At 46.2% G+C, this 70,068-nt stretch overlaps 1 protein-coding gene across 6 annotated transcripts; it reads left to right on the forward strand.

Annotated features, from left to right (window-relative positions):
• Positions 1–4,229: 4,229 nt before the first annotated feature.
• LOC135513694 (zinc finger RNA-binding protein-like) lies at positions 4,230–56,252 on the forward strand. 6 transcript variants are annotated; one of them, XM_064936566.1, is made up of 21 exons: positions 4,230–4,325; positions 4,526–4,607; positions 22,229–22,520; positions 23,659–23,839; positions 24,980–25,186; positions 25,904–26,049; positions 26,156–26,242; positions 26,764–26,967; positions 27,633–27,918; positions 32,924–33,114; positions 36,403–36,522; positions 36,997–37,142; positions 37,510–37,684; positions 38,016–38,230; positions 38,593–38,743; positions 38,876–39,035; positions 51,707–51,798; positions 52,715–52,810; positions 53,025–53,136; positions 53,942–54,039; positions 54,580–56,252. In XM_064936566.1, exons 1-21 carry the CDS (start codon positions 4,289–4,291, stop codon positions 54,760–54,762), a joined length of 3,261 nt encoding a protein of 1,086 aa, XP_064792638.1. In that variant the 5' UTR covers positions 4,230–4,288; the 3' UTR covers positions 54,763–56,252. The 6 variants fall into 6 exon arrangements, with proteins under 6 accessions (XP_064792638.1, XP_064792634.1, XP_064792635.1 ...); XM_064936562.1 differs by having other exon boundaries at positions 4,253–4,325; positions 22,229–22,508; positions 24,980–25,303; XM_064936563.1 differs by having other exon boundaries at positions 4,253–4,325; positions 22,229–22,508; positions 24,980–25,303; positions 37,510–37,642.
• The last annotated feature ends 13,816 nt before the right edge of the window (positions 56,253–70,068 follow it).

Below are 70,068 nucleotides of genomic sequence, written 5' to 3' on the forward strand. Positions count from 1 at the left end.
GATTGGAAAGCTGCCGCGGTCATCCCCCTCTTCAAAGGGGGGGACACTCTTGACCCAAACTGCTACAGACCTATATCTATCCTACCATGCCTTTCTAAGGTCTTCGAAAGCCAAGTCAACAAACAGATTTCCGACCATTTCGAATCTCACCATACCCTCTTTGCTATGCAATCTGGTTTCAGAGCTGGTCATGGGTGCACCTCAGCCACGTTCAAGGTCCTAAACGATATCTTAACCGCAAACTGTTACAGACCATCTATCCATCCTGCCCTGCCTTTCTAAAGTCTATTCTGGACAGTTCTGACATAGAATATGTGGACAACTACAAATACCTAGGTGTCTGGCAAGACTGTTAACTCTCCTTCCAGACTCATATTAAACATCTCCAATCCAAAATTAAATCTAGAATTGGCTTCCTATTTCGCAACAAAGCATCCTTCACTCACGCCGCCAAACATACCCTCGTAAAACTGACTATCCTACCGATCCTCGACTTCGGCGATGTCATTTACAAAATAGCTTCCAATACTCTGCTTATCAAACTCGATGCAGTCTATCACAGTGTCATCTGTTTTGTCACCAAAGCCCATTATACCACCAACCACTGCGACCTGTATGCTCTAGTCGGCTTTCCCTCGCTACATATTCGTCGCCAGACCCAGTGGCTCCAGGTCATCTATAAGTATATGCTAGGTAAAGCTTCGCCTTATCTCAGCTCACTGGTCACCATATTAACACCCACCCATAGCACGCACTTCAGCAGGTATATCTCACTGGTCATCCCCAAAGCCAACACCTACTTTGGCCGCCTTTCCTTCCAGTTTTCTGCTGCTATTGACTGGAACGAATTGCAAAAATCACTGAAGCTGGAGTCTTATATCTCCCTCACTAACTTTAGGCATCAGCTGTCAGAGCAGCTCACAGATCCCTTCACCTGTACATAGCCCATCTGTAAATAGCCCATCCAACTACCTCATCCCCCATATTGTTATTTATTTAATTTATTATTTGCTCCTTTGCATCCCAGTATCTCTACTTGCACATTCATCTTCTGGACATCTATCACTCCAGTGTTTATTTGCAAAATTGTAATTATTTCACCACTATGGCCTATTTATTGCCTTACCTCCCTTATCTTACTACATTTACACTCACTGTATATATACTTTTTCTATTGTGTTATTGACTGTACGTTTGTTTATTCCATGTGTAACTCTGTGTTGTTGTTTGTTGCCACCAACCTCCTGTGATTCTGAGCTGATCTTGTGTAAATGTTCCTGGTGTTTATATACATATGCTATATGCTATTTGTGTTGTTAATTGGATTCGTCCTGATGTTCTTGATATCTTTTTTTGTTTTTTGAAACCTTTTTGATTTTATTTTTACATTTAAATGATTTCCTGTTTGACATTTTACTGTTAGGAGCCAGTAACATAAGCATTTCGCTGCTATAACATCTGCTAAACTGTGTACGTGACCAATAAACTTAGATTTGTTTTGACAGGGCTTTAGTGGAGCCGCTTCAGAGCTTCATGCTCCTCGGTGTCCACATCACTAAGGACCTATCATGGTCCACACACACCAATAGAGTCAAGGGCACGACAATGCCTCTTCCCCATTGGAGGTTGAAAAGTTTTGGCATGGGTCCTCAAATCCTAAAAAAGATCTACAGCTGTACCATTTGAGAGCATCTTGACTGGCTGCATCACCGCCTGGTATGACATCTGCTTAAGCATCCTACCACACGGTGCGTACAGCCCAGTACGTCACTGGGGCCGAGCTTCCGACCTTCCAGAACCTCTATACCAAGCGGGAGTCAGAGGAAGACTCTAAAAATGTTGAAAGACTCCAGCCACCCAAGTCATAGACTGTTCTCTGCTACCGCATGGCAAGCGGTACCGACGCACCAAGTTTAGAACCAACAGACTTTACCCACAAGCCATTGGACTGCTAAATACTTAGTTAAATAGTTAACCAGACTATCTGCATTGACCCTTTTTGGACAACATAACTCATCACATACGTTGCTGCTACTATTTATTATGTACATATTTAGTTATTTGTACATATTTACCTCAATTACCATGTACCCCTGCACATTGACTCAGTACTGGTACTCTGTGTATATAACCAAGTTATCATAGACTCAGTACTGGTACTCTGTGTATAAAACCAACTTACTCATTGTGTATTTATTATTACTTTAATATTTCGACTTTATCTATCTGTGCTGTTGGGAAGGGCAATTGGTAAGCATTTTCCTGTTAATCTACACCTGTTGTTTACAGAGCATTTCACTGTTAGTCTCCACCTGTTGTTTACCAAGCATTTCCCTGTTAGTCTACACCTGTTGTTTACAGAGCATTTCACTGTTAGTCTACACCTGTTGTTTACCAAGCATTTCACTGTTAGTCTACACCTGTTGTTTACCAAGCATTTCACTGTTAGTCTACACCTGTTGTTTACCAAGCATTTCACTGTTAGTCTACACCTGTTGTTTACCAAGCATTTCACTGTTAGTCTACACCTGTTGTTTACCAAGCATTTCACTGTTAGTCTCCACCTGTTGTTTACCAAGCATTTCACTGTTAGTCTACACCTGTTGCTTACCAAGCATTTCACTGTTAGTCTACACCTGTTGTTTACCAAGCATTTCACTGTTAGTCTACACCTGTTGCTTACCAAGCATTTCACTGTTAGTCTACACCTGTTGTTTACCAAGCATTTCACTGTTAGTCTACACCTGTTGTTTACCAAGCATTTCACTGTTAGTCTACACCTGTTGCTTACCAAGCATTTCACTGTTAGTCTACACCTGTTGTTTACCAAGCATTTCACTGTTAGTCTACACCTGTTGCTTACCAAGCATTTCACTGTTAGTCTACACCTGTTGCTTACCAAGCATTTCACTGTTAGTCTACACCTGTTGCTTACCAAGCATTTCACTGTTAGTCTCCACCTGTTGCTTACCAAGCATTTCACTGTTAGTCTCCACCTGTTGTTTACAGAGCATTTCACTGTTAGTCTACACCTGTTGCTTATCAAGCATTTCACTGTTAGTCTACACCTGTTGCTTACCTAGCATTTCACTGTTAGTCTACACCTGTTGTTTACCAAGCATTTCACTGTTAGTCTACACCTGTTGCTTACCTAGCATGCACACCACACAGTCTCCCTCTGTGCCACCATAATCACACCGCTCTTCAACCCCAGGTTTCCTGCTATTCACATGAATCATTCAGATTTTATTTTTTAAAGACCTTTTTTTTACATCAGCAGTTGTCACGAACGGGATTTACACATATCCAGCCTAAAACCCCAAAGAACAAGTGTAACAGTATAACTGTTGACCGTCCCCTCGCCCATACCCGGGAGCGAACCATGGACTCTCTGCACACAACAACAGTCTCCCACGAAGCATCGTCACCCATCGCTCCACAAAAGCCGCGCGCCCTGCAAGGGGAACCACTACTTCAAGGTCTCAGAGCAAGTGACGTCACCGATTGAAACGCTATTTAGCGCGCATCACCGCGAACTAAACTAGCGTTTCACATCCGTTACACAAGCAACGCAGAGGCAGAAGTTCAGTGGCTAGGAAAAACTCCTGGACCGTTATCCCACTGAGCTAAATCCGTCTTCTGCTCTCTGGCAAGGTTAATCATCACCATGCATGGCTTCGAACCACTTATGTCATCAAAGCATCTGCTATGGCATATTATACTACTCTAAGAGAAAAATATAACAAATGAATGGTGTTACTTTCCTTGTAACAGTTACTTAGACCCAACGCATATAGACACATTTCCTATAAAGAGTCTATGATTTGATATAATTTTGTGGCACAGTCATCTGACCTTGAGGAAAACAACTGATTCGGCCTCCTGGACCGTTATCCCACTGAGCTAAATCCGTCTTCTGCTCTCTGGCAAGGTTAATCATCACCATGCATGGCTTCGAACCCCTTATGTCATCAAAGCATCTGCTATGGCATATTATACTACTCTAAGAGAAAAATATAACAAATGAATGGTGTTACTTTCCTTGTAACAGTTACTTAGACCCAACGCATATAGACACATTTCCTATAAAGAGTCTATGATTTGATATAATTTTGTGGCAGTCATCTGACCTTGAGGAAAACAACTGATTCGGCCTAGTAGAACTACAATTCCCATCGTGTCCGTGTGTACAGCGCATGTGCGGATCCATTTCCTGGTCCGACCTTCTCATATAAATACCATACGCAGGGTTATGAGTCAGAGTTCGTAGTCTGAGAAACACGAACCAATGATTCCCATATGTCCAGTGGTCTCCTTCACCTATGGTGAGTAAATCTTTATGAAAAACAAATAAATATATTTAAAAACGATTCATTATTTATCATGTTTACGAGGAAAGCTTGGTTTTGGGTCGGTGGGTCTTGGATTGAGGAGCTCTCTTTGCGCTAATGCGGGGGTATAGCTGTTAACTAGCTAGCCAACCAATACTAGCCTACCGTTTACCCTCAATATATCTATTCTGCAGTGCCCAGCCGGCTAGGTGAAGATGCTAAAATGGCTACCGGCAACTACTTTGGATTTACCCACGGTGCTGCCGCGCAGTACAGGTAAGAAACGACGCATTGGGAGATGCGATCCATCACCGTACGAGACCAATTTACTGTCAGTTCAGATACCCCCCAACCCATAGTTAGGTTGCTATTGTTTCAGGTTGGGGGAGGGGGTGATAATAGTAAGTATTCTGCGGAGCTGATATCTGCCAGTGGCTGGCCAGTTAATTAAGAACAAGGGTCTTTTATTCTCATTGACGAGGATTTCGAGAGGTATCGATTCTCGAGTGAATTGTACGTTTCTCACGTCTCCTACGTAACAGCCGGAGGTTACACATGACACTCGTTCAACAGTAGCTACAGATTGTAGTACTGTATGTTATAACGAAATTCGGTACTTTTTCCAGTACTAGAACAGAAATTGTTACTTCTGTGAAATGTCTTTACGTTATGTACTGATTGAGTGGATCAAGTCTGCCTAGTAATTTGTCCGAATCTTCAAGGGGGTTAGTAAGCAACGTGTATATAAATCCTGGATTGCTGATGCTTTGTATTGGACATGAGAGGATTTGAAGGCCACTGGTCAGCCATATTGGCACTGTCCCGTAGGAGCAGTCATCCATAGTGATGAATGAAATTCTACACCTATTACAATTTTAAATATTTCAAGGATAAAAAATAACATAACATGTATTTTTTTTGTAGTGAGGATGGTAACATTGGTCATCAAAAAACATTATACTTTAAGGAAAATGTTTAATTATGTGAGTTAAAACACAGGATACCTAAAAACAATTATTATTATCTTTTTATTTCAACAAGGAACATAGAATGAGACCACTGTCTCTTTTACAGCTGGGCCCTGCATATACATGTTTACACATATACAGTTTAGGTCCAATGATTTAAGAAACTACACAAGACAAACACAACCATCACAGATAACAGAAAAACATACAGCAACAGATTACATTTTACACATAGGGGAATAACCTGTTAGTAGAATAACCTAACAGCACAAGAACTTGCATTACCCAAAACAGTTACAAGCAATACGAAAATAAAAGTCCTCCAATAAATATTTAAAATGGGTGACGGGGAGAAGAGTCTCAGGTTTACGTTTAGTCTGCAGGCTATTCCACAGGCAAGGAGCGTAACAGGAAAAGGCAGCCATACCCAACTCTGTGGAAATCGCATGGGCCTCAAGTGGAATCCATGCTTGAGACCTGGTTTTAGGAATTCTAATATTGATGACCGATGATAAATAAGAAGGTAGTTTATTCAGAATTATTCTTTATAGACAAACACGGGAGCATGTTGTTCTCGTCTCACGGACAGCGAAGTCCAACCCACATTTTGATATAATACACAGTGCTGAGTTCTGTAGCTAGCACCCATAATAAACCTGGAACAATATGGTGTCTAATTGAATAAATGTGTTAAAATGAATGTAGACATAAATAAATGCATTTCTATAGCTTCCCCATCATTCTAAACAATATTTTGGGAGTGCCAAGATGGAGGCAGCCTGGTCTCATTGACTAGATGTAACATAGTAAACGTGATTCCGGGACACTCGTAATTAGTATGATGTTACGTTTTGGTATGGTTACTTAAGGCAGAAACCCAGGGTGGGTGAATGGATGGATGTATATACTGAATGCCTCGTGAGTTAAAATCTTCTCATGCACAACTTTAACATTTTAGCCAATTAGCCATTTTTCAAACACAAGCGACTACTTAGCATGTTCAGATAAGTTAAGGTTAACTCCTAAAAGTAACCCTAGCCTAGCTAAAAATCATAACGTATGTTATTGGTTACATACACATGGTTAGCAGATGTTATTGCGAGTGTAGCGAAATGCTTGTGCTTCTAGTTCCGACAATGCAGTAATATCTAAAAAATACCTAATGAGGTAAGAATATATGGATGAGAAATGACAGAGCGGTATAGTCTAAGATGGTATAGAATACAGTATATACATATGAGATGAGTAATGTAAGGTATGTAAACATTAAAGTGACTAGTTTTTGGCCTTCCTGTGACATCGGGTGCTGTAGGTGTCCTGGAGGGCAGGTAGTTTGCCCCCGGTGATGCGTTGGGCAGACCGCACCACCTTCGGGAGAGCCGTGCAGTTGCCGTACCAGGCAGTGATACAGCCCAACGGGATGCTCTCAATTGTGCCTCTGTAAAAGTTTAGGTGACAAGCCAAATTACTTCAGCCTCCTGAGGTTGACGTGGCGCTCAGCACACTCTGTGTAGGTGGACCATTTCGGACCAGAGTCTCTCAGGAAGATGTATTGAAGCTGCACCACCAGTACCAAGAACCAAAGAAATAGAGAGGGGAGGGAGGAATGGTCGAAGAGTTTGAGAATTATAAGAATTAGGGATGGTTGATAAGGATATCGCAATAATTTTCTTCCAAAATTTTCTTCCAAAAATTTTCTTTCAAATGTTCCACCTTATCCACTGCTGTCCTGTCCGGGGATAGGGGGGTGCTCCCTCCACGATCATCTGTTTTGTTGACGTTGAGTCGGAGGTTGTTTTCCTGACACCACCCTCCGTGCCTCACCTCCTCCCTGTAGGCTGTCTTGTTGGTAATCAAGCCCACTACTGTTGTGTCATCTGCAAACTTGGTGGAGTTGGTGTGCTTGGCCACGCAGTCATGGGTGAACAGGGAGTACAGGAGGGGGCTGAGCACACACCCTTGTGGGGCCCCAGTGTTGAGGATCAGCAAAGTGGAGATGTTTCCTACCTTTACCACCTGGGGGCAGCCAGTCAGGAAGTCCAGGATCCAGTTGCACAGAGCCCGCTTCAGACCCAGGTCCTCGAGCTTGGAGGGTACTATGGTGTTGAATGCTGAGCTATAGTCAATGAACAGCATTCTTACGTAGGTATCCTCTTGTCCAGGTGGGATGATGCAATCGCCATCCACAAGCTTCCCACAACACAGTTGAAGTTTACATACACCTTAGCCAAATACATTTAAACTCAGTTCACAATTCCTGACATTTGATCCTGGTAAAAAAATCTCTTAGGTCAGTTAGGATCACCACTTTATTTTAAGAATGTGAAATGTCAGAATAATAGGAGTTATTTATTTCAGCTTTTAATTCTTTCATCACATTCCCGGTGGGTCAGAAGCTTACACTCAATTAGTATTTGGTAGCATTACCTTTTAAATTGTTTAACTTGGGTCAAACGTTTCAGGTAGCCTTCCACAAGCTTCCCACAATAAGTTGGGTGAATTTTGGCCCATTCCTCCTGACAGAGCTGGTGTAACTGAGTCAGGTTTGTAGGCCTCCTTGTTCGCACACGCTTTTTCAGTTCTGCGCACACATTTTCTATAGGATTGCGGTCAGGGCTTTGTGATGGCCACTCCAATACCTTGACTTTGTTGTCCTTAAGCCATTTTGCCACAACTTTGGAAGCAGGCTTGGGGTCATTGTCCATTTGCAACCAAGCTTTAACTTCCTGTCTGATGTCTTGGGATGTTACTTCAATATATTCTCATCATTTTCCTACCTCATGATGCCATTTATTTTTTGAAGTGCACCAGTCCCTCCTGTAGCAAAGCACCCCCACAACATGATGCTGCCACCCCCGTGCTTCATGGTTAGGATGGTTTTCTTCGGCTTGCAAGCCTCCCCCTTTTTCCTCCAAACATAACGATGGTCATTATGGCCAAACAGTTCTATTTTTGTTTCATCAGACCAGACATTTCTCCAAAAAGTACGACCTTTGTCCCCATGTGCAGTTGTACACCGTAGTCTGGCTTTTTTATGGCGGTTTTGGAGCAGTGGCTTCTTCCTTGCTGAGTGGCCTTTCAGGTTATGTCGATATAGGACTCGTTTTACTGTGGATATAGATACTTTTGTACCAGTTTCCTCCAGCATCTTCACAAGGTCCTTTGCCGTTGTTCTGGGATTGATTTGCACTTTTCACACCAAAGTGCGTTCATCTCTAGGAGACAGAACGTGTCTCCTTCCTGAGCGGTATGATGGCTGCATTGTCCCATGGTGTTTATTTGCGTACTATTGTTTGTACAGATGAACGTGGTACCTTCAGGTGTTTGGAAATTGCTCCCAAGGATGAACCAGACTTGTGGAGGTCTACATTTTTTTTTCTGAAGTATTGGCTGATTTCTTTTGATTTTCCCATGATGTCAAGCAAAGAGGCACTGAGTTTGAAGGTAGGCCTTGAAATATATCCACGGGTACACCTCCAATTGACTCAAATGATGTCAATTAGCCTATCAGAAGCTTCTAAAGCCATGACATCATTTTCTGGAATTTTCCAAGCTGTTTAAAGGCACAGTCAACTTAGTGTAAAACTTCTGACCCACTGGGATTGTGATACAGTGAAATTATCTGTCTGTAAACAATTGTTGGAAAAATTACTTGTGTCATGCACAAAGTAGATGTCCTAACCGACTTGCCGAAACTATAGTTTGTTTAACAAAACATTTGTGGAGTGGTTGAAAAACGAGTTTTAATGTCTCCAACCTAAGTATGTATTACTAGTGCAAAAATGACGTGTTAATTAGTGGGTGATTTCATAACCAAAGTGGGTGGACAAATTTGATAGGGGTAGATGCCTAGTCTCCCTTACAGATGCCGACAGATCCATATTAATTTAGATTGGAAAATGGATGTGCAACATGTTAGTGCCTACCTGGTTAAATAAAAAACATGTTAGTGCCTACCTGGTTAAATAAAAAACATGTTAGTGCCTACCTGGTTAAATAAAAAACATGTTAGTGCCTACCTGGTTAAATAAAAAAACATGTTAGTGCCTACCTGGTTAAATAAAAAAACATGTTAGTGCATTGATTTGGTCCTCTAATCAAACCCACTCGTACAGAGTTGTTTCAAACTAAAACGTATTGTCTCGGAGCCCGAGAATATCTATTCTGAACAAAAATATACATGTGGTGGGGTCCCATGTTTTGAGGAGCTGAAATTAAAAATTCCAGTATTTCTCTTAAATTGTGCACAAATGTGTTTATCCCTGTTAGTGAGTGTTTCTCCTTCGCCAAGATAATCTGTCCACCTGACAAGTGTGGCATATCAAGAAGCTGATTAAACAGCATGATCGTTACACAGGTGCACCTTGTGATGTGGACAATTTTTAAAGGCCAGTTTAAAGTGCTGTTTTGTCACAACTCCACAGATGTTTCAAGTTGAGGGAGCGTGCAATTGGCATGCTCACTGCAGCAATGTACGCCAGAGAATTAAATGTTCATTTCTCTACCATAAGCCACCTCCAACATAGTTTTTAGATAATTTGGCAGTATGTCCAACTGGCCACAACCGCAGACCACGGCAGCCCAGGACTTCAACATCTGACTTCTACACTTGATGGATTGTCTGAGACCAGCCACCTGGACAGCTAATGACACTGGGTTTGCACAACTGAAGAATTTCTGCATAAACTGTCTCCGGGAAGCTCATCTGCGTACTCGTCGTCCTCATCAGGGTCTTGCCAATGAAGAGGAGTGGGGAAAACATTTCACAATCAACAGCCTGATCTGCTCTGTGAAGGAGATGTGTCTCGCTGCATGAGGCAAATGGTCACACCAGACACTGACTGGTTCTGATCCACGCCCCCTACCTTGTTAAGGCATCTGTGACCAACCGAAGCCTATCTATATTCAGTCATGTGAAATCTATATTATTGGGTCTGACTTGGTTTAATTTGTTTTAACATCCTTATTTGAACTAACTCAGTAAAAATCTTTGAGATTGTTTCGTTTAAGTGTAGATTTTGAAAGATGCACACCCATAGTTTACCTCATATCCTGATATAAAGTGTTCTAGACCGACCAGTATGGCCTTACCATCTATTTGCTTTAAATATTAAAAATAAAAATGTTTATAGACACCCTGGAATTCAGGTCATTGTTTTAAAAGTGCTATTTTAATGTGAGTAATTCTCCAGGGACCAGATTTATATAGTTATGACATGTTCCTACACAATTGACTGATTCTTACATGTGGCCCACTGAGAGAACAGACTTTCACCAAATTGACCATTTTCATGATTTATATTTCTGGGGTTGTATTCTCTTTTTGACATTTCATTCGATGAGAATCGCCTCTTAGTGGAGTTGCCATATGATTTTAGCTTATCAAATCAGACGCCAAGTTATTCAGCTGACGGCCAACTTCTTTGCATGCAGTTTGACTTGCGTGAGATGTTTACCTAGCGTGACAGCTGTGTCAAATAGATCGTTTCAATGTGTTTACAGTAACTAAACGATCTCGCTATCTTGCTGTCACCCACTAAGCTAGGTACTTGTCATATTTTCCTCTAAAAGTAAACTGTAAACATCTCCATGTTATATAGCCACCTTGAATTTAGTTTAGATCCACTTTAATGCCCTGAATTTAGTTTAGATCCACTTTAATGCCTTGAATTTAGTTTTGAATTGAGTTTAGATCTTTAATGCCCTGAATTGGGTTTAGATCCACATTAATGCCCTGAATTGGGGTTTAGATCCACGTCAATGCCCTGAATTGGGGTTTAGATCCACTTCAATGCCCTGAATTGGGGTTAGATCCACCTCAATGCCCTGAATTGGGGTTAGATCCACTTCAATGCCCTGAAATTTGTCCCCCTGGTGTAATGTTTCAGTTCATCTTAAAAGGTTGACTGATTCCCAAATGGATGTGAGATTTTCTTTTCTTTTTAGTCCTGCTTTTTTTTTTTTTTTTTAAATCAGTCATTTTGGCATTTCAGATGGAGAAGCGCAGAATAACCTGTCTCACTATTACACTTTTGGGTGGATCACCCGGCCAATCGGCAAAGAGGAGTGAAACTGATAGCACTGTCACAGGGGCCAAGTGGATAGATGGTCTCATGCAGGGAATGAGAACCAGGAATTGAGCACCACAGCCAGACCTCCCCCTCCCTCCCTCCTTATATACAGTGCATTCAGAAAGTATTCAGACTCCTGGACCTTTACCACATTTTGTTACATCGCAGCCTTATTCTAAAATGGATAAAATCAAAGTTTCCTCGTCAATCTACACACGATACCCCATAATGACAAAGTGAAAACAGGGCACCACAAGGTGGTTTCAGCACCTTGTGAAAGTCTGCTCTTGTGTAATTAAAAAAATATATATATTTCTGGATATTCTGTTTTAACTAGAGCCTATGTGTATGTTGTAGTCAAAATGTACATCTTAATTGGCGCATTTCAAACTGTCCTTTTTTTTATTTTTATGTGAGGTGCAGCTGGGAACCAGTTCTGTATTTATTTAACCAGGCAAGTCAGGAACAGTGGGTTAACTGGCCTAGTTCAGGGGAACAGTGGGTTAACTGGCCTAGTTCAGGGGAACAGTGGGTTAACTGGCCTAGTTCAGGGGAACAGTGGGTTAACTGGCCTAGTTCAGGGGCAGAACGACAGATTTGTACCTTGTCAGCTCTGGGATTTGAACTTGCAACCTTCCGGTTACTAGTCCAACGCTCTAACCACTAGGCTACCTCCTGCTGCCCCTGTATTATGGTGGGGTGGATAAACAAGGAGGATTCTCATAGTTTAAATGTCCAGTTTGGGAACATATTTTGGCTTCCCAGTAGATTACAACGGTGACGGATAGTCAGTCAACTAGAATAGCCTATGCAGCTGTCAACTCCTCAAAACAACATGTTGACACATTAACGCCAACATCGGTCTCCCTTCCACATTCAAGCAGCCCTTTTGTAGCTGATTCTTACCAAATAAATGACTATTTGATAAATGGCACAGATATGCGTCCAGTCTCGGTGGTCGAGAATAATGGGTGGTTTCAGCACCTTGTGAACGTCCGAGCCATGTTTTTACATTGATTTCACATCCATATTGCACTGTATTTTATTGTTTCAATAATCGTGTTTTTTTTTATTTAATAATAATAATATAATATAATAATAATAATTCCTGATGGTACGATCATCAGACATTGACTCATGATGATTATCAGGAAAACCAACACTTAATATATTGAAACATTTATTATTATTATTATTTTCTTAAATGAACCATAGCAGCTGTTGGCATTTAGTTTTTTCTGCTATACCGACCCGTGACACCCAAAACCCCAATATGTCCTGAACTGTGGTTCACAAACTGTTGTACCCTCTAGTACAATGCCTTTTATTTATTTTACATCACAAAACAGACGGCCCTTTGTCGTACACTCCGGCATTCAACGTACTTTTTGTGCTACCTGAAATTTGAGACACCGTGTCATTCCTTGCAGAGCCCTGGGGGGGGGGGGGGGCAGTGTTGTCACCATAGAATTAGGAATCAGAATACTAGAATGAACCTCCTTATGACGGGATGAAGATCAGCCATGATGGTCAGGGAGTTGGTCAACCATGGTTTGCCGGTGTTGGGATTGTGTAAAACAATCAATGTGAAGAATGTCTGCAATGTTAGTTAACCAACCAGTTTTGGATGACTTGTTCAAATTAACTGCCAATATGCTGACATTTTCATTCAAACAATGCTTTCAATTCAACAGCCATACACTGGCTGAAATCAGTTAATTTAGGACTGGGACAGGTGTTGTAGGACAGGTGGTTGTAGTAAATATGGGACTTGGGACAGGTGGTTGTAGTAAATATGGGACTTGGGACAGGTGGTTGTAGTAAATATGGGACTTGGGACAGGTGGTTGTAGTAAATATGGGACTTGGGACAGGTAGTTGTAGTAAATATGGGACTTGGGACAGGTGGTTGTAGTAAATATGGGACTTGGGACAGGTGGTTGTAGTAAATATGGGACTTGGGACAGGTGGTTGTAGTAAATATGGGACTTGGGACAGGTGGTTGTAGTAAATAAGGGACTTGGGACAGGTGGTTGTAGTAAATGCAACAAGTATTGATCCTGTATCATAATTGCACTCACAGCTTTCCAATAACTACATCTGAGACTTGGTCTGTTTACAGTTAGAGGCTATTTATACAGAATCTGTATAAAACTCACTAACAGTATTTCTAACTGACAAAAGTCTGATACACAGCACATGGCTTTTTTTTGTATTTCCTGTTTGAATAAAAGCAGGAAATGCATTACCTGTGTGTCTACTGCCATTCATTCCAATTGTAGATTGCTTTTGGATATCTCCCTGACCAAGATGGCTGCCATTTTTTTTGGGGGGACCATTCTAGAATGTTGAGTGTTTATGACATAGCTTCTCCAGTAATTTGAATAGGATCTCTGTGGTTGTCGCTTGGTTCCTTGATCTATAGGCTATGCATCAAAGTAGCATACGCTGCCTTGATAACCAAATAGAATCTCAGCAATTGTTCAAACAATAAACTTAACATTGTAGTCTTATAAGAATCCACCAAATGGGTTTTTCTGAAGTAATGGCGAACTACTGATGCACCATAAACACAGCTGGTGACAGTGAGCCTTCTCTCTGTGATATCAGATTAAAATAGAACGTAATCCTATGGGAGTGAATACATTGAAGCAGCATATCAAACTGGAATAATGTTGTAGGCTATGGGAATATTTGTCAGGGCTAGTTATTTTATTAATCTTATTTCGCATGGGGAAGATCTGGGAAGCTTAAAGGCTAGCTTGTTGTGTTTAGATGGCAAGCTGCTAGAGAAGTGACCTACAGGCCTGGTGAATACAGGCCTGGTGAATACAGGCCTGGTGAATACAGGCCTGGCGACCTACAGGCAGGCACAAAAACAAGGCAATGTATATCAAACCTGAACTTTCATTACACGTCGGCCTAGCTAGTATTTAAATATGCGGTTCTTTCATATTAGCGGTTATGTTTTCAAAGTTTCTTCTATAGCCTACATCAAATGGGAAAACAACAGATCTCTGCCCCCCCCCCCCCCAACATTGCAATGTCACTTTTTATCTTTCACCTGTAAGCATTTTACTCTTAGTGAAATATCATCATATTTTAAAAAGAATATATAAAAAAAAAAGTCATAAATAAAATGTTATTTGGGAGTGTAGAAATGGGTGGACCGGCGAGGTATCATGTTACAAAATGGTATCCGCTGCTCAGACTCCACCCACGCTCTCGCATGCATCTCTCTGCACGCAGAGCCTTCTGTCGGAAGCTTTTCCCGACCCAACCGACCTCTTGGGCTGCTGGTCATCAGAGCAAACGTCAAATGATTTTTCCTGAATATTGCCCCTCTCTCTAATATTTCCAACACCTGTTTCCTCATTTTGATGCAGTGACGTCTCCTCAGCAGTCACATGATAACGAGTTCCTGCCGAATCAGTGTTGTCAAAGATTCCTGTGTGGCTCAGTCGGTAGAGCATGGCGCTTGCAACGCCAAGCGTCGTGGGTTCGATTCCCGCTGGGACCACCCATATGTAAAAAAAGTAGTGGCCCCAGCCGACTTGTAAGTCGCTTTGGACAAAAGCGTCTGCTAAATGGGATATATATTTATATTTATTCCTGTTGAAATGGTTCCCCTCTTAATTAAACACACGACTGCCATTCTTTTAGAATCTCTGGGAGCATATAGGCTCGCTATCATGTGGGGAAATTGAATGGTGGCTATGCTTCGATACCCACCTAGATATTGATTTGCTACATATTTTACTTAATATAATATAATATATCCCATTTAGCAGACGCTTTTGTCCAAAGCGACTTACAAGTCGGCTGGGGCCACTACTTTTACATATGGGTGGCCCCAGTGGGAATCGAACCCACGACGCTTGGCGTTGCAAGCGCCATGCTCTACCGACTGAGCCACACAGGACTTACTTCTTAGTTCTCAATTCATATTTGATACGGATGGTGTTCAGGAGCTGAGCTGCATCGGTCTCCTGTGGGTGTCTCCTAATGCCTTGAGTCCGGTCTGAAATCCACAGACAAATGATTTAATACTTGACTTTACATCTCAGATTTTTGAATTGTGGTATGGAGTAGAAAAACCACGACTCTACAATATAAATGACTGGCAGAATTGATACGTAGTTTTGGTTATCGCCTCGGCCAGGGTTTCCGTTAAGATGGGAATAGTCTGCGTTTGGATGATTTTAAATATTTACTTATAAAACTGCCGTCAGCTAATTTTGTCTGGAAGGGGGGGGGGTCCAAATGCAAGTGAATGCTGTTTAGCTTATTCATTGATGGAAATACCAGTCAATAGAAATGCATTTGACCGGTCATGCTTATCGGTCAATAGGTTACTTTTGCATGATATAGTGGAATTAAATTGCTGTGTGGATTTTCGTTAGGCTTTGACAAACTACTATGAACTGAATCTCAGCGGCGCCGCCCCCTCTGACAGGCTCCGCCCCTCTGACAGGCTCCGCCCCTCTGACAGGCTCCGCCCCTCTGACAGGCTCCGCCCCTCTGACAGGCTCCGCCCCACTGACAGGCTCCGCCCCTCTGACAGGCTCCGCCCCACTGACAGGCTCCCCTGACAGGCTCCCCTGACAGGCCCCCCCTGACAGGCTCCCCCTGACAGGCTCCGCCCCTCTGACAGCGGCGCCGCTGTATTCAAGCTTCTGCTTTTTATAAGCCTAATCATTGCGCAACAATTCTAAATGCAATTGTGTGTTAACAGTTTTAGATGGTTTAATGAACAATTTTTATTGTTCAATTGAAGCGCGGTTCCCATTCGCCATTAAAGTGCATAGGCAATGGTAGGTAGGCTTCAGTTCACACCACTTTGCAATGAGCTGAAGGCAGTATGCGTTTTGAAAACCGTGTATTCAGAACCCTTCACTTTTTCCACATTTTATGTTACAACCTTATTCTAAATTGATTTGAATAGTTTTCTCATCAATCTACACTATCCCCATAATGAAAAAGCAAAACAGGTTTTTAGACATTTTTGCAAAGGTATTAAAATAAAAATAAAACATTAATTTACATAAGTATTCAGACCCCTTGCTCTGAGATTCGGGTGCATTTTGTTTCCATTGAACTTTCTACAACTTGACTCGAGTCCACCTGGGGTAAATTCAATTGATTGAACATGCTTTTGAAAGGCACACACCTGTCTATATAAGGTCCCACAGTTGACAGTGCATGTCATAGCAAAAACCAACCCATGAGGTCAAAGGAATTGTCCCTTGAGCTCGAAGACAGGATTGTGTTGAGGCACAGATCTGGGGAAGAGTACCAACAAATGTCAGCTGCATTGAAGATCCCCAAGAACACAGTGGCATCCATCATTCTTAAAAAGAAGTTTGGAACCACCAAGACTCTTCGGAGAGCTGGCTGCCCAGTCAAACTGAGCAAGTAGGGGAGAATGGTGATGGTCACTCTGAAAGAGTTCCAGACTTCCTCTGTAGAGATGGATGTCCTTCTGGAAGGTTCTCCCATCTCTGCAGCACTCCACCAATCAGGCCTTTATGGTAGTGGCCAGACGGAAGCACCTCCTCAGTAAAAGGCACATGACAGCCCGCTTGGAGTTTGCCAAAAAGCACCTAAAGGAGAAACAAGATTCTCTTGTCTGATGAAACCTAGATTGAACTCTTTGGCATGAATGCCAAACGTCACATCTGGTGGAAACCTGGCACCACTCAACACCTGGTCAATACCATCCCTACGGTGAAGCGTGGTGGCAGCATCATGCTGTGGGGATGTTTTTCAGGGACTGGGAGACTAGTGACGATCAAGGGAAAGATGAACCTTCATGAAAACCTGCTCAGGACCTCCGACTGGGGGCACACAGCCAAGCCCACGTAGGAGTGGCTTCGGGACATGTCCTTGAGTGGCCCAGTCAGAGCCCAGACGTGAACCCAATCAAACATCTCTGGAGAGACCTGAAAATAGCTGTGCAGCAACGCTCCTCATCCAATCTAACAAAGCTTGAGAGGATCTGCAAAGAAGAATGAAGAAACTCCCCAAATACAGGTGTGCCAAGCTGGCAGTGTCATACCCAAAAAAACACTTGAGGCTGTAATCACTGCTAAAGGTGCTTCAACAAAGTACTCCGTAAAGGGTCAAAATACTTATGTAAATGTCATCAGTTATTTTTCTAAATGTTTTTACACATTTCCTTTATCATTATGGGGTATTGTGTGTAGATTGATGGGGAAACTTTTAATCCATTTTAGAACGTGACTGTGGAGAAAGTGGAAGGTTCTGAATACTCTTTGAACGTATTTAATTGTGTGAGACTTGAGTGTTTTACTATGTTGTATTGAGTTATGTCTTAAGGGCTTTAAAATCTAACCATATAAACAGAGGCAATTAGGGAACACTTAAACAACACGATGTAACTCTTAAGTCAATCACACTTTTGTGAAATCAAACTGTCCACTTAGGAAGCAACACTGATTGACAATAAATGTCACATGCTGTTGTGCAAATGGAATAGACAACAGGTGGAAATTGTAGGCAATTAGAAAGACACCCCCAATAAAGGAGTGGTTCTGCAGGTGGTGACTACAGACCACTTCTCAGGTCCTATGCTTCCTAACTGATGTTTTGGTCACTTTTGAATGCTGGCGGTGCTTTCACTCTAGTGGTAGCATGAGACGGATTCTACAACCCACACAAGTGGCTCAGGTAGTGCAGCTCATCCAGGATGGCACATCAATGCGAGCTGTGGCAAGAAGGTTTGCTGTGTCTGTCTGCGTAGTGTCCAGAGCATAGAGGCGCTACCAGGAGACAGGCCAGTACATCAGGAGATGTGGAGGAGGCCAACAACCCAGCAGCAGGACCGCTACCTCCGCCTTTGTGCAAGGAGGAGCAGGAGGAGCATTGCCAGAGCCCTGCAAAATGACCTCCAGCAGGCCACAAATGTGCATATGTCTGCTCAAACAGTCAGAAACAGACTCCGTGAGGGTGGTATGAGGGTCCGACGTCCACAGGTGGGGGTTGTGCTTACAGCCCAACCACGTGCAGGACGTTTGGCATTTGCCAGAGAACACCAAGATTGTCAAATTTGCCACTGGCGACCTGTGCTCTACACAGATGAAAGCAGGTTCACACTGAGTCTGTAGACGCCGTGGAGAACGTTCTGCTGCCTGCAACATCCTCCAGCATGACCGGTTTGGCGGTGGGTCAGTCATGGTGTGGCGTGGCATTTCTTTGGGGGGGCCGCACAGTCCTCCATGTGCTCGCCAGAGGTAGCCTGACTGCCATTAGGTACCGAGATGAGATCCTCGGACCCCTTGTGAGACCATATACTGGTGCGGTTGGCCCTGGGTTCCTCCTAATGCAAGACAATGCCCAGACCTCATGTGGCTGGAGTGTGTCAGCAGTTCCTGCAAGAGGAAGGCATTGATGCTATGGACTGGCCCGCCCGTTCCCCAGACCTGAATCCAATTGAGCACATCTGGGACATCATGTCTCGCTCCATCCACCAACGCCACGTTGCACCACAGACTGTCCAGGAGTTGACGGATGCTTTAGTCTGTGAGGAGATCCCTCAGGAGACCATCCGCCACCTCATCAGGGGCATACCCGTGTAACAGTATAACTTTAGACCGTCCCCTCGCCCATACCCTGGCGCGAACCAGGGACCCTCTGCACACATCAACAGCAGTCACCCACGAAGCATCGTTACCCATCGCTCCACAAAAGCCGCGGCCCTTGCAGAGCAAGGGGAACTCCTACTTCAAGGTCTCAGAGCAAGTGACGTCACCGATTGAAACGCAATTTAGCGCGCACCACCGCTAACTAGCTAGCTGTTTCACATCCGTTACACCCATGCGTTGTAGGGAGGTCATACAGGCACGTGGAGGCCACACACACTACTGAGCCTCATTTTGATTTGTTTTAAGAACATTTACATCAAAGTTGGATCAGCCTGTAGTGTGGTTTTCCACTTTTTAATTTTGTGTGACTCCAAATCCAGACCTCAATCTGTTGATAAATTTGATTTCCATTGATAATTTGTGATTTTTTGTGATTTTTTTTTTTTTTTTTTTTTGGTCAGCACATTCAACTATTTAAAGAAAAGTATTTAATAATAATATTCCGTTCAGATCTAGGATGTTATTTTAGTGTTCCCTTGAATTTTTTTGAGCAGTGTATATTCTGGCAATCCGACAATGGAACATGTGCGGTGATACTTAATGAATATGATGTCAGTTCGGTTGTCATCTGAGACATTCTCATCAACGATCAAATTACAAACTCTACAGTGGAAAGTCTACACATCAGAGTTATCGGATTCACATGGAATTGTTCAATTTAAATGTTTGAATATGAAATTATTCGTGATGGGATGAAATGTGATTATTTTTTTTATTTTTTTTTAGCTTATGAAAACCCAAATTTTAGAAGACAGGGCTCTGCTCAATCAGTGGCCCGCCCCTGTGAAGGGACGTGGGCTATACAACTTTTCAAACACGCCCTCCTCTCCCTTCCTATATAAGCCCTTGACGACAATATAATTTCCAAGGATGTAGGATGACGGTCCTATGTCAGAATGGTTCAGATAATAACTACAGAACAAAGCTAACATCAGCGTGAGCTTTGGTTGCGAATGGTATGAACTTTGCACTCTTATTCACTACAGAAGTGATAGCTCCTAGCCATTGAGTTAGCAACAGCAGATGCAAACGACGTTACTACAACGTATCCAATTGACCACCAGAGACTTTCTACAAAGGACTCGGTTTGGCAACACGGTCTTCCATCTACCACCAACCTACTGAAGCGCAGCTCAGAGTAAATATTTATTGCATTTTCCTTTTCCAAATGGGTGGTAATTTAGAATGCATAAGATACTGTATTTACGATGGCACAGCTTCTCCCTGTGTCCCTCAGTCTTCCCGCTCTTTCACTCCAAACCAGACCTTTTCCTTTGTAACAAGCTGTCATATCTGTTCCGCCCGCTAGGGACGTTTTCCTTTATGACGTAATTTGTAATCAAGTTATGATTTAATTGTGACTATTTCGATAAATAATTAAACCCAATTTTTGTATTGCTGATTTCAAATTGTTAGCCAGGGTTCGTGCAGAATTTACAACTTTCAGATGTGACTGAATTAAGATGACGATTGATATTGACTGCTATTGATGTAAAATATTACTAGGTCTTTAAGAGTTTATTCGGAAGATAACAGCTCTATAAATATTCTTTCGTGGTGCCCGACTCTCTAGTTAATTACATTTACATGATTAGCTCAATCAGGTGATATTAATTACGGAGAAATTATTTAATAGAATAGCATGTCATATCACTTAATCCGGCATAGCCAAAGACACGACAGCAGTATGCATTAGGGCAGGTAGCGTGATCCTCGTATCCGCCAGACCCAGATTCGTCCGTCAGACTGCCAGATGGTGAAGTGTGATTCATCATTCCAGAGAACACGTTTCCACTGCTTCAGAGTCCAATGACGACGAGCTTTACACCACTCCAGCCGGCGCTTGGCTTTGAGCATGGTGATCTTAGGCTTGTGTGCGGCTGCTCGGCCATGGAAAACCATTTCATGAAGCCTCCGGACGAACAGTTCTTGTGCTGATGTTGCTTCCAGAGGCAGTTTGCAACCGAGGACAGACTTTGTGCATCAGCACTCGGCTGTTCATCCTGTTCTTTTGAGCTTGTGTGGCCTGCCACTTCACAGCTGAGCCATTGTTGCTCCTAGACGTTTCCACTTCACAATGTCACAGTTGACTGGGGCAACTCTAGCAGGACAGAAATTTGACAAACTGATTTGTTTAAAGGTGGCATCCTATGATGGTGAGCTCTTAAGGCTGTTCTACTGCCAATGTTTGTCTATGGAGATTGCATGACTGTGAGCTTGTGTTTTTATACACCTGTCAGCAAACTTTTGTCTGAAATAGCCGAAGCTACACATTTTGAAGGGGTGTCCACATACTATTTGTGTGTATGAATTGCCACAATGATGATCTTCAACTTTATGCATTTCATTGTCTTTGCTGCTCTGGACACTTCAGAGTAAAGAAACCAATGTGTCATTTAAACTGAACTATCAGTTGGTAGGGTTTCAGACCTGTCCGTCAATCACTGTGGGTGGGACTTTGTAGGAAGTTTGTCGATTTACATTTTGAGGCAAAAAAACTAAGAGGTTCTGTCAACATGAATTTCCTGTTGAGAAACAATATAGAATTGCAGGAAAAATGGCTTTGAATAGACCTCTGTGATGGATATAGAATAGACTTCATTCAGTTCTGCACCTTTTTTATATATAAACCTCATCCACACGCTGTTCACTCATCAAAGCACAGTAAATAGCCTTGGCGCCCAACTCTGTGGCTGTATAGGCCTATGAAATATGCAAAAGGCCATGTGGATTTCAACTCATTACCATTTACATGAGACATGTAAATTCACTCACTGGAGACGACGACGATGATGAAGCACAACGCTCTGTGAAAATAAATTTGACTGCGGGCAACCACAGCGTACAACAAATGACACTGGTACCGAGGAGGCGGAGCAGACTGACAAACCAGCTCTTTTTTTCCCCCATGTCATCGCTGGCTTTGACTGACTGTTGCCTGTCCTATCAATAGAGCACTAGAAGATGCGTATCGTTCACTCTAGCGGGAGAAGGGTTTAACAGACTTTTCTGACACAGCGAATTGAAACTAAAATGTAAAAGGAGTTTTTAATTTATGAAGTGGAAAAAGAAGCTCGCAGTGAGTCTCTGCTTGGCCGTTTTAACCGTCGTCTGCGCTTTATGGACCGCAGACATGACCTGCAATCAGAACTCTATTGGCACGTAGCCGTTAATACTGCCCTCGTTTTTCTCCAGTCAGCAGCCGGGCGCCGTGGCCTACACCCACCCTACCACCGTGGCCAGCTACACAGTACACCAGGCACCGGTGGCTGCCCACACCGTGGCAGCAGCCTACGCTCCCACCGCTGCCACGGTTGCTGTAGCCAGGCCCGCCCCAGTTGCCGTGGCAGCCGCAGCCACCGCCGCAGCCTACGGCGGGTACCAGCCGGCGCACGCCACCGCAGACTACGGCTACGCACAACGCCAGCCGGACGTCCCACCCCCGCCTCCCCCGGTCACCTCCCAGAACTACCAGGTGGGTTACCAGGTAACTAACTGCCCAACTCTGTTTTTAATTCAACACAATGTTTTGAGTGTTAATTTAGGCTAAAGCGTTCTGAAATGTACCCTGGGTAATAACAGACAAGGAAACGGCTGAAGAAATAGCTAATAGAGAGCGTTCCCCTTTTAAGTTCCTTTTCTTTTTCAGAAGCGTTGCCAAGGGTCCCCATTTCAATACCTATTTTGGAGTGTGTCCTTGGTTTTTAGGCTTAATTATTTATTTTATTTTTCTCCAGACCGATTTTTGAAGGTGTTGGACCTCAGATATTCATTTAAAGTCTGTTCCCAGATTCTGTTTGGTTTTTAATCACAGAACAGCTGAATGATTGGAGGGGGTCTTTAAACTGCAGCTGGTGATCATCTTTACCCAGTACTGCTGTCAGCTGTGATCAAAACTCCTTGCGATGTCTTCAATTAGGTCTACTATGCAGATGCTGCTGTGATATTAGATCGGGGATCATTTGTTCGAATAACTCTGTTACGGCCAAAATAAGTTTATTACAGTCCTGCACCATTTAACAAGGGTGGGGGAATTACCCACATTTTACATTACATTTAAGTCATTTAGCAGACGCTCTTATCCAGAGCGACTTACAAATTGGTGAATTCACCTTCTGACATCCAGTGGAACAGCCACTTTACAATAGTGCATCTAAATCATTAAGGGGGGGGGGGGGTGGTGAGAAGGATTACTTATCCTATCCTAGGTATTCCTTGAAGAGGTGGGGTTTCAGGTGTCTCCGGAAGGTGGTGATTGACTCCGCTGTCCTGCACAATTGTGTTTAGAGCGTTGGACTAGTAACCGAAAGGTTGCTAGATCGAATCCCCGAGCTGACAAGGTACAAATCTGTCGTTCTGCCCTCTGAAAAAGGCAGTTAACCCACTGTTCCTAGGCCGTCATTGTAAAATAAGAATTTGTTCTGAAGTGACTTGCCTAGTTAAATAAAGGTTCAAAAATAATGGTTTTAATCCATGGACGTAGCATTAGCTAGCTACACAAGGTGAGAGAATCAGGATGCCGTACTGAATCACCTTGTTTCTCATCTTTTATGCTTTTAAAAAATATGAGAGATGAAATGATTTTGTTTTTTTCCTGACAACTCCCCTGTGCTCTCCTCATTCAGGACTCCTACTCCTACGTACGGTCTACGGCCCCGGCGGTAACCTATGACCCTAAGCAGTACTACCAGCAGCCCGTTGCTAGCGCTGCGGTAGCCGTACAGCCCCAACCCACGGCCGAGTCCTACTACCAGACCGCCTCCCTTAACACCTCCTGGGACACCCCGTGGAAGAAATCCCTACCAGGTGATGGCGTCTTTACACTTTTGCTACATATCGTCATACCCTTTTTTGGTGTTTTTACTTTGGACATTCAATTAGATTGACATAATGTCTCTTGTCCTTAATAATCTCATCGTGTAGGCCAGGGGTCTCCAACATTTTCTCGCATGAGAGAGACTTTTATTTTTGTATTTTCAAATGGGCACGGTCTTCTCCTCCACCCGACTACTCTTTCCCCGGGTCCTTGGTGTAAGATGTGTTTTCTGTCAATATATTTGGTAAAATAATAGTTCATTATTAACTCGTAAGACCCCGTAACATTATTTCGTTATTTTTTTTTTTTTTCTGGTTTGGAATTTATTTCAGTTTTTTTTTTTACTCTCTGTATTAATTATTCACTGACCAAACAATGAAATGAATGACTCAGAACAATGTCAGTGCTTAAATCTCAACCGAATAGGGGGGGGGGGATGTGTGCATGTAAATTCCCCTTTTTAATTGTGCATCTAACAAGAGATGTGTTGGTGCTGTTTCTGCTGTTAGGACTGCTGATGCACGTCAATACACACTTAGCCAAACAATCGACACCCAATTCATACAAATAATCATTATATAGTTCTGTCAGTTTTTTAATTTGAAGGTTTTGGGCGGGAAAGTCGGTTTCCCCACAAGACTGCTGTCATTAGCATTGCTAACTGGTTATATACAGAGAGACAAATACCGCCACCTGACAGACCAGGGCAGTATTGCTGGAAATTCATTGGTAGATGTTATGTTTGGCTTTTTTTTTTTTTTTTTTTTGCCAATTGTGGCTAACCAGGGGTGGGATCATATCGACGTGTCTGATTGGATAATAGCTGGGATCTTTGTTTATGACAGTTTGCGATGGAATGCATACAAAACATCTATGTGGTTTCAAAATTGATTGGCGAGATTCTCATAGGTGGGCTGGTAGTTACTAGATCTGCCTGGTGTGGACACTTAAAAAAATATATTTGTATAAAAAAATGTATTCATTAGCATTGAATGTGAACTATTTAACTTGCATTATTATCTACACTGTCATCACGCACAGACTTATCTGCAAAAGGTTTCCATCAAATTGACTATCTGTTGGGAAAATGTACAGAAACCGTGCAAATATTCACATCTCTGCTTCTGCAGCTTCTAAAACAGGCTACACCCAGACAAGTCTGGCCCCCTACACCCAGACCCAGCAGACCAGGCAGGTGACGGCCATCAAGCCTGCTGTGCCCTCCACCTTCTCCATATACCCGGTCTCCTCCACTGTTCAGCCCGTAGCCGCCGCCTCTGTGGTCCCCTCCTACTCCCAGAGCCCCACCTACTCCACCAACGCGGTCACGTACTCTGGTAAGCACGACATGCAAGCCGTAACCAGCATGCACTACCTGCCAACTACCTACTCCACCAACGCAGTCACGTACTCCCAGAGCCCCACGTATAGTACCAACCCCGTCGCCTACTCTGGTAAGCATTCAAATACACCTAGGGGTTACAAAATTGGGCACATCTCCCACCACCCCTCCAAATCCCCTCCCAGGATTCCAGAAATTGCGGTTGGAGTATTCCTAGAGTCTGAAGGAGGAAGTCCTCCAACCAAGATTTCTGGAAAACCTCTCTGAATTTTGGGATTGTTACTGTAATTTTGTAATTAACTTCACCACTGCCTACCCAACTGTCTGACTTCTGGCCTGTCCTCTAAACCCCTCCTCTCCTCTCCTCTTATCCCTGTTGTCCTCTCCTCTTATCCCTGTTGTCCTTTCCTCTTATCCCTGTTGTCCTTTCCTCTTATCCCTGTTGTCCTTTCCTCTTGTCCCTGTTGTCCTCTCCTCTTATCCCTGTTGTCCTCTCCTCTTATCCCTGTTGTCCTCTCCTCTTATCCCTGTTGTCCTCTCCTCTTATCCCTGTTGTCCTCTCCTCTTATCCCTGTTGTCCTCTCCTCTTATCCCTGTTGTCCTCTCCTCTTATCCCTGTTGTCCTCTCCTCTTATCCCTGTTGTCCTCTCCTCTTATCCCTGTTGTCCTCTCCTCTTATCCCTGTTGTCCTCTTATCAATGCCCCCCCCAAGGCACCTCGTATTCTGGCTACGAAGCAGCGGTGTACTCGGCTGCCTCAACCTACTACCAGCAGCAGCAGCAGAAACAGGCGGTGGCGGCTGTAGCAGCTTCAGCAGCCTGGACAGGCAGCTCCTTCACCAAGAAACCTCCCTTCCAGGTCACATTTCTATTAGTGTTTTCTTCCTGTTTTAAGGATATAGATTTTTGGTATCTCAACTGCTTTTATTGTTAAGACTAAAATTTAATTATTTACCCCCTCCCAGAGCAAGCAGCTGAAACCCAAGCAGCCCCCCAAACCACCACAGATCCACTACTGTGACGTCTGCAAGATCAGCTGTGCAGGACCCCAGGTGAGCTTAGAGACCACCTCTAGCCAGGACCCCAGGTGAGCTTAGAGACCACCTCTAGCCAGGACCCCAGGTGAGCTTAGAGACCACCTCTAGCCGGGACCCCAGGTGAGCTGAGAGACCACCTCTAGCCGGGACCCCAGGTGAGCTTAGAGACCACCTCTAGCCCTCTCTCTAGCCAGGACCCCCAGGTGAGTTTAGAGACCACCTCTAGCCCTCTCTCTAGCCAGGACCCCCAGGTGAGCTTAGAGACCACCTCTAGCCAGGACCCCAGGTGAGCTTAGAGACCACCTCTAGCCAGGACCCCAGGTGAGCTTAGACACCACCTCTAGCCAGGACCCCAGGTGAGCTTAGACACCACCTCTAGCCGGGACCCCGGGGTGAGCTTAGAGAACAGGTAAAAACGATGTAGAGAACATGATTGTATTTTATACGTCTCCCCGTCCTCCCACCCAGACCTACAAGGAGCTGTCCTTAACTTTAGCTCTATCTAGAGAACTGATTTCTCCCTCTCATCCACCCAGACCTACAAGGAGCACCTGGAGGGCCAGAAGCATAAGAAGAAGGAGGTGGCCCTGAAAGTCTCCCAGAGCAGCAGCAGCAGTAGTGGAGGAGGAGGAGGCTCAGCCCGGGGGACTCAGAACCAGCTCCGCTGTGAGCTCTGTGACATCTCCTGCACCGGGGCAGATGCATACGCTGCACACATCCGAGGAGCCAAGCACCAGAAGGTAGGCTGCCTGCTTTAAAAAAAAAAAAATGCTTGTACGAAGCAGTTGTCACAGTGCTTTACATTTTTTTTACATGGACACAAAGAACCAGACTCCGTGGGGAGTTCCACAATTACAGAGGCATAGTACTTAGCTTAGACACCAACGATACCAGACGGCTATCTGCTTAATGGGTCAACAACTCCTGTCAAATACTTCCAGACCTCAGGGCCAGTCTGGGGGGGGGGGCTTAGGGGAGAAGGATACCACATGCTGTTTGGTCACCCAATGAGCACTCGCTCTGTGACGACATCACTCATCCGGTCAGGTGCCCCTGCTTAGACGTCGCATTGTTTCAACCAATGGTTGCGCGCCATGTCGCCGACCGTGCTGACACGTGTGACGCGCTCCGTTAAAATACCTATCCAGGCGTTGTAAGAGCTGGCACGTTTCGGAAACACCTCCATCTACATGTGCCGTTTTGGTCACATCCTTTAATATATTCATCCCGAACCCAGTCAACATATTTTTAGTTTTTAAAACTGCTGGGGTTGCATATCAGGGATGTTTTGTGCTGAAGCCCCACTGAAAAGCTTTCCATTTATATTTTCCCGGACTCTCTGAAACGTTTACGGCCGCACTGGTTGAGAAGTACTGCTATAATGTCTCTTGTTCCCTGTGTAAAGGTGGTGAAGCTCCACACCAAGCTGGGGAAGCCCATCCCCTCTACAGAACCCAATGTCGTGACCCAGACCCCTACGTCAACCACGGCCTCCTCCTCCTCCAAGACCCCTGCTTCCTCTTCTTCCACCCTCACAGGCTCCACGTCTAACTCTTCCTACCTGAAACCGGTCAACGTTGTCAGCCAGGGTGGGGTTGGGATTGGCAAGGGTCCAGCCACAAACAGCTTATCAGCAGCCAATGCCACCATAGCCGTCAAGAAGGTCAACACCCCCAAGATCAACTTTGTTGGTAAGAAGGGGCTGTCTTGTCTACATATTTATAAAAAACAAAATTAAAAAATCAAATGGGAAGTACTGAAAGACTTGAAGAATATTTTCCCTTCCAAAAAACCATAGGCTATTAATAAATATATATATATATATATATATATATATATATATGACCGTTTTGCCCCCTACTGAAAATAAATTTTATTTATTTTATTTCACCTTTATTTAACCAGGTAGGCAAGTTGACAACAAGTTCTCATTTACAATTGCGACCTGGCCAAGATAAAGCATAGCAGTTCGACACAAACAACGACAGAGTTACACATGGAGTAAAACAAACATACAGTATCAACAAGTCTATATACGATATTCATCAATCTGATGAATGACAAGAGGCTTAGTCTGCACTAGGTTCGTCTGGTGTTGGCAGTAGGGCTTCCCCGACCCCCAAAAAAATAAAACAAATATTGGTCGACCGACAGTCCGTTCTTTTGACCAATTGATTGGTCTACATTTTTAAACGTCTATTTTTCCATAGACACACACCCTATGTTTTAATAAAATCAACTATATGTAGGCCATTGAGCTTGTCTGTTGCTTTGATCAAATCATTATGACACACAAATTACTAACGGGGGAAGCCTGACCCTCTCCTCTCGCCGCTGCTGGCCAGATTCTACCGTTTACGCTCCTGAAGTTTCTGGTAACGGGTTACACCAGCGATCGGAAACCTTTTCCATTTGGAAGTTATCTTACCGTTTCTACTGATCTGTGTGCCAGTTGTGATTTTTCACATGCAGATTTTTGTTGAATAGTTTAATTTAAGTCTTCATATCTCAATCATTGTCACGTTATTAAAGCAAAATGATATGAAAATTATACTTTTAGATTTGTAGCGTCCATTGCCAATATGTCAAAATGGCCAACATACATAAAGCCAACATATAAAAACATTGGTAGAAAATATCCTGATTTTAAAAATAAATACCCTATAAAACACATTGTGTGCCTGTCTGCAAGGAACTGAACCGACCTGAACTTGGGGCTAGCAAACTTGCAACGTTGTATAAAATATTCTAGGCCCTCGGTTTCTCTCACCCTTCTTAATCTCCGGACAGGGCTAAGAAGTAATCGGGTAGGCCTAATTTATGACATTTCCATCGGAGCCTGACCCCCCCCCGAATGGGAGCGTGCTGCACAGATGTTTGGAATAGGCTGTTGAGGAACTGTCAGTCTAAATGAATGTAAATTTATTTTTAAACAGACTTTGTTTACTTGCTGTTTTGAGGCAAAGACATAATTACTTTGAGAAGCTTCACAGTGATGGTAAGTTAAGAGAATTAGTATTAACCCCCCCCCACCCCCGGGGAACATTTTATAGGACTACATTAACGTGCAGGCCAGGTAGCCTAGGCTGCTAATGGTAATCAGGTGTGTGTCCTTACTCAAGATTGACATGTGCGTTTCATACAAAAGACGATGAATGAATTGACCATGCATAAATGGAACAACGTTTTTTTGTAGCGCGCTCTGCGAACAACGTGTCCACTCTGACAACGACAAGACTGATATATTGAATGCATTAACAGAAATGACCATAAACATGGTAGATTATAAATGAAGGTCATTCATGTTAAATGTGATACCGGTGTCATCCTCGCGGCCTCGACAACGGGTTAATCCAATCAGACGTGTCTCGTGCCATTTTTAAATTTGCATATATTTACCACTTCTCGACTCTGGGAAATAATCGGTCGACCAACAGCCCATCGACCAAACAGTCAGCTAATTTGAGGTTAGCCATAGTTGGCAGTCCCTGCTAATGAGGAGATTAATCACTGAGGTTGAAGCCAAGCCAAGCTGAGGGTCGGGGCAACTAAGGCTAGTATTCAGACAGATTGTTCTGACAGGAGCATCTCTGACATCTCTCTTTCATTCTGATTATCTCTGTCTTTTGTAACCGTTTGTTAATTTGATGCAGTTTCACAACGTTTTCTCTTTTTATTCTTGGATTTATGACCATTTCAAACTGAGTTGTAGATAAGAGTCCTATCAGATGTGCCAAAAATGCATGTAATTGAATTCTCATGCTTTATCTACTGGAGGAATTTATTAACTATTTGTATGAAATGACTGGACATCAAGTGTCAGGTGGGTGGACCAGCTGGTAGCCTAGTGGTTAGAGCGTTGGGCCAGTAACCAGCAGGTAGTCTAGTGGTTAGAGCGTTGGGCTAGTAACCAGCAGGTAGTCTAGTGGTTAGAGCGTTGGGCCAGTAACCAGCAGGTAGCCTAGTGGTTAGAGCGTTGGGCTAGTAACCAGCAGGTAGCCTAGTGGTTAGAGCGTTGGGCTAGTAACCAGCAGGACGCCTAGTGGTTAGAGCGTTGGACCAGTAACCAGCAGGTAGCCTAGTGGTTAGAGCGTTGGACCAGTAACCAGCAGGTAGCCTAGTGGTTAGAGCGTTGGACCAGTAACCAGCAGGTAGCCTAGTGGTTAGTTTTGGACCAGTAACCGGAAGGTAGCCTAGTGGTTAGAGCGTTGGGCTAGTAACCAGCAGGTAGCCTAGTGGTTAGTGTTGGACTAGTAACCGGAAGGTTGCAAGTTCAAACCCCCGAGCTGACAAGGTACAAATCTGTCGTTCTGCCCCTGAACAGGCAGTTAACCCACTGTTCCCAGGCCGTCATTGAAAATAAGAATTTGTTCTTAACTGACTTGCCTAGTTAAATAAAGGTAAAATAAATGGATTATCTTGGCAAAGGAGAAATGCTCACTAACAAAGATGTTAACAAATTTGGTGAATTTAGCTTGTTTTGTGCATATTGAAAATTTCAGATTTGTATTTATTTCAGCTCATGAATCATTGGACCGTCACTTTGCATGTTGCATTTTTATGTATTTCTTCAGTGTAGAACATGCTACTCTATAGTGTGAATGACAATTTTAATGTTTGTTTTCAGATAATCATGCATTTACATTCCAATAGGGCCTCTTTTGAAACCGCTCTTGAACCGCACTAATGTCTGGGACCTGTAGGATCAGAGGGTGAGGGCTAGGGCCACCCCCCTCCCCTGAAAAAGGGGGGGGGGGTCAAAATCAAAAGTAACAGTCAGTATCTGGTGTGGCCACCAGCTGCATTAAGTACTTCAGTGCATCTCCTCCTCATGGACTGAACTAGATTTGCCAGTTCTTGCTGTGGGATGTTACCCCACTCTTCCACCAAGGCACCTGCAAGTTCCTGGACATTTCTGGGTGTAATGACCCTAGACCTCACCCTCCGATCCAACAGGTCCCAGGTGTGCTCAATGGGATTGAGATCCGGGCTCTTCGCTGGCCATGGCACAACACTGACGTTCCTGTCTTGCAGGAAATCACACACAGATCGAGTAGTATGGCTGGTGGCATTGTCATGCTGGAGGGTCATGTCAGGATGAGCCTGCAGGAAGGGTACCACATGATGGAGGAGGATGTCTTCCCTGTAACACACGGCGTTGAGATTGCCTGCAATGACAACCAGCTCAGTCCGATGATGCTGTGACACACCGCCCCAGACCATGACGGACCCTCCACCTCCAAATCGATCCCGCTCCAGAGTACAGACCTCGGCGTAACGCTCATTCCTTCAGAGATAAACGCGGATCTGACAAAACCGTGACTCGTCAGTGAAGAGCACCTTTTGCCAGTCCTGTCTGGTCCAGTGACGGTGGGTTTGTGCCAATAGGCGACGTTGTTGCTGGTGACGTCTGGTGAGGACCTGCCTTACAACAGGCCTACAAGCCCTCATTCCAGCCTCTCTCAGCCTATTGCGGACAGTCTGAGCACTGATGGAGGGATTGTGTGTTCCTGGTGTAACTCGGGCAGTTGTTTTTGCCAACCTGTACCTGTCCCCGCAGGTGTGATGTTTGGATGTACCGATCCTGTGCAGGTGTTACACGTGGTCTGCCATTGCGAGGACGATCAGCTGTCTGTCCTGTCTCCCTGTAGCGCTGTCTTAGGCGTCTCACAGTACGCAATTTATTGCCCTGGCCACATCTGCAGTCCTCATGTCTCCTTGCAGCATGCCTAAGGCACATTCCACAGATGAGCAGGGACCCTGGTCATCTTTCTTTTGGTGTTTTTCAGAGTCGGTATGAAGGCCTCTTTAGTGTCCTACAGTTTATAACTGTGACCTTAATTGCCTACCGTCTGTAAGCTGTTAGTGTCTTAACCACCGTTCCACAGGTGCATGTTCATTAATTGTTTATGGTTCATTGAACAAGCATGGAAAACAGTGTTTAACCCTTTTACAATGAAGATCTGTGAAGGTTTTTGGGGGATTTTTACGAATTACCCTTGAAAGACAGGGTCCTGAAAAAGGGACGTTTTCCTCTTCTTCTTTTTTTTTTTTTTTTTTTGCTGAGTTTAACTGCACCAAACAGACAGCGCTGTCTATCTGCTCTGTGGCTGAAAAGTCCTATGTTCTGTTGGAGGATAGCTCTCTGACAGGAATAGATCACAATTTACGATCTAGTTGCTTTTTAAAAAACCATGTAGGCTTTCATCTTTAACGCTCTCGACTCTTTGACATCTGGGTCATTCAACTTCAAAGCACCAGAAAGAGGCTTCGATGCCAATCTCAGATTATTCTGAAATCGTTTCTGGAGTTGGTAACCAACACGATTTAGCGTTCTTGAAATAGTTGATCTCTGAGAAATTAAGCTAATTGATTGCACCCAAATTGGCTTTATTAAATTACATTTTTATAGGTTTTAGATAAAATGTAGTCTGAGTGTTGGGTGCGATGCAAAGTTTGGTCCAAATTTTTAATTTAATATCCGATAAGTCAATTTGGGTGCAATCAATTAGCTTAATTTACCCTAAATTAACAATGTTTCAGGAATGCTAATCCTACAGGTTTCTAACTACAAATGATTTCAAAACAATCTGAGATCGTGGGTGTAATGGTATTGCTGAAATTTATATGGAATGCCATCTGTTTCCTGTAACGCTGCAACTCATTGGTTGTTCTGGAATTCTTCTTTTCTCCCAGGAGGAAACAAGCTCCAGACTACCGGGAAAGTGACAGAGGAAGCCAAAGTGGAGGCATCCAAACCTCCTCTGCCCTCATTGGTCCCCCAGGTTCAGGAGTCCAAGAACGAGTCCTCTGATTCCCTGTCTGCGTCCACCCTGGCTGCCCTGCAGAGTGATGTGCAGCCTGTTGGACATGACTATGTGGAAGAGGTACGGTTGACATCTAGAACACCTGAATGACTGACAGGTGTAGTAGAATGTCCTATTTAAAACACAATAGGTGCTTATTAGAGACATGCTTCTATTTGGCTGTCTATTTCTCTCAATGCACACAGTGTTTGCTCATTTGCGTAATTGCTTAATTCCAGCATTTACTGCTAGCATTTAAATCAATTTCTTAATTTCCTGCACTATCATTTATTTTGTCTTAGTATTACTCTACAAAATGTTTTATAATAATAATAAGTAAGGACTTTAATAATTATTCTCACTGCATTTGAGCCATTTCTTACTTTTGTCACTAGAGTGCCATCGACCGTTTCCTGGGGGTCTGTCCTGAAACGTTTGTCATTGTCCGGGCCATTAAAATGGACAGGTGGCTATTTGAGACTCACGGTTTTTAGTTTTACAGTATTTCTGGTGCCGCATTAGAGCATGTTGGATGACTGTCATTCATATTCACCCAGGTCAATGTAACAGTGACGGGTTTAGGTTACTGTCATTCATATTCACCCAGGTCAATGTAACAGTTACAGGTTTAGGTTACTGTCATTCATATTCACACAGGTCAATGTAACAGTGATGGGTTTAGGTTACTGTCATTCATATTCCATTCACCCAGGTCAATGTAACATCAAGAGGTTTAGGCTACGACATGATACTAGAATGTTCCCTGTACCCATCATGAGGTTGCTACAACCTAGCCTATGAATGAAAGATTACAACATGGCTGCACACAGGTGGAGAAATTTGAGTTGACAGACAGTGACACATGGACAGACAGTAACATTCAATACCGCCTTGCATCTAGCTGATCTAGGATGTAATCCACAGTCCAACCGTAGCAAACGAGAGTTTCTATTGGACAAATTCGCTTATGTTTATCACCTTTCTGTTCGTTTCCGTTTTAAGAAATGTTTCTCAACATAATCGGTGGAATGAATACACCCGATCACACAAACACAGTTCACTTTCATAGCAGCCACGTTGTATTCCTTCTCACCTTTTCCCTTCGTTTGTGGACTTCAATGAACAACACATCAGCTGTATGTGACCAGGAGAAAAAACCTAGTTTCTATTCTACATCAGTTTCTATTCTACATCAGCTGTATGTGACCAGGAGAAAAAACCTTTCCAAGCCAATCCGCTACACACAGCCTACGTCGTTGTCCCCATATTAGATAACATAACGTCATAGTCAGCAGCTAATAGAACTAATGTGTTAGTAAACCTGCTCCAGTCTTGCAGTAAGGCTAGTGTACAGTCAGTAAACGGTTCAGAACTTACACCGCCTGGTCCCGGTGGCCATAAAAGCCTTACCTTGACTTGGAAGAGTTCCAGTGTTGGAAAAGTCATGGCCAGCTAGCTAACATAGCATCCCTCTGTCATGGCCAGCTAGCTAACACAGCATCCCTCTGTTATGGCCAGCTAGCTAACATAGCATCCCTCTGTCATGGCCAGCTAGCTAACACCGCATCCCTCTGTTATGGCCAGCTAGCTAACATAGCCTCCCTCTGTTATGGCCAGCTAGCTAGCATAGCCTCCCTCGGTTTGAGCAGGGTTTCTCAGTAGGTTAAACTAGCTAGCTGCATTTGCCAGCTAAGTCACGAAAATGGAGGAATAGACTCGTTTGTTTTATTTTTTTAAAGGAATGTATTTGGATCCCGGATCCGGGAGAATTGTCACCAACTAATTAGCATAGCGCAACGGCCAAATAATCTTACTAGAAAATATTCATGAAATAACAAGTGAAATATAGTGCAACACAGCTTAGCCTTTTGTTAATCACCCTGTCATCTCAGATTTTGAAATTATGCTTTACAGCCAAAGCAAGACAAACGTTTGTAAGTTTAGCGATAGCCTTGCATAGCATTATGTCCAGCTAGCAGCAGGAAGCTTGGTCACAAATCAGAAAAGCCATCAAATTAACGGTTTACCTTTTGATCTTCGGATGTTTTCACTTACGAGACTCCCAGTTACACAGCAAATGTTCCTTTTGTTCCATAAAGATAATTTTTATACCCAAAATACCTCAGTTTGTCACGTTATGTTAAGAAATCCACCGGAAATAGTAGTCACGACAACGGCGAAAAAAAACTTCCAAATTATATCCATAATATCGACAAACATGGCAAACATTTTTTATAATCAATCCTCAAGGTGTTTTTCAAATATCTATTCGATAATATATCAACCGGGACAATTGGCTTTTCAGTAGGACCGAGAGAAAATGGCTACCTGTCTTTTACGCAAGAATCACTCCGGAGCCCTCCGCTGGCCACTTACGCAATGTGGTCATTTACGCTCATTCTTCAACATAAAGGCGTGAAACTACATCTAAAGGCTGTAGACACCTTAGGGAATACGTAGAAAAAGGAATCTGCTTGATATCCCTTTCAATGGCCAATAGGGGTGCATAGGAAGACACCGGTTTCAAAATATGAGTCACTTCCTGATTGCATTTTTCTTAGGCTTTCGCCTGCAATATCAGTTCTGTTATACTCACAGACAATATTTTGACAGTTTTGGGAACCTTAAACACTATCCTAAGTTGTCAATTATATGCATATTCTAGCATCTGGTCCTGAGAAATAGGCAGTTTACTTTGGGAATGTTATTTTTCCAAAAATAAAAATAGTGCCCCCTAGCTTCAAGAGGTTTAACTCTCTCGTTAAATTCACCACATTTTATGCAGTGCTAGCTGTAGCTTATGCTTTCAGTACTAGATTTCTTCTTTTGATTGGGTGGACAACATGTCAGTTCATGCTGCAAGAGCTCTGTTAGGTTGGAGGATATCCTCCGGAAGTTGTCATAATTACTGTGTAAGTCTATGGAAGAGGGTGAGAACCATGAGCCTCCTAGGTTTTGTATTGAAGTCAGTGTACCCAGAGGAGGACGGAAGCTAGCTGTCCTCCGGCTACACCATGGCGCTACCCTACAGAGTGCTGTTGAGGCTACTGTAGACATTCATCACAAAACAGTGTGTTTTAATCAATTATTTGGTGACGTGATTTATATTTAGTTTAATTTGGGGCAGCAGGTGGCCTAGTGGTTAGTGTTGGGCCAGTAACCGAAAAGTTGCTGGATTGAATCCCTCGAGCTGACAAGGTAAAAATCTGTCGTTCTGCCCCTTAACAAGACAGTTAACCCACTGTTCCTAGGCTGTCATTGAAAATAAGAATTTGTTCTTAACTGACTTGACTGATGAAAGAATTTGTTCTTAACTGATGACTATAGCCATCTTTACATGTAAAAAAACATTTTATTTCCTTTCTGTAGGTGCGTAACGATGAAGGCAAGGTGATCCGTTTCCACTGTAAGCTGTGTGAATGCAGCTTCAACGATCCCAACGCCAAAGAGATGCATCTGAAGGGCAGGAGACACCGCCTGCAGTACAAGGTTAGTGGAGTCACTTTAACAGGTCGACTCTGTTGTCATGAAACCACAAGTGTTTGGATATCCAGTCAGTCACATTGGTATCTGAAGGTGTGCCTGTCTATCCAGGCCATTTCGGACCCTTAAATGAGACGTTACAGGTGAAGCCCCCTATCAGAGCTGAGATCAAATCCAATTTTATTCATCACATGCTTACAGTGCATTCGAAAAGTATAAATGCATAAAAAGAAACACCACCTCCCTTGAATTTAGCCGACGCTGCTGTGCTGTCCTACCGTTTGCGTAGCAAAAAAAAAAAACTGCTAGATGTGTTGTCCTCGTTCAGCCACGACTCTGTGAAGCAGGATATTAGTTCTTCAGATCCCGTTGCTAGGATAGTCTCCAACGGATCTCATTAATCGGTCACGAGCCCCTTAAGCGGTTGCTATGCAACGCAGCACCATTCTCAACAGCACGTTCCCCCCCCCTCCCCTGTAGAAAAAGGTGAACCCGGAGTTGCAGGTGGAGGTGAAGCCCTCTATCAGAGCCAGGAAGATCCAGGAAGAGAAGATGAGGAAGCAGATGCAGAAGGAGGAGTACTGGAGGAGGAGAGAGGAAGAGGAGAGATGGCGGATGGAGATGAGGTATGGGGGGGGGGGGGGGGGGGTCACTAAAGCCTGTCGCTTCCCAGTTGAAACCGTTCACTCATATTATGATAAAATTGTGCCTTGTTTGTTTTTTTTGTAGTTCGGCAGGTTTTTTTTCTGTCTGTTTGTGCGCACAATTTTGAAGTCTAAAGATCGATAGCTGAAGTGTACACCCCCTTCAGGGGTACTAGTCAACAGTACTACACCTAGTAGTACTAGGCCCCGGCCTAGTGTACGGAGGCCCCCGGCTAACCCTCTTATGTTAACTGAGTGAACACTAAAGAGGGAAAGGTGGAGAAACTTTACTCTTTCTCTCTCTCTCTCTCGTGTGTGTGTGTGTGTGTGTGTGTGTGTGTCGCTCTAGACGTTATGAGGAGGACATGTACTGGCGTTGTATGGAGGAGCAGCACCACTGGGACGACAGACGTGGGGGCCCCAGGATGCCAGGGGACGGACCATACCTCCAGGGGCCTCCTGGCCCACCTGGACTACTGGGGGTTCGGCCTGGCATGCCCATCTCTCAACCACAAGGACCTGTGGTAGCATATCTACCAGTCCACACACACACAGATCCACACACGTAGAACCACACACAATCCACCATGCCCATCTCTCAGCCACAGGGACCTGTGGTAGGAGACAACCCCATATACACACACACACTAGATGTAATTGCTGCATGATCTAGTGAAAATGCACTGGGGACTATATAAGAGACATCAATCCAGTCCAAGGCAGTGCTGTGGCATTGAGACCCTTGTTGGTGATGATAGTACTTCAATTCTACTTTTTTGTTTGGCCCAAACTCCGTGATGTTTTTAATTTTTTACTATACAGACTATTTGACCCGGTTTTGTGTTCTCTTGACAGCCTCCCCGTCGCCCGGACTCGTCAGACGATCGCTACGTGATGACGAAGCACACGGCCATCTACCCTTCTGAGGAGGAGCTGCAGGCCGTCCAGAAGATCGTCTCCATCACAGAGAGAGCCCTCAAACTGGTCTCGGACATCACAGATCAGGAGAAGACTAAGGAGACGACTGGGGAGGAGAAAGAGAAGGAGGTCCCAAAGACTGCCCAAGACAGGTGAGGAGGAGGAGGTTCACCCATTTTGAATGTTATATTGTTTTTGTCCGTCTTTGAGCCACGTTCTATTGATTCCCTGTGTCATTTTTCATTTGATTCCCGTGTGATATCTGAGCTGTTGCCTTTGGCTCAACCTGGTCCTACTCTGTTCAGCCAAGCCCAGCAAGACCCTGCGTCACTGCATAGCGGACCGTCTACGTCAAGCATAGAACTCTGAGTCGGCTGCTCTGTTTCTAACGTTAGATAACTAATGAACACCTCCCTCCTGTAGAGCTCTGAAGGGGGTGTTGTCTAAAGGACTGCTGCTCTGTTTCAGTCTGTTTTATAACATTAGATAACTAATGAACACCTCCCTCCTGTAGAGCTCTGAAGGGGGTGATGCGGGTAGGGGTGTTGGCTAAAGGCCTGCTGCTCCGCGGAGACAAGAACGTCAACCTGGTCCTGCTCTGTTCAGAGAAGCCCACCAAGACCCTGCTGAGCTGCATAGTGGAACACCTGCCCAAACAGCTGGTGGTACGCGCACAGTCCACCCTGCACACACACGCTTACAGTCCACCCTGCACGCACACACACAGTCCACTCTGCACAGCGTCACACACTTCCTTCCTGTGTGCCAGCTGTTGATTTGATTTGGTTGATTGACAGCTGGTGACCCCAGAGAAGTACGAGGTGAAGGGTTCCATCGAAGACTGTTCCATCATCCTGACGTCAGAAGCCGACCCCAAAATGACAGTCACCGTCACCCTGACCTCCCCAAGCATCCGAGAGGAGGAGACCCCTGCCACACCCCCGCCACGGGACGGAGGTTGGAAAGACATCGCCCTCCTCTCAGCCCTTCTCTCCTCCTTCCTCCTCCTCTCAGCCCTTCTCTCCTCCTCCCTCCTCCTCTCAGCCCTTCTCTCCTCCTTCCTCCTCCTCTCAGCCCTTCTCTCCTCCTCCTTCCTCCTCTCAGCCCTTCTCTCCTCCTTCCTCCTCCTCTCAGCCCTTCTCTCCTCCTTCCTCCTCCTCTCAGCCCTTCTCTCCTCCTCCTCCTCCTCTCAGCCCTTCTCTCCTCCTCCCTCCCTCCTCTCAGCCCTTCTCTCCTCCTTCCTCCTCTCAGCCCTTCTCTCCTCCTTCCTCCTCCTCTCAGCCCTTCTCTCCTCCTTCCTCCTCCTCTCAGCCCTTCTCTCCTCCTCCCTCCTCCTCTCAGCCCTTCTCTCCTCCTTCCTCCTCCTCTCAGCCCTTCTCTCCTCCTTCCTCCTTCTCTCAGCCCTTCTCTCCTCCTTCCTCCTCCTCTCAGCCCTTCTCTCCTCCTTCCTCCTCCTCTCAGCCCTTCTCTCCTCCCTCCCTCCTCCTCTCAGCCCTTCTCTCCTCCTTCCTCCTCCTCTCAGCCCTTCTCTCCTCCTTCCTCCTCCTCTCAGCCCTTCTCTCCTCCTCCCTCCTCCTCTCAGCCCTTCTCTCCTCCTTCCTCCTCCTCTCAGCCCTTCTCTCCTCCCTCCCTCCTCCTCTCAGCCCTTCTCTCTCCCCCTCCCTCCTCCTCTCAGCCCTTCTCTCCCCCTCCTCTCCTCCTCCTCTCAGCCCTTCTCTCCTCCTTCCTCCTCCTCTCAGCCCTTCTCTCCTCCTCCCTCCTCCTCTCAGCCCTTCTCTCCTCCTCCCCCCTCCTCCTCTCAGCCCTTCTCTCCTCCTCCCTCCTCCTCTCAGCCCTTCTCTCCTCCTCCCTCCTCCTCTCAGCCCTTCTCTCCTCCTCCTCCTCCTTCTCTCAGCCCTTCTCTCCTCCCTCCCTCCTCCTCTCAGCCCTTCTCTCCTCCCTCCCTCCTCCTCTCAGCCCTTCTCTCCTCCTCCCTCCTCCTCTCAGCCCTTCTCTCCTCCTTCCTCCTCCTCTCAGCCCTTCTCTCCTCCTTACTCCTCCTCTCAGCCCTTCTCTCCTCCTCCCTCCTCCTCTCAGCCCTTCTCTCCTCCTCCCTCCTCCTCTCAGCCCTTCTCTCCTCCTTCCTCCTTCTCTCAGCCCTTCCCTCCCTCTTCTCTCAGCCCTTCTCTCCTCCTTCCTCCTTCTCTCAGCCCTTCTCTCCTCCTCCCTCCTCCTCTCAGCCCTTCTCTCCTCCTCCCTCCTCCTCTCAGCCCTTCTCTCCTCCTTCCTCCTCCTCTCAGCCCTTCTCTCCTCCTTCCTCCTCCTCTCAGCCCTTCTCTCCTCCTTCCTCCTCCTCTCAGCCCTTCTCTCCTCCTTCCTCCTCCTCTCAGCCCTTCTCTCCTCCTTCCTCCTCCTCTCAGCCCTTCTCTCCTCCTCCCTCCCTCTTCTCTCAGCCCTTCTCTCCTCCTCCCTCCTCCTCTCAGCCCTTCTCTCCTCCTCCCTCCTCCTCTCAGCCCTTCTCTCCTCCTCCTCTCAGCCCTTCTCTCCTCCTCCCTCCCTCTTCTCTCAGCCCTTCTTTCCTCCTCCCTCCTCCTCTCAGCCCTTCTCTCCTCCTCCCTCCTCCTCTCAGCCCTTCTCTCCTCCTTCCTCCTCCTCTCAGCCCTTCTCTCCTCCTTCCTCCTCCTCTCAGCCCTTCTCTCCTCCTTCCTCCTCCTCTCAGCCCTTCTCTCCTCCTTCCTCCTCCTCTCAGCCCTTCTCTCCTCCTCCCTCCCTCCTCCTCAGCCCTTCTCTCCTCCTTCCTCCTCCTCTCAGCCCTTCTCTCCTCCTTCCTCCTCCTCTCAGCCCTTCTCTCCTCCTCCCTCCCTCCTCTCAGCCCTTCTCTCCTCCTCCCTCCTCCTCTCAGCCCTTCTCTCCTCCTCCCTCCTCCTCTCAGCCCTTCTCTCCTCCTCCCTCCTCCTCTCAGCCCTTCTCTCCTCCTCCCCCTCCTCCTCTCAGCCCTTCTCTCCTCCTCCCTCCCTCTTCTCAGCCCTTCTCTCCTCCTCCCTCCCTCTTCTCTCAGCCCTTCTCTCCTCCTTCCTCCTCCTCTCAGCCCTTCCCTCCCTCTTCTCTCAGCCCTTCTCTCCTCCTTCCTCCTCCTCTCAGCCCTTCCCTCCCTCTTCTCAGCCCTTCTCTCCTCCTCCCTCCCTCTTCTCTCAGCCCTTCTCTCCTCCTCCCTCCTCCTCTCAGCCCTTCTCTCCTCCTTCCTCCTCCTCTCAGCCCTTCTCTCCTCCTCCCTCCTCCTCTCAGCCCTTCTCTCCTCCTTCCTCCTCCTCTCAGCCCTTCTCTCCTCCTTCCTCCTCCTCTCAGCCCTTCTCTCCTCCTCCCTCCTCCTCTCAGCCCTTCTCTCCTCCTCCTCCTCCTCTCAGCCCTTCTCTCCTCCTCCCTCCCTCTTCTCAGCCCTTCTCTCCTCCTCCCTCCCTCTTCTCTCAGCCCTTCTCTCCTCCTTCCTCCTCCTCTCAGCCCTTCTCTCCTCCTCCTCTCAGCCCTTCTCTCCTCCTCCTCTCAGCCCTTCTCTCCTCCTCCTCTCAGCCCTTCTCTCCTCCTCCCTCCTCCTCTCAGCCCTTCTCTCCTCCTCCCTCCTCCTCTCAGCCCTTCTCTCCTCCTCCCCCTCCCTCTTCTCAGCCCTTCTCTCCTCCTCCCTCCCTCTTCTCTCAGCCCTTCTCTCCTCCTTCCTCCTCCTCTCAGCCCCTCCCTCCCTCTTCTCTCAGCCCTTCTCTCCTCCTTCCTCCTTCTCTCAGCCCTTCTCTCCTCCTCCCTCCTCCTCTCAGCCCTTCTCTCCTCCTCCCTCCTCCTCTCAGCCCTTCTCTCCTCCTTCCTCCTTCTCTCAGCCCTTCTCTCCTCCTTCCTCCTCCTCTCAGCCCTTCTCTCCTCCTCCCTCCTCCTCTCAGCCCTTCTCTCCTCCTCCCTCCTCCTCTCAGCCCTTCTCTCCTCCTCCCTCCTCCTCTCAGCCCTTCTCTCCTCCTCCCTCCCTCCTCTCAGCCCTTCTCTCCTCCTTCCTCCTCTCAGCCCTTCTCTCCTCCTTCCTCCTCCTCTCAGCCCTTCCCTCCCTCCTCCTCTCAGCCCTTCTCTCCTCCTCCCTCCTCCTCTCAGCCCTTCTCTCCCTCCTTCCTCCTCCTCTCAGCCCTTCTCTCCTCCTTCCTCCTTCTCTCAGCCCTTCTCTCCTCCTTCCTCCTCCTCTCAGCCCTTCTCTCCTCCTTCCTCCTCCTCTCAGCCCTTCTCTCCTCCCTCCCTCCTCCTCTCAGCCCTTCTCTCCTCCTTCCTCCTTCTCTCAGCCCTTCTCTCCTCCTCCCTCCTCCTCTCAGCCCTTCTCTCCTCCTTCCTCCTCCTCTCAGCCCTTCTCTCCTCCTCCCTCCCTCCTCCTCTCAGCCCTTCTCTCCTCCTCCCTCCTCCTCTCAGCCCTTCTCTCCTCCTTCCTCCTCCTCCTCAGCCCTTCTCTCCTCCTTCCTCCTCCTCTCAGCCCTTCTCTCCTCCTTCCCTCCTCCTCTCAGCCCTTCTCTCCTCCTCCCTCCTCCTCTCAGCCCTTCTCTCCTCCTTCCTCCTTCTCTCAGCCCTTCTCTCCTCCTCCCTCCTCCTCTCAGCCCTTCTCTCCTCCTTCCTCCTTCTCTCAGCCCTTCTCTCCTCCTCTCAGCCCTTCTCTCCTCCTTCCTCCTCCTCTCAGCCCTTCTCTCCTCCTCCCTCCTCCTCCTCAGCCCTTCTCTCCTCCTCCCTCCTCCTCCTCTCAGCCCTTCTCTCCTCCTCCCTCCTCCTCTCAGCCCTTCTCTCCTCCTCCCTCCTCCTCCTCTCAGCCCTTCTCTCCTCCTCCCTCCTCCTCTCAGCCCTTCTCTCCTCCTCTCAGCCCTTCTCTCCTCCTCCCTCCTCCTCTCAGCCCTTCTCTCCTCCTCCCTCCTCCTCTCAGCCCTTCTCTCCTCCTCCCTCCTCCTCTCAGCCCTTCTCTCCTCCTCCCTCCTCCTCTCAGCCCTTCTCTCCTCCTTCCTCCTCCTCTCAGCCCTTCTCTCCTCCTCCCTCCTCCTCTCAGCCCTTCTCTCCTCCTCCTCCTCCTCCTCTCAGCCCTTCTCTCCTCCTCCCTCCTCCTCTCAGCCCTTCTCTCCTCCTCCCTCCCCCTCCTCTCAGCCCTTCTCTCCTCCTCCTCCTCCTCCTCTCAGCCCTTCTCTCCTCCTCCCTCCTCCTCTCAGCCCTTCCCTCCCTCTTCTCTCAGCCCTTCTCTCCTCCTCCCTCCTCCTCTCAGCCCTTCTCTCCTCCTCCCTCCTCCTCTCAGCCCTTCTCTCCTCCTTCCTCCTCCTCTCAGCCCTTCTCTCCTCCTTCCTCCTCCTCTCAGCCCTTCTCTCCTCCTCCTCTCAGCCCTTCTCTCCTCCTCCCTCCCTCTTCTCTCAGCCCTTCTCTCCTCCTCCCTCTTCTCTCAGCCCTTCTCTCCTCCTCCCTCCCTCTTCTCTCAGCCCTTCTCTCCTCCTCCCTCCTCCTCTCAGCCCTTCTCTCCTCCTCCTCCCTCCTCTCAGCCCTTCTCTCCTCCTTCCTCCTCCTCTCAGCCCTTCTCTCCTCCTTCCTCCTCCTCTCAGCCCTTCTCTCCTCCTTCCTCCTCCTCTCAGCCCTTCTCTCCTCCTCCCTCCCTCCTCTCAGCCCTTCTATCCTCCTTCCTCCTCCTCTCAGCCCTTCTCTCCTCCTTCCTCCTCCTCTCAGCCCTTCTCTCCTCCTCCCTCCCTCCTCTCAGCCCTTCTCTCCTCCTTCCTCCTCCTCTCAGCCCTTCTCTCCTCCTCCCTCCTCCTCTCAGCCCTTCTCTCCTCCTCCCTCCTCCTCTCAGCCCTTCTCTCCTCCTCCCTCCTCCTCTCAGCCCTTCCCTCCCTCTTCTCTCAGCCCTTCTCTCCTCCTCCCTCCTCCTCTCAGCCCTTCTCTCCTCCTCCCTCCTCCTCTCAGCCCTTCTCTCCTCCTCCCTCCCTCCTCTCAGCCCTTCTCTCCTCCTTCCTCCTCTCAGCCCTTCTCTCCTCCTTCCTCCTCCTCTCAGCCCTTCCCTCCCTCTTCTCTCAGCCCTTCTCTCCTCCTCCCTCCCTCCTCTCAGCCCTTCTCTCCTCCTTCCTCCTCTCAGCCCTTCTCTCCTCCTTCCTCCTCCTCTCAGCCCTTCCCTCCCTCTTCTCTCAGCCCTTCTCTCCTCCTTCCTCCTCCTCTCAGCCCTTCTCTCCTCCTTCCTCCTCCTCTCAGCCCTTCTCTCCTCCCTCCCTCCTTCTCTCAGCCCTTCTCTCCTCCTTCCTCCTTCTCTCAGCCCTTCTCTCCCTCCTCCTCCTCCTCTCAGCCCTTCTCTCCTCCTTCCTCCTCCTCTCAGCCCTTCTCTCCTCCTCCCTCCCTCCTCCTCTCAGCCCTTCTCTCCTCCTCCCTCCTCCTCTCAGCCCTTCTCTCCTCCTTCCTCCTCCTCTCAGCCCTTCTCTCCTCCTTCCTCCTCCTCTCAGCCCTTCTCTCCTCCTTCCTCCTCCTCTCACTCCTTCTCTCCTCCTTCCTCCTTCTCTCAGCCCTTCTCTCCTCCTTCCTCCTCCTCTCAGCCCTTCTCTCCTCCTTCCTCCTCCTCTCAGCCCTTCTCTCCTCCCTCCCTCCTCCTCTCAGCCCTTCTCTCCTCCTTCCTCCTTCTCTCAGCCCTTCTCTCCTCCTCCCTCCTCCTCTCAGCCCTTCTCTCCTCCTCCCTCCCTCCTCCTCTCAGCCCTTCTCTCCTCCTCCCTCCCTCCTCCTCTCAGCCCTTCTCTCCTCCTCCCTCCTCCTCTCAGCCCTTCTCTCCTCCTTCCTCCTCCTCTCAGCCCTTCTCTCCTCCTTCCTCCTCCTCTCAGCCCTTCTCTCCTCCTCCCTCCTCCTCTCAGCCCTTCTCTCCTCCTTCCTCCTTCTCTCAGCCCTTCTCTCCTCCTTCCTCCTTCTCTCAGCCCTTCTCTCCTCCTCCCTCCTCCTCTCAGCCCTTCTCTCCTCCTTCCTCCTTCTCTCAGCCCTTCTCTCCTCCTTCCTCCTTCTCTCAGCCCTTCTCTCCTCCTCCCTCCTCCTCTCAGCCCTTCTCTCCTCCTCCCTCCTTCTCTCAGCCCTTCTCTCCTCCTCCCTCCTCCTCTCAGCCCTTCTCTCCTCCTTCCTCCTCCTCTCAGCCCTTCTCTCCTCCTCCCTCCTCCTCTCAGCCCTTCTCTCCTCCTCCCTCCTCCTCTCAGCCCTTCTCTCCTCCTCCCTCCTCCTCTCAGCCCTTCTCTCCTCCCTCCCTCCTCCTCTCAGCCCTTCTCTCCTCCTCCCTCCCTCTTCTCTCAGCCCTTCTCTCCTCCTCCCTCCTCCTCTCAGCCCTTCTCTCCTCCTCCTCCCTCCTCTCAGCCCTTCTCTCCTCCTTCCTCCTCCTCTCAGCCCTTCTCTCCTCCTTCCTCCTCCTCTCAGCCCTTCTCTCCTCCTTCCTCCTCCTCTCAGCCCTTCCTCCTCCTCTCAGCCCTTCTCTCCTCCTTCCTCCTCCTCTCAGCCCTTCTCTCCTCCTTCCTCCTCCTCTCAGCCCTTCTCTCCTCCTTCCTCCTCCTCTCAGCCCTTCTCTCCTCCTCCCTCCCTCCTCTCAGCCCTTCTCTCCTCCTTCCTCCTCCTCTCAGCCCTTCTCTCCTCCTTCCTCCTCCTCTCAGCCCTTCTCTCCTCCTCCCTCCCTCCTCTCAGCCCTTCTCTCCTCCTCCTCTCAGCCCTTCTCTCCTCCTCCTCTCAGCCCTTCTCTCCTCCTCCCTCCTCCTCTCAGCCCTTCTCTCCTCCTCCCTCCCTCTTCTCAGCCCTTCTCTCCTCCTCCCTCCCTCTTCTCTCAGCCCTTCTCTCCTCCTTCCTCCTTCTCTCAGCCCTTCTCTCCTCCTTCCTCCTCCTCTCAGCCCTTCCCTCCCTCTTCTCAGCCCTTCTCTCCTCCTCCCTCCCTCTTCTCTCAGCCCTTCTCTCCTCCTCCCTCCCTCTTCTCTCAGCCCTTCTCTCCTCCTTCCTCCTTCTCTCAGCCCTTCTCTCCTCCTTCCTCCTCCTCTCAGCCCTTCCCTCCCTCTTCTCTCAGCCCTTCTCTCCCTCCTTCCTCCTCCTCTCAGCCCTTCCCTCCCTCTTCTCAGCCCTTCTCTCCTCCTCCCTCCCTCTTCTCTCAGCCCTTCTCTCCTCCTCCCTCCTCCTCAGCCCTTCTCTCCTCCTTCCTCCTCCTCTCAGCCCTTCTCTCCTCCTCCCTCCTCCTCTCAGCCCTTCTCTCCTCCTTCCTCCTCCTCTCAGCCCTTCTCTCCTCCTTCCTCCTCCTCTCAGCCCTTCTCTCCTCCTCCCTCCTCCTCTCAGCCCTTCTCTCCTCCTCCCTCCTCCTCTCAGCCCTTCTCTCCTCCTCCCTCCCTCTTCTCAGCCCTTCTCTCCTCCTTCCTCCTCCTCTCAGCCCTTCTCTCCTCCTTCCTCCTCCTCTCAGCCCTTCTCTCCTCCTCCTCTCAGCCCTTCTCTCCTCCTCCTCTCAGCCCTTCTCTCCTCCTCCTCTCAGCCCTTCTCTCCTCCTCCTCTCAGCCCTTCTCTCCTCCTCCTCTCAGCCCTTCTCTCCTCCTCTTCTCAGCCCTTCTCTCCTCCTCCCTCTTCTCTCAGCCCTTCTCTCCTCCTTCCTCCTCCTCTCAGCCCTTCCTCCCTCTTCTCTCAGCCCTTCTCTCCTCCTTCCTCCTTCTCTCAGCCCTTCTCTCCTCCTCCCTCTTCTCTCAGCCCTTCTCTCCTCCTCCCTCCTCCTCTCAGCCCTTCCCTCCCTCTTCTCTCAGCCCTTCTCTCCTCCTCCCTCCTCCTCTCAGCCCTTCTCTCCTCCTCCTCTCAGCCCTTCTCTCCTCCTCCTCTCAGCCCTTCTCTCCTCCTCCTCTCAGCCCTTCTCTCCTCCTCCTCTCAGCCCTTCTCTCCCTCTTCTCTCAGCCCTTCTCTCCTCCTTCCTCCTTCTCTCAGCCCTTCTCTCCTCCTTCCTCCTCCTCTCAGCCCTTCCCTCCCTCTTCTCTCAGCCCTTCTCTCCTCCTTCCTCCTTCTCTCAGCCCTTCTCTCCTCCTCCCTCCTCCTCTCAGCCCTTCTCTCCTCCTCTCAGCCCTTCTCTCCTCCTTCCTCCTTCTCTCAGCCCTTCTCTCCTCCTTCCTCCTCCTCTCAGCCCTTCTCTCCTCCTCCCTCCTCCTCTCAGCCCTTCTCTCCTCCTCCCTCCTCCTCTCAGCCCTTCTCTCCTCCTTCCTCCTCCTCTCAGCCCTTCTCTCCTCCTCCCTCCTTCTCTCAGCCCTTCTCTCCTCCTCCCTCCTCCTCTCAGCCCTTCCCTCCCTCTTCTCTCAGCCCTTCTCTCCTCCTCCCTCCTGCTCTCAGCCCTTCTCTCCTCCTCCCTCCTCCTCTCAGCCCTTCTCTCCTCCTCCCTCCTCCTCTCAGCCCTTCTCTCCTCCTCCCTCCTCCTCTCAGCCCTTCTCTCCTCCTCCCTCCTTCTCTCAGCCCTTCTCTCCTCCTTCCTCCTCCTCTCAGCCCTTCTCTCCTCCTTCCTCCTCCTCTCAGCCCTTCTCTCCTCCTTCCTCCTCCTCTCAGCCCTTCTCTCCTCCTTCCTCCTCCTCTCAGCCCTTCTCTCCTCCTTCCTCCTTCTCTCAGCCCTTCTCTCCTCCTCCCTCCTCCTCTCAGCCCTTCTCTCCTCCTCTCAGCCCTTCTCTCCTCCTCTCAGCCCTTCTCTCCTCCTCTCAGCCCTTCTCTCCTCCTTCCTCCTTCTCTCAGCCCTTCTCTCCTCCTTCCTCCTCCTCTCAGCCCTTCTCTCCTCCTCCCTCCTCCTCTCAGCCCTTCTCTCCTCCTTCCTCCTCCTCTCAGCCCTTCTCTCCTCCTCCCTCCTTCTCTCAGCCCTTCTCTCCTCCCTCCTCCTCTCAGCCCTTCTCTCCTCCTCCCTCCTCCTCTCAGCCCTTCCCTCCCTCTTCTCTCAGCCCTTCTCTCCTCCTCCCTCCTCCTCTCAGCCCTTCTCTCCTCCTCCCTCCTCCTCTCAGCCCTTCTCTCCTCCTCCCTCCTCCTCTCAGCCCTTCTCTCCTCCTTCCTCCTCCTCTCAGCCCTTCTCTCCTCCTCCCTCCTCCTCTCAGCCCTTCTCTCCTCCTCCCTCCTCCTCTCAGCCCTTCTCTCCTCCTTCCTCCTCCTCTCAGCCCTTCTCTCCTCCTTCCTCCTCCTCTCAGCCCTTCTCTCCTCCTTCCTCCTCCTCTCAGCCCTTCTCTCCTCCTCCCTCCTCCTCTCAGCCCTTCTCTCCTCCTCCCTCCTCCTCTCAGCCCTTCTCTCCTCCTCCCTCCCTCTTCTCAGCCCTTCTCTCCTCCTCCCTCCCTCTTCTCTCAGCCCTTCTCTCCTCCTCCCTCCCTCTTCTCTCAGCCCTTCTCTCCTCCTTCCTCCTCCTCTCAGCCCTTCCCTCCCTCTTCTCTCAGCCCTTCTCTCCTCCTCCCTCCCTCTTCTCTCAGCCCTTCTCTCCTCCTCCCTCCTCCTCTCAGCCCTTCTCTCCTCCTTCCTCCTCCTCTCAGCCCTTCTCTCCTCCTCCCTCCTCCTCTCAGCCCTTCTCTCCTCCTCCCTCCTCCTCTCAGCCCTTCTCTCCCTCCTCCCTCCCTCCTCTCAGCCCTTCTCTCCTCCTCCCTCCCTCCTCTCAGCCCTTCTCTCCTCCTCCCTCCCTCTTCTCTCAGCCCTTCTCTCCTCCTCCCTCCCTCTTCTCTCAGCCCTTGCTCCTTCTCCCTCCCTCTTCTCTCAGCCCTTGCTCCTTCTCCTTCTCTCTGCCACCTAGCTATGGGTGCGTTAGTTTAGTTTGTCCAGGAGCGCTGGATGTGTGGAGTTGACATGTTTTGGGCTATTTCAATAGTCCTAATGTGAAATCTCTGCTCACCTGGGGTCACTGGGCAAGCCCAAATGTACCCTGTAAGATAAATTCCTTTATGTTAACTGATCCTGAAGAGACCTACCCTGGTGGCACTTTAAATGTGACTATAGTTTGCCCTGGCCACTAAGTGGATTTAATCTATTGGGCATCCAAGCCTCTCGCTCTCCTCTCGATTTTTTTTTTTTTAATATATTTTTATTTTTGTCTTTTAGAAACGCTAGTTGTTTTAAACTTCAACCAAGGAGGTGCTGGAGCATGTCATGACAGGAGAAGCTGGTTGGGTCATTCGCAAAAACAGTACTCGTGCTTAGCGTGACGTCTCAACCTTGGGGTAGACATTCTATTTTAGTGTGTTTTTTTAACTCGCAATACGAAAAATAATACAAGGAACTACCATTTGGTAGAATTCAGATTGTCGCAACACTTTATTTTTGTGTTCGAGAAGCCATCTTTTTAATAAAAAATAAAAAAAATCTGTGCCGTAAAGGGAAATCTGCATCAGACTCGTCATTGGAGGGATAAAAACCCTTCTCTCTAGTCATGGTCAGCTCAGCACTCCTTGTGAAGTTTAGATCCTGTTGTAATAGTGCCAGCAGAGTAGATCTTAGATCTCCAACTCTGCTTCGGTGCCCCCTTGAAAAGCCCCTTACAAACAAAGCATGATCAGTGTTTGACAACGCAGTCTATTTTTTTTCTTTTTTTGTTCACAGGTAAGATACATTTTTTGTTTCGGGGTTGTTGTTTTTTTTTCAGTTGCATCGCTACGTTAAACCAACCCTACCGGGTCAATTGTTATTTAGCTCAGAACTACACACATCAGAGAAACATTTTTTTTCTCTACAGAGGATACCATTAGGACAGGGAAGAGGTGGGCTCACTGAAATGAACTCAAATCGTTCATAGATTGATGTCACCGGGGAGATTTTCAGCAAAAAAAAAAGTTTTGTTTATTTTAGTCCATTTGGGATTTGCCCAAATGACAAGTGTAGATAGAAAAGGGTTACAGAACAGACCGTTTTCTAAACAGGAAACAGGAAGTAGGCTCACATCCCCCCCCCCCCCCCCCCCCCACAGGAAACAAAACGTACTTTTTTGTCAGGCAGTGAGGTAGTTGTGAAGTAGTCCCTGAGTGAACTGGTGTCCCCTTCATACCAAAGCCTAGTGTCCCCACTCCCATTTCCTTATTGTAGCTCATCCTTCTGTCAGATATGACTCGAAGCCCTTTTCCATCACATTACTTTCCATCCTCTTGCATTTGTTGACAATGGAGGGTTGAAGTAGTGAGTGTTGCCAGGCTGAAATTGACCTTTTTTGGGGGGGGGGGGGGGTGGTGTCTATGTCTATGTCCATCTCAACAATGGAACACTCGTGTTTCTAGCACGCACCTATATGTTTTGTTGTGCCAAATGTCCCACCCTTTCCAGAAGTGTACACTTGTGCACTCTGTCAATGGATTTGAAAGCATGGGGTTGGTGTTCTGTCCCCAAGACTATTCCCTGATTTATCCACCAGTGGTAAATCCAGTGTCCAGAAATTGAGCAAGTACACACTTCACAAGAAAAGTAACACAAAATGTGGACGTGGCCCACCTCCGGTAGGCCAGGGATGAAGGCTTTTGGCAGAGGACTCTGTGGTTGGACCTGAGTTAGTAGGAGTAGTATCAGTAGTATCTGCCAACCTATCAGCCAGGTATGACTCACCCCAGCCATGCATGCAGTGATGTCCAATCTAACCATTATTTTTGCTGCTGGGGGAGCATGTTGTATGCTTTCCAACACGCTGCTGTCACCATAATTTCCATCTTTCTAACTGGTCCAGTCCCAAAGCCCTCTGAAATGTATTAGAGGTTTCCAACCCCAGCCAACCAGCTCCTGCGGAAGGATTTTTGACCAAGGTCCCCCCCCCCCCCCCTCCCAAACAGCTAAACACTCTGCCACACCTACCATTGCCACACCACTTGCTGTTAGTAGCAACTCCATTCACACGCCAAGCAACAAGTCATCACTGTTCACAGATGGACTTCAGATTCGGTCTCTCCTTTTGTTTGTTCTACTTATATATATTTTATTTATATTTACTTATATATTTGTTTATACCATGACCCATTGGAATCCACCTACGCTGTCAACTCGGTTGTAAGGATTGTAAGACTGAAATTGACTAATGATTGGCATAACGTTGCTTGCATTAACAAGCAACGTTATTAACAAACTTCTCAGTTTTTAAACTTCTCTATCAGGTGTTGCATTTCAACACGTTACCAACATATTACAGTTGAGTTTTTTTTGGGAGGGGGGGACTATATGATCACTGTTGGGACAACTAGGTCCGCCTTCACGCAAGACCTAAGCAAGAGTTGTTTGATAATTCTCTGGCTGTTGTAGCTCTGTGGTTAAACTCATCCTGCTTCTATTTTGATCAGCATTTTACGCAAGTCCCATAATTGACAACCCCCCCCCCCCCCCCCTAACCTAACATATAACCAAAGATTCACATTGGTGTGAGGTATAATGTTACATTCATGACACTACATCTCCAATCCCTAGTTATATCGAGGTGAGTTCAGGTTGCTGGTCGTTCATTTGGTTCATTTGGCAGAAAATAAATCAAAGAGTAGTTAAATTCCTAGTTCCTTCCTGAAACCCTGAAACTTGATATGTGTGGCAATGTGTTTGTGTCTTCAAGCCCAATGAGTCTTGCTTTACCTGGTCAAACACCCGTTCCTCCTCCTCCTCCTCCCTCTTCCTCACCACAACCACCAACCCAACCGACCACCATTTTGACAATTGGACTCATTCGTTTTTAGATGTAACCTTGGTGAAAGACCCAGAGGACGTCTTGGACAGGCTAAAATGCCTTGCCGCTCTGGCGGCTCTGCGGCACGCTAAGTGGTTCCAGGTTCGGACACATCCATCTTACTTTCTTATTGTAGCCTTATGAGATGCTTTTATTTTTTATTTACCTTTTGGTTTTTAATTATATTTTTAATGAAGGAATTATTTAATAATAAATTTTAAGCATCAACAAAACTGATTTTCATTTTATAAATACAAATATTCAAGGATGCCACCCTTGTAATGATAATGTTTTTTGACCAGATTTGACTATTTCATCTTTATGATATTTATTCAAGTTTAACTTTAGAATTGTTTAATTTTCTGGTCCAAAAAAAAAAATTCAAATGGCATTCCTTTGTTTTTCCTTGGCTCCATAAGACTGTTTTTTCTTAATGTTAAAACATGATTCCATAAGGCTGCAGAGATATCTTTGTCATCTGATAAGAGCTTCCATGTTGAGCATTTGTAGCTTTTATTTTCTGTTAGTGGAATGATGGGGATTGAGAGAAGGGACATCTGATTAGTTTACTGTGTCGCTGCTATGTCCAAAAAGCAAACGCACAGGCAAAGTAAAGCAGATTCCCTCCACTCTCTGTCCCCTATATCTTCTTTAGTACCGGACTGTCTGTGAAACACCTGGAACAACCCGAGAAGTCAAAGTTTATAAGATGACAAGGAAAACTAAACCTAAACTTTTCTTGTTTCATCTTGCAAACTGTGAACTCTCTCTTTTCACTAACGTTACGGCGAGGTGAAATACTCCTGGAAATGGCAGCTGATTCCCAACCAATTACGGCCATTTATAACAATGCTTCAATCAATCAACCAACCAATCACAAGCTTCCATTGTGCACAGTGGTATTTGAACCTCTGACAGACCTGTTTGTAATGTGTGTATATATTGTGTACTATGATCCCTTGTTGTCTGCTCCAGTCTCCTTACTGTCACTAAACTAAACGTGTCGTTGCACCGCAAGGCTAGGGCCAACGGACTCCAGTCCTGCGTGATTGTTATTCGAATCCTGCGTGACCTCTGTCAGAGGGTCCCCACGTGGTCCTCCTTCCCCAGCTGGGTGAGTTCGTTGTCAGGCTGATATTTCTCTTCTCTTCAACGTTATAAAGTGATGGCGGTGTTTTTGAAGCAGAGGGAGCGTAATAGAAATGACTTCTCTTGCGTCCCTAGTCTTTCCAGACTGGAATTAAAAGCCAGAAGGACCATTTTGAAATGTTCTCCTGCTTTACTGACCTGTACATTCTCCCTTCCTGTGATTGGTGTCTTTTCTCCAGGCCATGGAGCTGTTGGTAGAGAAGACCATTAGCAGTGCCTCTGGCCCCCTGAGCCCAGGCGACGCACTGAGACGAGTCTTTGAATGTATTTCCTCCGGAGTCCTGCTCCCCGGTAACCATGACAATGTCGTATTTTTGACTGATTGGTCAAAATAGTCTTACCACAGTCTAACATGTACTTTCTGGTCCACTAGTCACTGTGGCAGGTCAATTTTAAAACATTTACTAGCCAAATTTAGTTTCTGCTATAATTGCATAAAATGTGCATTGTAATATTTCTAAATCAAATGTTTTCGTAAGAATTAGTCGTATAAAGCTACATTTCATAATCGTTTTTGTGACCTTTTCAACAAAAATATCAAGACAAAAATCTTCAGCCGTCCCTTTAAGGGGTGGGAGGTTGCCGTGGTAACGGAGCCATTTGAGTCACCTGTCACCTGTGGGGATCTGACTTCGCAATCAGTTGACGCAGCAGCCTCAAACTAACATTGATAAACAAGCAAGCTTGCGAACAAAACAAATGTAAATAGCCGAGAAATATGAGGACAGTCTCATTTTTGTAGACTGTGTAAATTAGACTGTTATGCTAGGGTGGATATAGGATTCGTATTTCTTTGTGCAATTAGCAGCTATGAAACAGAACCGCAGTAACACTTTGAAAACGGCTACTGTAGCGTTCTTCTAATCCTAATGTAGTGCTCTAATGTAGTGCTCACACTGTAGAGCCCTTCAAATGGACCACCCTCCAACGTGGCTGGTGGTATAGACATTCTTACCTGTCAGTACCAGTGTTTATCTTTCTTTTATACCTGGATTTTGATCATGGCTGACTGTTTTTGATGATCCTGATAGACATCCCCCCCCCCCAGTGTTGTGGGGTTAGCAGAATGCTGATAGGTGTCGGTCTGTCCTTCTAGGTGGTCCGGGATTGGTCGACCCGTGTGAGAAGAACCCCACTGACACCCTGACAACCATGGAGGAGCAGCACCGAGAGGACATCACCTCAAGTGCCCAGGTACTAATGGGGTTTAGAATAAATATATATATAATGTACACGTTATAATAGCCTCCGGAAAGGATCATTTGAGCCATCAATCATCAAAGGTACTGGCCATCCAACATGCATTGTAATGGAAGGTACATGCATTGTAATGGAAGGTACATGCATTGTAATGGCTCTTCCTTAAAGGTTTTGAGACTTGTTGGAAAGCAGTATAAACTCATTGTCTGTAAATAAAATCATTTTATATAAACCATAATAACCCAGTAACCGATGACTATGAATACAGTCTTCATTTAACCTTTATTTAACTAGGCAAGTCAGTTAAAAACAAATTGTTATTTACAATGACGGCCTACCAAAAAGGGGGGCGAGGGCCTGGGATTAAAAATAACATGGTGTCTGATTGGAGGATCAGTACCACAGGATTACAGAGGCACATATTGATTGGTCTCTATACACGATAACGGCGCGACAACAGATCCTTGAGGTACACCATAAATGTAATGTACTGTGTGTAGTTATGAGGCTGTGTCTCACTGTGTCTCTGTCCAGTTTGCTCTGCGGCTGCTCGCCTTCCGTCAGATCCACAAGGTGCTGGGCATGGACCCACTGCCCCAGATGAACCCTCGCTTCAACGTCCACAACAACCGCAAGCGCCGCCGCGACATCGACGGAGCGGACGGCTTCGAGGGCGAAGGGAAGAAGGACAAGAAAGATTTCGACAGTAGTTACTAGGACCTGTCCCACCAGTCCACCCCTTATTCATTTAATCTAGTCTGTGGTCACGTTCCAGACAGACGACGTTGCAGTCGCCTGCCAGATCTCACAACAACTGGAGTTTTAAAAATGTGAGTTAACCGCATCGTATGATACAGCAATGTTCCATATACGTGACACGCTGCCATTGGTTGATTCCCGTAGAAAGACTGCAATGTCGTCGGCCTGAAACGCCTATATGTACCTTTTTTACTCTGTTGTCTCTGATATTAACCAAGGGGTTTGTTTAGAATCTACAGACCACATCGGATAGGGCCTGGTCCTGTCAGCCATATAGACTAGCGATGCGTTCATTAGGGCACACGTTTTTTTAAATGTTTTGCAACGGGGAAGAAAAAAAAGAAATGAGTTCCAATTCGGACAATTTTCAAACAAATGTGAGTCTGTTTTCTTCCGTTTGTTGCCTAATAAATAAGACCCGATTTTGTCCTGCAGCTCACTGTATAGGCTTACTGCAGCACCCAGTTTGTCCACGATGTTTCTGTTTTGGCTAGCGATTGACACGACCTGTGGTTGGGACCTAAACTTCTCCTTCCAAGCTGATACTATTTGTACCCTCTGCTTCTCCATGACAACGGGGCCTCCTCAGCATCTTCTCCTTTTTTGAACCCCCCCACCCCCCTCTTATTTTCGGGACCGACTTCCCAGGTTGAAGTTATGAAAAAGACGCATCTAATTGTTAATAAATCCAGAGGATCATGATACATGTTACTACCGAACATGTATGTTATTTCTAGTTGCATACAGTCAGTGTTGGTTGTTAGTGAGAGAGTTTAATACCTCGTTGTGAAGCCCATAATTTAATCTTTAATCTTAACCAGTCTTTAATCATAATTTAATTAATTTAATCAGTCGCCAGTAATGTTTTATTTACCTCATAAGCTGTAATTTTGAATTATGGTTTATTTTTTTATTTTTTAAGTGGCATAATGCATAAAGTGGTGTAAAATCTATCGTCTTGTCCTCAATAAGGCCAGACTGCAATGTGTTCTAATGTTTAACACAGGCCCCTGTTATTATACTACATTATCTGAAGAAAAGACTGATTTCTTATTCGTTGTTTAGTAATGCAGTTATTCTCTAACATACGAAAATATACCTTTAATAATCTCGCAATGGATCAAAAAAAAAGTGTTTGGTTTGTTGAAGAGTCCGCATGGCTGTGTTTTCAGATTTTGTTATTTTATGGCTTTTAACATGTTTTGGTTTTTACAGATTAATTATACTGGGAAATGTAATGGCTTGCCCCTAATCTTGGTTTAATGTTGTATACATATAGTTTAATTTGAATAATCTATAGAAAACGAAAAACAGTTGAGTAAAAAAATGTTAAAAAAATAACGTTGATGTTGTAATTGAGGTTTAAATGTAGAGCCACTCTTTGATGCCTGACTGTCAGCCTCTGTCTCAGTACCTGCTACCAGGGCAGAATAAAGACATTTCCTCAATGAAGGACTCGTGTTGAAGTTTGTGTTGAAGTGTTGAAGTCCACCTCACAGCAGGTCTCATTTTAGTACAAGGACTAGAGAGTAAAGGTAAGCTCTGAGACAATAACCTAAATTGTTCCTGCTCAATTTATTTCATCAGGGTAAGTCTTTCTCTAGTAAACTGTTCTAGTGGGGCTTCCTTTTTGACTGATTGGTCAGATCCTACAGGCCTTAGTTTTGTTCCACCTGGTCTACTGTTCAGTCAGGTGCTACAAAGAGGGACTTAGGGAAATTGCAATCGGCTCAGGACAGGGCAGCACCACTGGCCCTTGGATGTACACAGAGAGCTAACATTAATAATATGCATGTCAATCTCTCCTGGCTCTAAGTGGAGGAGAGATTGACTTCATCACTACTTGTATTTGTGAGAAGTGACATGCTGAATGTACCGAGCTGTCTGTCTAAACTACTGGCGCACAGCTCAGACAACCATGCATACCCCACAAGACATGCCACCAGAGGTCTCCTCACAGTCCCCAAGTCCAGAACAGACTATGGGAGGGGCACAGTACCACATAGAGCCATGACTACATGGAACTCTATTACACAGTACTACATAGAGCCATGACTACATGGAACTCTATTCCACAGTACTACATAGAGCCATGACTACATGGAACTCTATTCCACAGTACTACATAGAGCCATGACTACATGGAACTCTATTCCACAGTACTACATAGAGCCATGACTACATGGAACTCTATTCCACAGTACTACATAGAGCCATGACTACATGGAACTCTATTCCACAGTACTACATAGAGCCATGACTACATGGAACTCTATTCCACAGTACTACATAGAACCATGACTACATGGAACTCTATTCCACAGTACTACATAGAACCATGACTACATGGAACTCTATTCCACAGTACTACATAGAGCCATGACTACATGGAACTCTATTCCACAGTACTACATAGAGCCACGACTACATGGAACTCTATTCCACAGTACTACATAGAGCCACGACTACATGGAACTCTATTCCACAGTACTACATAGAGCCATGACTACATGGAACTCTATTCCACAGTACTATAACATACGGATTTAGAACTGTAGATATGTGGTGGTGTATGGGTCTGGGGGCACACGGTGTGTTGTGAAATCTGTGAATGTTTTTACAATTGTATAAACTGCCTTAATTTTAATGGACCCCAGGGAGAGTGCTAATGGGGAACCATAATAAATACAAACACAGACTGGTTGTTTAACAACAGACGCGAGCACAACTTATGGGGCAAAAAACATACGGTTGGCTTAGATTGTTGACAACTATTTTAGTCTCATTGTTTATACGAACCGTACATATACACAATGAGCACTTTGTATCAAACGCATTAGTCGGTTAGATAGTGAATTGTTTTGACATATTAGCATAGACATGAAATCTGTCAACACAAAATGACATGTTTTCAATAACGAGCTGAAACGAGCCACCTCTACAATTACCCACATGGCAGAAGCTTGTTGTTGCTAGCGGTCTGACCGTTCAGAATCATAATGCATGTGTTCCGTCCTCATCAAGCGCCATTCTACTGTGACATTGTCAGCCATGTTTATAAGTAACAGGCAAAATAATAATATTGATCCCTGCAAAAAAGCCAGTTCACGGCATATAAGATCATATCAGTTTTGTCTTACCTTAAAAGATCGGAGGAATCCACACAACGGAACGACAAGAGCCTGCTGACAGGCCCATGACACCATACTAGTATTGTATTTGCAGCAATAAACAAATGTTTGTTCAATGTTTGGAAGGTGTAGGCTTGCTGCATCTAAATGACAACCCATGATCAAGTTCGTATTCAATATCGACATTGGCCAAAGAGTTCTATTTTCATTTTCTGACGAAAGCACCGGCTCTAATACAAGAGCCAGTGCTGTTTGGCAAATTCCCCATTAGCTGTTGCAAAAGCAGTAGCTTCTCTTTCTGTGGTCCACACAGAACATGGAACACAGAACATGAAACATAATGCAGCATGACATAATACAGAACATCATTAGACAAGAACAGCTCAAGGACAGAACTACATACATTTTTAAAAAGGCACAAGTAGCCTACATATCAATACAAGCACACAAACTATCCAGGTCAAATAGAGGAGAGGCGTTGTGCCGCGAGGTGTTGCTTTATCTGTTTGTTGAAACCCAGTTTGCTGTTTATTTGAGCAATATGAGATGGAAGGAAGTTCTATGCAATAATGTCTCTATATAATACTGTACACTTTCTTGAATTTGTTCTGGATTTGGGGACTGTGAAAAGACCCCTGGTGACATGTCTGGTGGGATAAGTATGTGTGTCAGAGCTGTGTGTAAGTTGACTATGCAAACAATTTGGGATTTTCCACACGTTCATGTTTCTTATCAAAAGAAGTGATGCAGTCAGTCTCTCAACTCTTATCCAAGAGAGACTGACATGCATAGTATTTATATCAGCCCTCTGATTACAATTAAGAGCAAAAGGTGCCGCTCTGTTCTGGACCAGCTGCAGCTTAACTAGGTCTTTCCTTGCAGCACTGGACCACACGACCGGACAATAATCAAGATTAGACAAAACTATTGCTTTTTGGAGTGTGGTGTCAAAAAAGCAGAGCATCTCTTTATTACGACTCGACCTCTCCCCATCTTTACAACCATTGACCACGACAGTTTACAATCTAAGGTAACGGCAAGTAATTTAGTCTCCTCAACTTGTTCAGCAGCCACACCATTCATTACCAGATTCAACTGAGGTCTAGAACTTAAGGAATGATTTGTACCAAATACAATACTCTTAGACAGACTGCAACTTTTTGTTAAGGGTTTCAGTGAATTCATTAGCTGTGGTTGCTGATGCTTATATGGTTGAATCATCAGCATACATGGACACACAGGCTTTGTTTAATGCCAGTGGCAGGTCATTGGTAAAAAAATGAAAAAAGTAGAGGTCCTAGAGTGCTGCCCTGTGGTACACCATACTTTACATGTTTGACATTAGACGCTTCCATTAAAGAAAACCCTTTGAGTTCTTTAGATAGATAGCTCTGAGTTCACAATATGGCAGAGTTTGAAAAGCCATAGCACTTAAGTTTTTTCAACAACAGGTTATGGTCAATAATATTAAAGGCTGCACTGAAATCTAACAGTACAGCTCCCACAATCTTCTTATCAATTTCTTTCAAACAATCATCAGTCATTTGTGTCAGTGCAGTACATATTGAGTGCCCTTCTCTATAAACATGCTGAAAATCTGTTAATTTGTTTACAGAGAAATAGCATTGTATTTGGTCAAAGACTAATTTTTCCAATAGTTTGCTAAGAGCTGGCAGCAAGCTTATAGGTCTGCTGTTAGAACCAGTAAATGCCCTCTTTACCACTCGTGGGTAGCGGAATGACTTTGGCTTCACTTCAGGCCTGATGACAAACTTCCCTCATGGCTCAGATTAAAGATATGACAGATCCATAGATTAGGATGGAAGGGGCCTCATTTATAAATCATGTTTTGGCACAAAACCATGCAAAGTTGAGATGTATCAATATGAGTGTTTGCTTGAGCGCATGTGTGTAAATGTCTGCACAGCCAAGACACATGAGATCATGTGACACTTAGATTTCACACAGGTGGACTTTATTTAACTAATTATGTGACTTCTGAAGGTAATTGGTTGCACCAGATCTTATTTAGGGGCTTCGTAGCGAAGGGGGTGAATACATATGCACCCACTTCTTTTCAGTTTTTAAAAAAATATATTTTTGTTGATTTCATTTCACTTCACCAATTTGGACTATTTTGTTTATGTCCATTATATGACATTCAACTCAAAATCCATTTAAACTACAGGCTGTAATGCAACAAAATAGGAAAAACACCAAGGGGGATTAATACTTTTGCTAGGCACTGTATACCGCTTCTTAGACTTGCTTTCGATGAGAATGACAGATCTATAACTCACATTTCTATGTGAATTTGGTCGGGTTATATATTGCAGCTTTAACTAAAAAGAGAACAACTTCTATGTTTTTATACCGCAGAAAGGGAGATTATTTTTATACTCTACTGTTTTCCTCTTAAACTCTGTGAAATGGTATTCGAAACCAATACTGTCATACTTAAACTCTGTGGAATGGTATTCAAAACCAAGAGTGTCATACTTAAACTCTGTGGAATGGTATTCAAAACCAATACTGTCATACTTAAACTCTGTGGAATGGTATTCAAAACCAAGAGTGTCATACTTAAACTCTGTGGAATGGTATTCGAAACCAATACTGTCATGCTTAAACTCTGTGGAATGGTATTCAAAACCAAGAGTGTCATACTTAAACTCTGTGGAATGGTATTCAAAACCAAGAGTGTCATACTTAAACTCTGTGGAATGGTATTTAAAACCAATACTGTCATACTTAAACTCTGTGGAATGGTATTCAAAACCAAGAGTGTCATACTTAAACTCTGTGGAATGGTATTCAAAACCAATACTGTCATACTTAAACTCTGTGGAATGGTATTCAAAACCAATACTGTCATACTTAAACTCTGTGGAATGGTATTCAAAACCAAGAGTGTCATACTTAAACTCTGTGGAATGGTATTCAAAACCAATACTGTCATACTTAAACTCTGTGGAATGGTATTCAAAACCAAGAGTGTCATACTTAAACTCTGTGGAATGGTATTCAAAACCAATACTGTCATACTTAAACTCTGTGGAATGGTATTCCTGTTATTGATGATAGTACGGCTCAGGACACGAGAAGAAGGCCTGGTAAGGGCTCTTTCCGGAGATTGAACCTTCTGGCCTGCATTTAGTCTACTGTCAGTCACTCACTCAGTCACTCATATCCACCGCACTATGTCCAACCTTACATTAGTCACTGCGGTAATTGGATGAGGACAGAAAATCGCTAATGTGCTCTTTGAATCCTATTCTGTAACCGTCTGCCTTCTACTTCGTATTAACAGCCTGCAGTTGTTTTAATATATACAGGTATTACAATACAGCCCATATAGCTTCAGTTGTTTTAATATATACAGGTATTACAATACAGCCCATATAGCTTCAGTTGTTTTAATATATACAGGTATTACAATACAGCCCATATAGCTTCAGTTGTTTTAATATATACAGGTATTACAATACAGCCCATATAGCTTCAGTTGTTTTAATATATACAGTGCCTTGTGAAAGTATTCGGCCCCCTTGAACTTTGCGACCTTTTGCCACATTTCAGGCTTCAAACATAAAGATATAAAACTGTATTTTTTGTGAAGAATCAACAAGTGGGACACAATCATGAAGTGGAACGACATTTATTGGATATTTCAAACTTTTTTAACAAATCAAAAACTGAAAAATTGGGCGTGCAAAATTATTCAGCCCCTTTACTTTCAGTGCAGCAAACTCTCTCCAGAAGTTCAGTGAGGATCTCTGAATGATCCAATGTTGACCGAAATGACTAATGATGATAAATACAATCCACCTGTGTGTAATCAAGTCTCCGTATAAATGCACCTGCACTGTGATAGTCTCAGAGGCCCGTTAAAAGCGCAGAGAGCATCATGAAGAACAAGGAACACACCAGGCAGGTCCGAGATACTGTTGTGAAGAAGTTTAAAGCCGGATTTGGATACAAAAAGATTTCCCAAGCTTTAAACATCCCAAGGAGCACTGTGCAAGCGATAATATTGAAATGGAAGGAGTATCAGACCACTGCAAATCTACCAAGACCTGGCCGTCCCTCTAAACTTTCAGCTCATACAAGGAGAAGACTGATCAGAGATGCAGCCAAGAGACCCATGATCACTCTGGATGAACTGCAGAGATCTACAGCTGAGGTGGGAGACTCTGTCCATAGGACAACAATCAGTCGTATATTGCACAAATCTGGCCTTTATGGAAGAGTGGCAAGAAGAAAGCCATTTCTTAAAGATATCCATAAAAAGTGTTGTTTAAAGTTTGCCACAAGCCACCTGGGAGACACACCAAACATGTGGAAGAAGGTGCTCTGGGCAGATGAAACCAAAATTGAACTTTTTGGCAACAATGCAAAACGTTATGTTTGGCGTAAAAAGCAACACAGCTCATCACCCATCCCCACTGTCAAACATGGTGGTGGCAACATCATGGTTTGGGCCTGATTTTCTTCAGCAGGGACAGGGAAGGTGGTTAAAATTGATGGGAAGATGGATGGAGCCAAATACAGGACCATTCTGGAAGAAAACCTAATGGAGTCTGCAAAAGACCTGAGACTGGGACGAAGATTAGTCTTCCAACAAGACAATGATCCAAAACATCATGGCTTCCGGTTCCGGGTTGGAGCGAGCGGTCGCATCTACACTTCGGTCCGCAGGTAGTATAACTTTTCATTACATTTCATTATAGTACAACGGTTTGATTTGTCTAATCTTAGCAATTTCTTCTTAGCTAGCTACATAGCCGTCTTTGTATCAAAGATAATTGCGTAATTATCGTATTTCGTCGTCCTAACGTAGTCTACACTGCTATCTGCCCAGCAGCTAGCTAACGTCCACCGTCCACCAGCACTGTAGAAACTATTACACTCAACTGAACGACTCGATTAGTGTAGTGTTAGCTAGTTACATAGTTGTCTTTGCTGTCTTCGTATCCAAGATAATTGTGTAGTTTAGAGTGTGTAGACTTAGAGTGATTATCTTAATTTACCGAGGTTAGCTAGCCAGCTATTTGTCGTCCTTAACGTAGGAGATACTGCTAGCTAGCTAGCCAACAGCTAGCCAACCTCTACCGAATAGAACTTCAACTACCCGGTCAACATTCCGCTTCGCTCCACAGGTAGTATCACATTTTCATTTCACTTCATTACAGTACAACGGTTTGATTTGTTTGATCGTAGCTAGCTAGCTACATAGCCGTCTTTTTATCTAAGACAATTGTGTAGTCTAGAGCGATTTTCTAGGTTAGCTAGCCAGCTATTGTCGTTCTTGTAACGTAACGCAATCAACACTGCTAGCTAGCCAGCTAGCCCCCGAATAGCAGCACTGTAGAAACTATTACACTCGACGGAACGACTTGATTAGTGTAGTGTCAAAAACGCAGCCACTGCCAGCTAGCCTACTCCAGCAGTACTGTATCATTTCAATCATTTTAGTCAATAAGATTCTTGCTACGTAAGCTTAACTTTCTGAACATTCGAGACGTGTAGTCCACTTGTCATTCCAATCTCCTTTGCATTAGCGTAGCCTCTTCTGTAGCCTGTCAACTATGTGTCTATCTATCCCTGTTCTCTCCTCTCTGCACAGACCATACAAACGCTCCACACCGCGTGGCCGCGGCCACCCTAATCTGGTGGTCCCAGCGCGCACGACCCACGTGGAGTTCCAGGTCTCCGGTAGCCTCTGGAACTGCCGATCTGCGGCCAACAAGGCAGAGTTCATCTCAGCCTATGCCTCCCTCCAGTCCCTCGACTTCTTGGCACTGACGGAAACATGGATCACCACAGATAACACTGCTACTCCTACTGCTCTCTCTTCGTCCGCCCACGTGTTCTCGCACACCCGAGAGCTTCTGGTCAGCGGGGTGGTGGCACCGGGATCCTCATCTCTCCCAAGTGGTCATTCTCTCTCTCTCCCCTTACCCATCTGTCTATCGCCTCCTTTGAATTCCACGCTGTCACAGTTACCAGCCCTTTCAGCTTAACATCCTTATCATATATCGCCCTCCAGGTTCCCTCGGAGAGTTCATCAATGAGCTTGATGCCTTGATAAGCTCCTTTCCTGAGGACGGCTCACCTCTCACAGTCCTGGGCGACTTTAACCTCCCCACGTCTACCTTTGACTCATTCCTCTCTGCCTCCTTCTTTCCACTCCTCTCCTCTTTCGACCTCACCCTCTCACCTTCCCCCTACTCACAAGGCAGGCAATACGCTCGACCTCATCTTTACTAGATGCTGTTCTTCCACTAACCTCATTGCAACTCCCCTCCAAGTCTCCGACCACTACCTTGTATCCTTTTCCCTCTCGCTCTCATCCAACACTTCCCACACTGCCCCTACTCGGATGGTATCGCGCCGTCCCAACCTTCGCTCTCTCTCCCCCGCTACTCTCTCCTCTTCCATCCTATCATCTCTTCCCTCTGCTCATACCTTCTCCAACCTATCTCCTGATTCTGCCTCCTCAACCCTCCTCTCTTCCCTTTCTGCATCCTTTGACTCTCTATGTCCCCTATCCTCCAGGCCGGCTCGGTCCTCCCCTCCCGCTCCGTGGCTCGACGACTCATTGCGAGCTCACAGAACAGGGCTCCGGGCAGCCGAGCGGAAATGGAGGAAAACTCACCTCCCTGCGGACCTGGCATCCTTTCACTCCCTCCTCTCTACATTTTCCTCCTCTGTCTCTGCTGCTAAAGCCACTTTCTACCACTCTAAATTCCAAGCATCTGCCTCTAACCCTAGGAAGCTCTTTGCCACCTTCTCCTCCCTCCTGAATTCCCCCCCCCCCCTCCTCCCTCTCTGCAGATGACTTCGTCAACCATTTTGAAAAGAAGGTCGACATCCGATCCTCGTTTGCTAAGTCAAACGACACCGCTGGTTCTGCTCACACTGCCATACCCTGTAATCTGACCTCTTTCTCCCCTCCCTCTCCAGATGAAATCTCGCTTCTTGTGACGGCCGGCCGCCCAACAACCTGCCCGCTTGACCCTATCCCCTCCTCTCTTCTCCAGACCATTTCCGGAGACCTTCTCCCTTACCTCACCTCGCTCATCAACTCATCCCTGACCGCTGGCTACGTCCCTTCCGTCTTCAAGAGAGCGAGAGTTGCACCCCTTTTGAGAAAACCTACACTCGATCCCTCCGATGTCAACAACTACAGACCAGTATCCCTTTCTTTTCTCTCCAACTCTTGAACGTGCCGTCCTTGGCCAGCTCTCCCGCTATCTCTCTCAGAATGACCTTCTTGATCCAAATCAGTCAGGTTTCAAGACTAGTCATTCAACTGAGACTGCTCTTCTCTGTATCACGGAGGCGCTCCGCACTGCTAAAGCTAACTCTCTCTCCTCTGCTCTCATCCTTCTAGACCTATCGGCTGCCTTCGATACTGTGAACCATCAGATCCTCCTCTCCACCCTCTCCGAGTTGGGCATCTCCGGCGCGGCCCACGCTTGGATTGCGTCCTACCTGACAGGTCGCTCCTACCAGGTGGCGAGAATCTGTCTCCTCGCCACACGCTCTCACCACTGGTGTCCCCCAGGGCTCTGTTCTAGGCCCTCTCCTATTCTCGCTATACACCAAGTCACTTGGCTCTGTCATAACCTCACATGGTCTCTCCTATCATTGCTATGCAGACGACACACAATTAATCTTCTCCTTTCCCCCTTCTGATGACCAGGTGGCGAATCGCATCTCTGCATGTCTGGCAGACATATCCGTGTGGATGACGGATCACCACCTCAAGCTGAACCTCGGCAAGACGGAGCTGCTCTTCCTCCCGGGGAAGGACTGCCCGTTCCATGATCTCGCCATCACGGTTGACAACTCCATTGTGTCCTCCTCCCAGAGCGCTAAGAACCTTGGCGTGATCCTGGACAACACCCTGTCGTTCTCAACTAACATCATGGCGGTGGCCCGTTCCTGTAGGTTCATGCTCTACAACATCCGCAGAGTACGACCCTGCCTCACACAGGAAGCGGCGCAGGTCCTAATCCAGGCACTTGTCATCTCCCGTCTGGATTACTGCAACTCGCTGTTGGCTGGGCTCCCTGCCTGTGCCATTAAACCCCTACAACTCATCCAGAACGCCGCAGCCCGTCTGGTGTTCAACCTTCCCAAGTTCTCTCACGTCACCCCCGCTCCTCCGCTCTCTCCACTGGCTTCCAGTTGAAGCTCGCATCCGCTACAAGACCATGGTGCTTGCCTACGGAGCTGTGAGGGGAACGGCACCGCAGTACCTCCAGGCTCTGATCAGGCCCTACACCCAAACAAGGGCACTGCGTTCATCCACCTCTGGCCTGCTCGCCTCCCTACCACTGAGGAAGTACAGTTCCCGCTCAGCCCAGTCAAAACTGTTCGCTGCTCTGGCCCCCCAATGGTGGAACAAACTCCCTCACGACGCCAGGACAGCGGAGTCAATCACCACCTTCCGGAGACACCTGAAACCCCACCTCTTTAAGGAATACCTAGGATAGGATAAAGTAATCCTTCTCACCCCCCCCTTAAATGATTTAGATGCACTATTGTAAAGTGGCTGTTCCACTGGATGTCATAAGGTGAATTCACCAATTTGTAAGTCGCTCTGGATAAGAGCGTCTGCCAAATGACTTAAATGTAATGTAATGCAATAAATGGTGGTTGAACTATATTGAAACTGATGCCCAAATATTGATATGCTGTAAATGTGCATATTGAATGCATGCATTTTACATTTGATCTATATACCATGTATAGCATGTCCTTTTCAAGGAAGCAATGATAATGTCCTGTGCCCACAATCTTTATGCATGTTTACTGTAGTTATGAAGCGATTTAGAAAATATGAAAACTTTATTTTCTTATGGACCATCCTGTACTGCTGCCTACTTCAATGAAATTAAAACCTGTGAATCCTCAAATGGTGAAACTGTCACGTCTATTTGCGATGTTACTGCAAAATATGTTTTTCCCGCTCGGACATTATTGCATGCGCGATAGAACAGCAGCATATAGTACTACTGTTGTATTTATTATGCTGTGCGACGCTCCTCAGCTCGACAACAACAGTAACAACGGTGGCGCTGGTTCCTCCCTTCCACAGATTCCAGAGAGCGCTGAAATACGGAAAGAAATAAGATATTTGCTACTGAAATGAGTCACTTTCTATTTCTATCTATTCTTTTCTTTGCACTTATGGCGGAAACTGAAATTGTCACACCTAAATTACACATTGTATCCCTGTCTGATACTGTAAACATATCTAACTTGTCAGATCCACGTGTCTCTCTACAAAATGTTAAAATAATCGTTTAATTACATACATACAAAATCAAAAGGTTAGTTAATAATTAATTGAATAAGGCGTTTTTTGTTTTATACTCTGTATAATGAATTGATGAATTGAATAATGTGTTTTTTTGTTTAATACTCTGAATCTGGAATATATTTTATATTTTTTAGGATCCCAAGCTGTTGTGAAACCCTCAGCCTCAGCGACTCTTCCTGGGGTCCACACAGTAAATTGAAACATGACATAGTACAGAACATGAACAGACAAGAACAGAATTACATCCATTTAAAAGTGGCACACACAGCCTGTATATTAAAACACACATACAAACTATCGAGGTCAAAATAGGGGAGAGGCATTGTGCCGCGAGGCGTTGCTTTGGCCCATTCCCCCTGACAGAGTTGGTGTAACTGAGTCAGGTTTGTAGGCCTCCTTGCTCGCACACACTTTTTCAGACCCTTGCCTTTTGGCCGATCCATTTGTGGTTTCAGGCTGGATGAGAAAGGAGTTGGGTGTCGTTGAATCAGTGAAGGTAACCTCGGTAACCTGTAGTGGACTTGTGTTATTTGTTTTTGTTACTTCTGACCAGAGTGCGAAGACGCTTTGTGTCACACAACTTGGGTCAAGATCTGTTTCTTGCTTTGCTCTAAGGAACATTGTGTCAGTGAAAGGAGGAGTTTCTGGGGTAGTGTTACGTGTGGAGGTGGAGCAATTGAAATTCCTGGTATTTGTGAAGCCCGCTGTCAGTCCTTTAGAGTTTTGAGTCAGAGTCTCTACCAGAAAGTCATATTAGGATATATCAGTTATCCCTCACTAACTTAAGCATCAGATGTACATAGCCCATCTGTAAATAGCCCATCCAACTACCTCATCCCCATATTTTTTTTGTGTATTGTTTTGTTGTTGCTCTTCTGCACCCCAGTATCTCTACTTGCATATCTATCACTCCACTATGGCCTACTTATTGCCTTACCTCCCTGATCTTACTTCATTTGCACAGACTGTATATAGATTTATGTTTATTGTGTTATTGACTGTACGTTTGTTTATTCCATGTGTAACTCTGTGTTGTTGTTTATGTGTAACTCTGTTGTTGTTGTTTGTGTCGACACTGCTTTGCTTTATCTTGGCCAGGTCTCAGTTGTAAATGACAACTAGTTCTCAACTGGCCTACCTGGTTAAATAAAGGTTAAATAAAAAATAAATAAAAAATCCTGTTAGAGCTTTTGAGCCGAATCCACTGTGCTGTTTCAGGTGCCATGGTCATGTAGCAGCAGGTTGTAGGTTAATGGTCCTATAGCAGCAGGGTGTAGGTTCATGGTCATGTAGCAGCAGGGTGTAGGTTCATGGTCCTATAGCAGCAGGGTGTAGGTTCATGGTCATGTAGCAGCAGGGTGTAGGTTCATGGTCCTATAGCAGCAGGGTGTAGGTTCATGGTCATGTAGCAGCAGGGTGTAGGTTCATGGTCCTATAGCAGCAGGGTGTAGGTTCATGGTCATGTAGCAGCAGGGTGTAGGTTCATGGTCCTATAGCAGCAGGGTGTAGGTTCATGGTCATGTAGCAGCAGGGTGTAGGTTCATGGTCCTATAGCAGCAGGGTGTAGGTTCATGGTCATGTTGCAGCAGGGTGTAGGTTCATGGTCATGTTGCAGCAGGGTGTAGGTTCATGGTCATGTAGCAGCAGGGTGTAGGTTCATGGTCATGTAGCAGCAGGGTGTAGATTCATGGTCATGTAGCAGCAGGGTGTAGGTTCATGGTCATGTTGCAGCAGTGTGTAGGTTCATGGTCATGTAGCAGCAGGGTGTAGGTTCATGGTCATGTAGCAGCTGGGTGTAGGTTCATGGTCATGTTGCAGCAGGGTGTAGGTTCATGGTCATGTTACAGCAGGGTGTAGGTTCATGGTCATGTTGCAGCAGTGTGTAGGTTCATGGTCATGTTGCAGCAGGGTGTAGGTTCATGGTCATGTAGCAGCAGGGTGTAGGTTCATGGTCATGTTGCAGCAGGGTGTAGGTTCATGGTCATGTAGCAGCAGGGTGTAGGTTCATGGTCATGTAGCAGCAGGGTGTAGGTTCATGGTCATGTAGCAGCAAGGTGTAGGTTCATGGTGATGTTGCAGCAGTGTGTAGGTTCATGGTCATGTAGCAGCAGGGTGTAGGTTCATGGTCATGTAGCAGCAGGGTGTAGATTCATGGTCATGTAGCAGCAGGGTGTAGGTTCATGGTCATGTTGCAGCAGTGTGTAAGTTCATGGTCATGTAGCAGCAGGGTGTAGGTTCATGGTCATGTTACAGCAGGGTGTAGGTTCATGGTCATGTTGCAGCAGGGTGTAGGTTCATGGTCATGTTGCAGCAGGGTGTAGGTTCATGGTCATGTTGCAGCAGTGTGTAGGTTCATGGTCATGTTGCAGCAGGGTGTAGGTTCATGGTCATGTAGCAGCAGGGTGTAGGTTCATGGTGATGTTGCAGCAGTGTGTAGGTTCATGGTCATGTAGCAGCAGGGTGTAGGTTCATGGTCATGTTGCAGCAGGGTGTAGGTTCATGGTCATGTAGCAGCAGGGTGTAGGAGGGAAATTCCAAGATGTGGGAAGTGTGCGAAGGGCAATGGGACAGAGGATTGTGTTGTTTCAGTGGATGAAGTTGTGCGTGTCAATTGTAGGGGTGCTCATGTTGCTGGGGATCAGAAGTGTCCGGTTCAAGAAAGGCAGGTTGAAGTGGCCAGAGTCAGACTAGTGTCGTATGCTGAGGCAGTGAAGAAAGTGGAGGAGGATGGGTCAAGGGGGAGGGATCCTGAGAGGATTTGTGCCAGCACAGAGGGATAGGGTAATGAGTGAGTCATGC

This window comes from Oncorhynchus masou, chromosome 25 (assembly GCF_036934945.1).
Source record: "Oncorhynchus masou masou isolate Uvic2021 chromosome 25, UVic_Omas_1.1, whole genome shotgun sequence".
In the NCBI taxonomy this organism is placed as follows: domain Eukaryota; kingdom Metazoa; phylum Chordata; class Actinopteri; order Salmoniformes; family Salmonidae; genus Oncorhynchus; species Oncorhynchus masou.

Excerpts from the sequence above, each read along its gene's own strand:
- LOC135513694 (XM_064936562.1), top strand. The coding sequence starts at position 4,289 with ATGATTCCCATATGTCCAGTGGTCTCCTTCACCTATG. Across the intron at positions 37,685-38,015 it reads CTCAACCACAAGGACCTGTG|CCTCCCCGTCGCCCGGACTC; the intron begins GTAGCATATCTA and ends TTCTCTTGACAG. Across the intron at positions 38,231-38,592 it reads CCAAAGACTGCCCAAGACAG|AGCTCTGAAGGGGGTGATGC; the intron begins GTGAGGAGGAGG and ends TCCCTCCTGTAG.